The 72,089-nt window shown below is 44.1% G+C and overlaps 1 protein-coding gene across 1 annotated transcript; it reads left to right on the top strand.

The window, feature by feature from the left end:
• The first annotated feature begins 20,078 nt into the window (after positions 1–20,078).
• Positions 20,079–65,755, top strand: LOC309559481 (vomeronasal type-2 receptor 26-like). The gene is made up of 3 exons (XM_082262755.1): positions 20,079–20,167; positions 39,708–39,831; positions 64,650–65,755. The coding sequence occupies exons 1-3, from the start codon at positions 20,120–20,122 to the stop codon at positions 65,540–65,542; spliced, it is 1,065 nt and encodes a 354-aa protein (XP_082118881.1). The 5' UTR covers positions 20,079–20,119; the 3' UTR covers positions 65,543–65,755.
• The last annotated feature ends 6,334 nt before the right edge of the window (positions 65,756–72,089 follow it).

Raw genomic sequence — 72,089 nt, 5'->3', positions numbered from 1 at the left:
AATACTGTGTGACATAAAAAAATTGCAATTACCGCCATTTTATTTTCTAGGGTCGCTGCTAAAAAAAAAACAAAAAAAAAAAACACATATATAATGTTTGGGGTTCTGAGTAATTTTCTAGCAAAAAAAAAAAAAAGATGATGATTTTTACATGTAGGGGAGAAGTGCCAGGAATTGGCTTTGGGCTGGAAGTGGATAAACATCAGATATCATTCCCTTAGAAGGTGATACAAATATTACCTTACATAACAGGCGTGTCCCACTAAACTCTGGTATACACAATACCTTTCCTTTACACTGCTCCCTCAGAGCATTCCTAACCTGCAGATATCTATAGAAGAATTGATGTTGGGGGGACAAACTGCTCTTTTATTTTCTTAACTCCTTTACGACCTCCCCCCGCAGATTTACTGCGGCAGGCAGCCGCTCCTGGGTGAACTGACATAGCTCTACGTCGCTCACTCTCAGGAGGCTAGGGGGCGCTCACGGTCATCATTACTTTCTCCAATCATGGCTCTGACAGTGCTCTGTGCCCTGATTGGGCAAAGCTTTGCAGCAGTGCAGTGCATTGTGGTCATTTGGCAGGTCGAACAAACAGTGGAATGCACTGACAATTCGGGTGTTCATCGAACATGCGAACAGCCAATGTTCGGCTTGAACTCATGCTGGGGCAAAATCCTTCACCCAACTCTAATGTTGAACCACTCAATAATATAGACCAGGGATCTCTAAACTACGGCCCTCCAACTACACATCCCATGAGGCTTTGTAAAACTCTGACATTCACAGACACGACTAGGCATGATGGGAATTGTAGTTCCTTAACATCTGGAGGGCCATAGTTTGGAGATATAGACAATTCCATTAAAGTGCAAAGTGCCATAAAGTAATAAATAAAACAACATCACTATTAAAGTGACATGTGGATGTAGCATCCACCTAGGTAGGTGCTAGGCAAAGCATATATGTGACCCTGTTCTACTTATCAGGTGGGTCTGATCTGTTATTTAGCCTGTCACATGCTTCCAGGTGTGACCTGTTGAGTCTTGGGAGTCTCCCCACTGTATCCAATGAGGAACCTTGTTGGACAGAGGAGCAAACCTAGCCAATAGCACACCAGGGTTTATGACTGTCCCAGTGGGTGGGCATTGCTGCAATGCATCCTGTGATTAGGAATAAATCTGAAGGGAGCATGTGACAGGGTGTCTTTTGGCGGGAAGCCAGGTCCCACAAGGAGGGGGACAGCTGTCTCTCCTCCTGTTGCTGAGGAAGGTGGTTCAGGCAGTCGGCCTGGGGACCGGGGGTTGAGCTGTGCTGCAGAAGTATCCAGTGTGTGCTGACCAAGTGGAGCTGCTGGGCAGAATACTTCTGGAAAAACAGTATCGTGAGTACTCAACAGAGTTGTATAAGGTACTCGAAACCCATACTTGAGTAGAAGTGGAAGTGCTCGATCAAAAAGTGACTTGAGTAGAAGTAATAAAGTATTCAAATTTTTTTGTACTTAAGTATTGCAAGTAGTTTTTTAAAACATTTTGCTACTCAAGTACTGAAAGTAAAAGTACCAGTAGTTTTGAAGAAAAAAAAATTGCTATTTAAGTACTGAAAGTAAAAGTACAAGTACTGTGTTATGTAGTTATTAAAGAAAGAAGTCAAAAGTTTGAACATCATATTGTTTTTTATTATTTCAAATGCAGCTTTTATTTATACATACAGTAGCATTTATTTTTGTATGCGCTGATAATACAAATGTTTTGAACTTCATGAAACCTGCCATCTACTGTTCTGGCAGTGGTAATTTTTATAATTGTAATGAGTAACTATGCAGCACAAAAACAAAATATCGGAGTAGAAGTATTGAAATCATTGAAAAAATGTAGTGAAGTAAAAGTGGAAGAAGGAGAAAAAAATTCTACTCCAGGAAATTACAGATACCGCCTTTCTGTACTTAAGTACAGTAGTGAAGTAGTTCTACTTAGTTACTATACATCTCTGGTACTCAAGCATCTTCCCAGGGGTCTGACTAAGAGAAGGGACCACTCCAGAGGGGTCATGGGGATCCAGAAGTCAGCTAATCCAGAGTGATACAGTAAAGGGGGTGCCATGTTGTTAAACCCTGAAGATTAGACAGTAAAGGGGGCACCAGGAAGGACCCTGAAGTTGCTCAGCAGTACAGTCTTCTATAAACGACAGCTACCTCTGGAAAGGAGAAGCCTTAATAAGCTAAAAGGACTCTTTTACATAGTTACATAGTTAGTGAGGTTGAAAAAAGACAACAGTCCATCCAGTTCAACCTATGATGTGTGTGTGTGTCTACTGTTAACCATACATTGTATACCCCTGTATGTTGTACATTGTATACCCCTGTATGTTGTACATTGTATACCCCTGTATGTTGTACATTGTATACCCCTGTATGTTGTACATTGTATACCCCTGTATGTTGTACATTGTATACCCCCTGTATGTTGTACATTGTATACCCCTGTATGTTGTACATTGTATACCCCTGTATGTTGTACATTGTATACCCCTGTATGTTGTACATTGTATACCCCTGTATGTTGTACATTGTATACCCCTGTATGTTGTACATTGTATACCCCTATATGTTGTACATTGTATACCCCTGTATGTTGTACATTGTATACCCCTGTATGTTGTACATTGTATACCCCTGTATGTTATACATTGTATACCCCTGTATGTTGTACATTGTATACCCCTGTATGTTGTACATTGTATACCCCTGTATGTTGTACATTGTATACCCCTGTATGTTGTGGTCTTTAAGGTGCCCATCTAATAGTTTTTTGAAACGATCAATGCTCCCTGCTGATACGACTGTTTGCGGAAGAGAATTCCACATCCTTACTGCTCTTACAGTGAAGAACCCGCTGCGTATTTTAAGGTTAGACCGCCTTTCCTCTAGTTTTAGTGAGTGGCCACGTGTCTTATTGTATTTCCTTTCTCTGAATAGGTTTTTCCATATGCTAGGGTCACCAGTACAGTATTTGTACATTGATATCATATCCCCCCTCAATCGTCTCTTCTCCAGAGAGAATAGGTTCAGTGCTTGTAGTCTTTCCTCATAGCTGATGTCCTCCATTCCCCTAATTATTTTTGTTGCCCTTCTCTGGACTTTCTCCAGTTCCAGCACATCCTTCCTGAGGACCGGTGCCCAGAACTGGACAGCATACTCCAGATGTGGCCGGACCAGAGTCTTGTAGAGTGGGAGAATAATCTCTTTATTTCTGGAGTGAATCCCCTTTTATATACATCCCAGTATTCTGTTGGCTTTGCTTGCAGTGGCTTGGCATTGCATGCCACTGCCAAGCCTGTTGTCTACCAGTACCCCCAGGTCCCTTTCCATCCTAGACTCACCCAGAGGTTCCCCCTTTAGTGAGTAGCTTGCTTTCTGGTTTCTGGCCCCCAAGTGCATTACTTTACATTTTTCAACATTAAACCTCATCTGCCATGTAGTTGCCCACCCCATTATTTTGTTCAGGTCCGCTTGTAAGGTTTCCACATCCTGCATAGAAGATATTGGCATGCTTAGTTTAGTATCATCCGCAAATACTGAGATTGTACTAGATATCCCCTCCTCTAGATCATTTATGAATAAAATTAAACAGGATTGGCCCCAGGACAGAACCCTGGGGGACCCCACTTTCCACACCCGCCCAATCCGAGTACTCCCCATTAATCATCACCCTCTGTACTCTCCCCTGGAGCCAGTTCTCTATCCAGGTATTCACCTTATGGTCCATACCTACCTTCCTTAGTTTGTACAGTAAGCGTTTGTGGGGAACGGTGTCAAAGGCCTTTGCAAAGTCCAGATACACCACATCCACAGGCTTACCTTTATCTAGGTGGCAGCTCATTTCATCATAGAAGGTTAATAGATTGGTTTGGCAAGAACGATTTTTCATGAATCCATGCTGATTACTACTAATAATACCGTTTTCATTACTAAAGTCTTGTATGTAGTCCCTTAACATCCCCTCCAAAATCTTGCAGACTACAGATGTTAGGCTGACCGGCCTATAGTTACCCGGGATATATCTCGGCCCCTTTTTAAATATTGGTACCACGTTGGCTTTTTTCCAGTCAGCTGGCACCATACCCGTCTGTAAGCTATCCTTAAAGATCAAGAATAATGGTCTGGCAATCACCTGGCTGAGCTCTTTAAGAACCCTCGGGTGCAAGCCATCCGGTCCCGCTGATTTATTTATGTTAATTTTCTCTAGTTTAGTTCTAAGTCTATCCTCTGTTAGCCATGGCGGTATTTCCTGAGGTGTGTTGTTTAGTTTGGCCTTACAAGCTAGGTTAGTGTAGCCCCCCGATTCTTTTGTGACGACAAAAATTCTTTCACAGTTAAAGGCTAAGTAAAGTAAGCGGCCTAGCCGTGACTAGCTCAAACAGTGTTAACCAGCGTCAATCAGCATTTTTCTATATCGTCCCAGCCTATTGTGCATAGTTCAGTTGGTTGGAGAATCCCACTCATCCCTTCTCCTATCCAAGTTCCTAAAAAAAAAACCCCATAAAAACCAAAGAAATTGGACTGGTCCTTGTCTAAGGTGAACACACTTGGAAACATGTCAGAATGGTCTACTGTTGCTAATGGTAACCCTGGGTAACCCACACACAGCAGCTCCCATGGGAGTAGTGCTACATGTAAAATCAACATATGACAATCTCCATAATCAAACTCATTGTTTCATGTATGTAAACAAAAATCAAGATGTGAAGGTGATAAAGAGTCCAAACACAGTCCCTTGCACATGCAAAAATGAAAAAAAAAAGAAGAAGAACGTGCTCCATGCTGAAGAGTAGCCTAGTAGTGTCCGTTAGAAGAGCTTCACCAATCCATTTTTACACGCTAGATAATAGCAGTGAAGGGATATTTCAGAGGCATATTTCTTGACAACGCTTGCTTCCTCTAACAATCGAATCCCCAAGGTTTGTGTTATCTTACCTGCTTACTGCATTACTATGTTCTTACCTTATTGTGCCACTTATGCTGCAATGGCCCTGGAACATAAACCTCGTATTATGCTTCTTAAGTGATGGTTCACACTGTTCTGACTTGTCAGGTAACTTGGTCGCCTGACAAGTAGCGGACCGTGCTGTGCAATTGGAACCGTTCTAATAGGAACGACTCAAGTCGCTCTGACTTAGAAAAGGTTCCTGCACCTTTTTTTGCAAAGTCGGAGCGACTTGCATTGACTTCCATTATGTGAAGTCGTTGCAAGCCGAGCCGAAGTCACGGTGCACGGGCGACGGCATTAGTCACCCAAAGTCATGTCGCCCTAGTGTGAACCGACACTAAACGTTCTATTTTGTCTTAAAACTGTCAATAAAAATATATTTAACACTTAATTTGAAATGATTATTGTTTCTGTGAAACATTTTTGTGTTAGTTTTGTGGGATTTGACCAAATTGTAATCTCATAAGTAACAATTTTGTTTCAATTTAAACCCTTTCAATATCTTGCAGCTTGGACTTTGAAGAGTACAAAAACATCCTGGTGATGATCTCCGTTATCAATAGGATTAACCAGGACCCCGATCTTCTGCCCAATATTACCCTGGGCTATCATATATTTGATACTTGTAATGATCCAATGAATATTTTGGGATATGCCACAAAAATATTTTCTGGAGAAAAAAAAGCTCCCAATTATTACTGTAAGGGACACAGAGAAGTGGCCGGATTTATTGGTAACAGTGAATACTATTCAAATCATGCGCTGGCCCAGCTACTTAGTCTGTATCAGTATACACAGGTAAGTGATCACTGCAATGTATTATGTATATGGTGTGTCCAATAGATGGCTCAGTACAGTCTAGGTCGAATTCCTTCTAGCAGTGGCTGCCCGTCCATTGGGGGTGCCGCCCCCCATCCAGGCATCCGGCCCCCTAATCTACATGCAGGGCGCCAAACTCATGGATTCCAATGTTTTTTTTTTTTTTTAAGCGTGTGATTTCTGTGAAAACTCTTCACTCCTCAAATATTGCACTTTAATATATATATATATAAACATAACATGTGTAATAAAAGACCATGCGCTGACAAAAATAATATCATAAAAGTGATGAAGGAAAAAGATCCAGCTTTCTACAAATAAAGTGTCCCATATGCAAGCTGTGAATATTAAAAATTCAGTACCAATGGTGAAAATTAACTATTAACATACCAATGGTGATCTTCTCCGAGTGCTACATGCATCCCCTGCTCAAAGAAAGGATGGATGGCCGCTTACCAGATTCCAGCAGTCAGACGCCTATAGAAATGCTCCATGGCATGGGCTCGGTGCGTATCACCTTCCCAGCAACCAGGAAATCTCAGATCGGTGATGGAAAAGAAGAGGAATGCATTATCTTCCACATGAAAAATGTATTTAAAACTATTGCACTTACTGTATATGCGGGCATATAAGACAACCTCATTATTTTCGAGTTAAAATATAGGTTTTGGGCTATACTCGCCATATAAGACACCCACTAATCTGTCAGCCCAAAATGAACGTCCCTAATCTCTCAGCCCGCTGGATGTGCGGTGTGACGGGACTCACCGTCACTGGGAGTGAAAGACAGGTACTTAATGGTTTGGATTGCTTCAAATGGGTTCTGTGTTTACTTACAATACCGTGTATTGAACTTCAATGTCAGATACATTGTTTGTGTATTCAGGTGAGGTGTGTATTCCGTTAAGTCTGTCTGTTCCATTGTTAAATTTTAATGAACTCACATATTGTTCTGTCCAGATGGCTAGATAATTAGTTCAGGTTAATTATATTTCTGTATACAATTTCATCTGCATATGATAATGTAATCAGGAAACCCCTGACCTGTGTGTGGTAATCTGATCAGGAGGGGGGATGTGCTCATGTGTGTATAAATTGAGTGTGAAACTGTTCAATAAAGGAGAAGATTGCAGTACAAGCCAAGTTGCCGGCTAGCTGTGTATGTAGGGCGGCTGTAAAATCTGATATCTATGTTCACGACTGGGAGGAAGCTGTATACTGAAGGAAGCCCACAAGTACAGTGTGGGTGTTGGTTCCGTTGCATGCGATAATACTGTGTGTTCCGTAGCTTCGGCTACATACAGTATACTGCGCTGAGGCAATCACAGAGAGCGATGTATTCTAATACAACAATGTTTCCAATTTTGGCCTTTTTGGCGTCCACCCTCGTTCCTTTAGGAGAGTATCAGTCTGCTGTGGATGGTGCTAAAGGCAAATAGTACTCACATTTGGCAAGAGGTTTGTTGTCTTGCGTGGGTGGTAAAGAGTTCTGTCTTGCCCAGATGTATGGTCTTCACATTGGTATAATAAATTCAAAGCCAGCTCGGATTGGCTGAGTCAGAGGTTGTAATATCAGCCCGCCTCTCTGACTCGACCAATCCGAGCAGGCTTTGTATTCATTAATAGAATACATCGCTCACTGTGATTGTCTCAGCGCGGTATACTGTATGTAGCCGAAGCTACGGTACATACAGTATTACCGCACATCCAGCGGGTTGAGAGATTAGGAACGTTAGTTTTGGCCAGATTGGCCCAAAATGACTACGTAATGTAATCCTCATATTTTATACTTCAAGTATAAGACGACCCCCCAATTTTTGAGGGATGTTTTTAAGGTTAAAAAGTCATCTTATACGCCGGCATATATGGTACATAAAAACTCTTGACACTTACATCAATTACGTCAATTGCACTTTATGTAAATGTGATACTTTTAAAAAACGTTTTTTATGTGGAAGATAGGCCTCTTGTTTTCCTACACCGAGCTGAGATTTGCTGGTTGCTGGGGAAGGTGAAACGTACCGAGCCTCTGCAGTGGTGCATTTCTATAGGCGTCTGATTGCTGGAATCTGGTAAGCCTCTTGCCGAATGTGAGTACTATTTGCCTTTTAGCACCATCCACAGCAGCCTGATACTCTCCTAAAGGATTGAGGGTGGACGCCAAAAGGCCAAAATTGGAAACGTTGTTGTATTAGAATACATCGCTCACCATGATTGCCTTAGCGCAGTATACTGTATGTAGCCGAAGCTACGGTATATACAGTATTACAGCACATCCAGTGGGCTGAGAGATTAGAGACCTTAATTTTTGGCTGACAGATTAGTGGGTATAAACAGCCAAAGGGGGGGGGGGGGGTAGTCTTATATGGCGAGTATAGCCCAAAACCTATATTTTAACATGAAATTTAAGGGGTCGTCTTATACGCCCAGTCGTCTTATACGCTGTCATATATAGTAAGTGCAATACTTTTAAATACATTTTGTATGTGGAAGATAATGCAATCAGGCCTCTTCTTTTCCATCACCGAGCTGAGATTTCCTGGTTGCTGGGGAAGGTGATATGATCACCGAGCCCATGCCATGGAGCATTTCCATAGGTGTCTGATTGCTGGAATCTGGTAAGTGGCCATCCATCCTTTCTTTGAGCACACAGGAGATGCACGCAGCACTGGGAGGAGATCACCATTGGAGCGTTAATAGTTAAATTTTACCATTGGGACTGAATTTTTCATATTCACAGTTTTCATATAGGTCACTTTATTTGAAGAAAGCTTGAGCTTTCTCCTTCATCACTTTTATTATATTATTTTTGTCAGCGCATAGTCTTTTACTACACGTTAAAAATATTTCCGAAAAAAAAAAAACCTATTGAAAATTTTCAAAAGAAACATACAGAAGGTCACAATAAGCAACAATCCACGATATGAGATAGAACACATAAAGGTAACAGATATGCAAAATATCAATGTAGTTATACAAAACCAAGAGAAGCTCCAAGTGTTGGAATGTGGGGGAAGTGGAGAGCTGCACGACCTCCCCAGCACCCCCAGTGGGAGCAAACTGCGCCCGGGGAAGTGGCAGCCCCCCACCCCACCACTGTATACAAAAAATTTGTGACATGGGGCTTCAAGAAATTGAGACTAGGATATAAAGGGTAATCGTCAAATCCTAAGCAACAGAGTACATAGATAAACTACAAAAGACAACATCACACATCAGTGTGCGGAACAGGTACACAAGAGCAAGACAAAGTCAGGTCTACCCAGTGTACTACTACCGCCAGTATAGTAATACATTTATAATAACTTTTGGTCTAGTTGAAAGTGAGAGCACCAGGGTATCCAGTCTCGAGTGAACTTGGAGGCACGGCCATCCCTAACCGCCAGGAGTTTCTCAAAAGCATACATCTCATGAACTAGTCTGATGACGCCCATAATCTCAGGGGATTCCAAGGTTTTCCAATTTCGTAATATAGTAAGCCTGGAAGCATGTAGGATATGCATACAAGTTGGTCTAAGGGAGGGATGGAGGGATGTGGCACCTATGCTTAGGATGGCTAATGCTGGGTCAGGTTTCAGGAGATGACCTGTGACAGTGGAGATAAGGCGGAAAGTTGCTGCCCAGAAACTGCGAAGGTGGAGACAAGACCAAACCATGTGGAGCAATGTGCCCACGTGGCTACATCCCCGCCAACATTGGTCCGAAGCGGTCCCGGTCTGGTTGGGAAATTTGGCCAGTATGTAGGGAGTGTAGTACCACCTCTGGTGAAGTTTCAAGGCTATTTCCCCATGGGTCACACATTTTGTGTATTTGAAGTTGCAGTAGATAGCTTTAGACCACTGCTTATCATTGAAGGAGGCACCTAGGTCTCTTTCCCACTTTACCATGTAAGGGGTTTTTATAAAGATCGATTTGGACTGTAATAAGTCATAAAACATGGAAATACCGCCACGTTTGGGTCTAACAGCGGTCATAAAGGTCCAGGCTCGTAAGGGTACCATCAAGGGGGTCGGCTGGTAGTGTTGGATTAGGTAGCTGAGTCTCAAATGATAAACGAGAAATTTACATAACTGCGGGTACAAAAGGGACACCTCCTCAAATGAGAGGATCTTGCCCCCGCGAAGCAGATCACTTACATGAAGTATCCCAGAGCGGGTCCAATTGGACATGTCAAGGTTCTCCGTGGGGTGGGATAGTGATAAGAGGGGGATGGGAACTGCATGAAGGCCTGATGGGGATGTGGGTTGAAGAATAAAGGACTTCCAAGCTGCAAACGAAGCTGAGATGGTCGGGTGGTCCTTAAATCTATGTGAGGACAGGTGTGTAACAATTAATAAGAGGTCCCTTAGGGTATTGGGAAAAAGTACATCACTCTCCAATGATAGCCATGATCTCCCTGAAGAGGGTTGGAGCCAGTATCTTAACTGGTCTAATAGAGATGCTATGTGATAATCCCTCAAGCAAGGCAGGCTCATACCACCCACTTGTTTCCTTTTAATCAAGAGGGCCGTCTGACACCTAGGCTTCTTACCCGCCCATACAAAGTTGGAAAGTAAAGATTGCATAGTAGAAAAGAATGATTTAGGTAACTGAATCGGGATGGTTCTGAAGAGGTAGAGTATTTTGGGAAGCGATATCATTTTGTATACTGCCAGACGACCCGACCAGGAAAGGTAGTGTTGCTTCAATTTCAAGAGTTCCATTTTGGAGTCCTGAATTAAAGGTTGGAAATTACGTCGATAAAGGTCCGAAATATTGGGGGTTAGACGAATGCCTAAGTAGTCAATATAGTCAGGGGCCCATTGAAACTGAAATTGCTGGGAAATTTTATGTTTAACAGACCTGGAGATACCTAAGTTCAGCATTTGGGATTTAGACTCGTTTATTTTGTAATACGAAATCTCTCGAAAGTCAGATAGGGTATGTAGGACGTGTTGAAGAGAGCGGAGAGGGTCAGAGAGTGATAGGATGATATCGTCTGCAAAGAGTGTGATTGTGTGTTGGGAGCTTCTAGACTTGATACCCGAAATTGCGAGATGAGATCTGATCCTCTCAGCCAGTGGTTCCATTAGAAGCGCAAATATCAAGGGGGACAGGGGACAACCCTGTCTCGTTCCGTTGGTAATAGCGAACGAGGAAGAAAACATGCCCTCTGTATAAACATGGGCTGAAGGTGAGGAATACAGGGCAAGGATCGCAGAGAGAATCCGGCCTTGAAAGCCGAACTTGTCAAGCACCCGTGCCATGTATCCCCAATGCACCCTAGGAGGAGTGATAAGTGGTTGGCCATGCATGTTCACACTTTACTTCACTTGTTTTTTATATTCACATTGTGAATTCATATCGTCATAATTATTGTTGTTGCGATACAATTCATTTTAGATAGCGCACTCTTTTTCTTTACCACACTCATAGATCTCCCAGTATTCAGGGAGTCCTAGGTCCTGCAACCTTCAGACCGGCTAGCACATTATCAGGCTGGTGCTCGGTAATTCGGGGGTGGCAAACCAATGCGCACCCCCCCCCCCAGGTTGATCGGTCGATCTGGTCAGTCAGTCAGTCGGACGACACATTCCTCCCCCGTCTGCCTCCTTACCTCCTCCTTCCTCTTGTCCGAGCCGGGGAGTGCTGGATGGCTGAGCCACTGTCTGTAATGTTCCGGTACCTTTGGTACCCTAAATTACTCTTTCCACAAGTGTATGCGCCCCACCATTCTCTTTTGGAAAGGTGCGCATACACCTTTAAGACTGAAGCTGTCATCACTCAGCGCCGGACTAGATGGCTATTTAAAGCGCCGGTTCTCACTCACATGTGTTCGTTCAAACACCCTTACCTGGATGCTAACTTGGCTTGAAGCTTTCGTGCTTGCAAGCATACCTCGCTGACGGAACCTCGCTGCGCTGATCCCTGCATCCCGCTTCCGGATCATCCGCTCCTCCTGAACCAACCTTCGGCTGTATTGCTATTAGTGCTAAGTACCCCGCAGGGGAACCCTCTATAAACTTATACTAAGCTTACACTATCTAGCTCTGCATAGTAAAGACTATTTATCACATCTGCATATCTAGATTGCTAGCTCTTAAGACTACTGCTACTTATTCCTGCACTGGGTTGATCACTCTTGTATGTCCACCTGCTACTCTGTCATCTGCTACCATACATGATTGCTAAACCTACCTGCATCCATCTGCTACTGTCTTACCTTCAAGTGTCTGTCACCTACCACCTCCACTCAACCTGTCTCTTAAATCTTCATCACTGTGTTACTACATACATAAAGTCACTCTAGGAACCAGCTTGTTGAGTGTGTGTATTTACTAGCTGAATTAAGACCTTCCACACATGATGAGTCATTGAGGTTGGGAATGGTATCTCAGCATCTCTCTTACATGACTACTGAAGTGGAATATTTCTGCAGCTGAAAATCCACACCATACATGAAACGCAGGAGCGTTACAGATTGAACGAACCCACAAATGGATTCAGCAGAAATAACCACTCAGGTGACACAATTAAAACAGCAAGTAACTGCGTTAATACACGCACTTGCTGAATTAAAAGAAGACAATCAGGCTCTGTCGCAGCAGGTAATTAAACTGACACAACTTACCTCTGCTCAGTCCCCTGAACCCAAGATAAATCCCCCTTTGGTATTTACAGGCGATCGCAAAAAATTTTGCGAATTTAAAAACGCATGTGAGTTACTTTTTTTGCTAAAACCTCGTACCTACCTTACTGATCACATTAAGGTTTGTACTATTATTTCTTACCTAACAGGCGATCCTCGAGCCTGGGCAGACTCTCTTTTTGAGAAAAACGACCAGCTTCTCAACTCCTATGCCTTGTTCCTAGCAGAACTCACTAGCCTATATGATGACCCCAATAGGCAGAGTACTGCTGATCTTCAATTAAGATCCTTGAAACAAGGAAGGAGGCCTGTAGAAGACTTTGTCGCGGAATTCAAGAGATGGACACTTGATTCAGAATGGAATGATGCATCTCTGAAAACCCAATTTAGGCTTGGCCTATCAGAAGCCGTTAAGGACGAGCTCGCCCGAGCGGATCTACCAAAAACCCTGGATGCATTAATACAACTCAGTATTACCATAGATAGAGGACTACGAGAAAGAAAGGCTGAGAAAATGGGAATGCCATTATCCGTTTCCTCTCGGATTCCGGCCGTTAACCCCGTTCCTATGGAGGTAGGAACCATACGCCCACCGCTATCAACTATGGAAAAAGCCAAAAGACGATATGAAAATCTCTGCTTGTACTGTGCATCCCCGGATCACAAGATAAATGTCTGTCCCCTAGTCAACAAAAAGAAGGGTGAGTGTTCACATGTCCTCCTAGGGGGATTGACAACTTCATTCACTAACCCTTACATTTTTGTTTGTTTGACATTACAGTGGGACCAGAACAGGATTACTACTAAGGCCATGATTGACACAGGATCTTGTGGAAATTATATTGATATATGTTTTGCTGCTTCAAATAAAATTTCTATTATTTCTAAACTTAAACCTGTCTCAGTAAGTCTTATTACCGGTGTTCCATTATCCTCTGGTCCAATCACCGATCAGACACAAGCACTTCTAGTCACTATTAACGAGTCTCATAGGGAGACTACTACCTTCGATTTAATATCTTCACCCCACTTTCCCATTGTGTTGGGACTTCCCTGGTTACACACACACCAACCAACCATAGATTGGAAGGAACGGTCCTTGGCCTTCCTCTCTTGCTATATTGCGAGGATACGTGTAACCTCCCGTCTTTCGGGAAGATCCTGTCTGTGGTGACAGATGAGATTGTACCACTATGTTATCAGGATCTTTCTGAGGTTTTTCTTGAGAAAAATGCTCAAGCATTACCTCCCCATTGAGACTATGATTGTAGCATTGATCTACTCCCAAATAGCAAATTGCCGTTCGGTCATGTTTATCCTCTTTCACAGGATGAACTTTCCCATCTCAAAACCTATTTGGATGAGAATTTGGAAAAAGGTTTTATTAGACCTTCCACTTCTTCCACAGCAGCAGGACTCTTTTTTGTTCGCAATAAGGACTCAAGTCTCAGACCTATCATCGACTACAGGAAATTGAATGCTATCACAATAAAAGATCGCTATCCTCTACCGCTTATCCCTGAGCTCATTGAGCAGGTGCGTGGAGCTACCTATTTTTCAAAATTGGACCTGAAAGAAGCATACAATCTCATTCGAATCCGTGATGGAGACGAGTGGAAGACTGCATTCAGAACCAGATACGGATTGTTCGAATATCTTGTGATGCCATTCGGGCTATGCAACGCCCCTGCAGTTTTCCAACGATTTATAAACAATATTTTTAAAGACTTACTAGATGTCTGTGTTATGGTATATCTGGACGATATACTTATATATTCACGATCCCTGTCTGAACACATAAGACATGTAAGACTTGTACTATCGAGATTGCTTGCACATAACCTTTATGTGAAACTGAAGAAATGCTTGTTTCATAAAGACGAGGTACTCTTTCTAGGCTACATCATATCCAAAACAGGAATAGAGATGGACATGAGTAAAATATCCTGCATTCAGGATTGGCCTACACCAACCACACGCAAGGCGCTACAGCGATTCCTGGGATTTTCAAATTTCTACAGGAAGTTCATTAAAAACTTCTCTGCTATTGTGAGACCCCTCACACAGCTCACTAGCATAAAAAAAACATTTAAATGGTCAGAAGAAGCCAATAAAGCTTTTCACTTGTTAAAGACAAGGTTTACTTCCGCTCCCATATTACGCCATCCAGACCCATCCCTCCAATACATTCTGGAGGTAGATGCGTCAAACATGGCAGTAGGAGCAATACTCTCCCAACGACCAACCCACACTTCACCACTTCATCCAGTCGCCTTTTTTTCTAAATCCCTAAGCAGTCCCGAGATAAATTACCCCGTGGGTGAAAAGGAACTGCTTGCTATAAAATTGGCTCTGGAGAATTGGCGACATTTACTCGAAGGCACCCAATTACCAATAATTATATACACGGACCATAAAAACCTCCAATATCTTCAGACTAGCAAAACTCTCTCGCACCGACAGGTACGATGGTCACTATTCTTTCTAAGGTTTAACTTCCTAGTGACCTACACACCTGCAGATAAAAACAAAAAGGCGGATGCACTATCACGACTAACTGAAGAAAACTACTTTGAAATCCCTTCCGTTCCTATAATACCTCACAAACGCATTATTGGAGTTGTCCGTTCCTTGAAGGAAGAGGTTTTGCATGGTATAAGTTTGGATTCACCCCCACCATAACTAAATACTGATGCAGAAGGCTTCCTCTACTACAACGACAAACTTTACATACCACCTACCCTACACACCAAGATCTTGGAATTATCTCATGATGTGCCTATGGCAGGACATATGGGTATGACAAAGACTCTTAATTTGATTTCCCGGCAATTCTGGTGGCCTGACATGAAAACATCTATACAAAAATTCGTCTCTTCATGCAATGTCTGTGCCAGGTCCAAAATTGACACTACGAGACCATCCGGTCTACTATGCAGTCTACCAATACCCCAAACTCCATGGGAAGTTTTGTCCTTGGACTTCATCGTAGAATTGCCTCTTTCCAAAGGATTTAATACCATCTTGGTGTCAGTGGACCATCTGACAAAGATGGCACATTTCATTGCTATTCGCAGACTACCTTCGTCCAAACAAACGGCAGAACTCCTGATGAAACATGTCTTTAGATTACATGGTATCCCAAAAACTCTTCTGTCTGACCGTGGATCCCAATTTATTTCTAAGTTCTGGCAAGAACTATGTCACATACTACGGATCGAGCGGAAGCTCACTTCTCCTTACCATCCGCAGACCAACGGACAGACTGAAAGAGTCAACCAATGCATCGAGCAGTATTTACGTTGTTACACTTCTTACCAACAGGATGATTGGGTGGATCTTCTCCCTCTGGCAGAATTTGCCTACAACAACGCAACCCACAGTACAACCAAGCAGAGTCCGTTCTACTTGAACTATGGGTTTCATCCCTCTATTCTTCCACCACGCATCCTTCCTTCAAACAACCCAGTAGCCTCAGACTATCTTACCCAAATAAAGGATTCTCTAGGTTTATTAAATACTACCATTGCACACGCTCACAGTCAACAAAAGAAGTACTATGATCTTCGCAGAAGACCTTCTCCACAGTACACTATCGGGGACCTCGTTTGGCTCTCAACAAAAAATTTAAGACTGAAGATCCCTAGCAAAAAGCTTGGACCTCTGTTCTTGGGACCTTTCCCAATCAAAAAACTTATTGGAAAAGCTGCAGTACAGCTTACATTGCCAATAGACCTAAAAATCCATCCCATTTTCCATGTGTCGCTACTGAAGCCCCATGTTCCGGACCACGGAATAAGGCCTAATATTCCACCTCCGCCTCCTGTACAAGTTGAAGGTGGAGAAGAATACGAGATAAAAGAGATTCTGGATTCTCGTATCTACAGAAGAAGACTTCAGTACTTGGTTAGATGGAAGAACTATGGGCCCCAAGACGACACCTGGCTAAACACCTCTGAAATACATGCCCCTAGATTAATCCGCAATTTTCATGCGAGATACCCAGACAAACCAGCTCCAGAGGCCTTCAGGAGCCGGCCTTAAGGGGGGGGTACTGTAATGTTCCGGTACCTTTGGTACCCTAAATTACTCTTTTCACAAGTGTATGCGCCCCACCATTCTCTTTTGGAAAGGTGCACATACACCTTTAAGACTGAAGCTGTCATCACTCAGCGCCGGACTAGATGGCTATTTAAAGCGCCGGTTCTCACTCACATGTGTTCGTTCAAACACCCTTACCTGGATGCTAACTTGGCTTGAAGCTTTCGTGCTTGCAAGCATACCTCGCTGACGGAACCTCGCTGCGCTGATCCCTGCATCCCGCTTCCGGATCATCCGCTCCTCCTGAACCAACCTTCGGCTGTATTGCTATTAGTGCTAAGTACCCCGCAGGGGAACCCTCTATAAACTTATACTAAGCTTACACTATCTAGCTCTGCATAGTAAAGACTATTTATCACATCTGCATATCTAGATTGCTAGCTCTTAAGACTACTGCTACTTATTCCTGCACTGGGTTGATCACTCTTGTATGTCCACCTGCTACTCTGTCATCTGCTACCATACATGATTGCTAAACCTACCTGCATCCATCTGCTACTGTCTTACCTTCAAGTGTCTGTCACCTACCACCTCCACTCAACCTGTCTCTTAAATCTTCATCACTGTGTTACTACATACATAAAGTCACTCTAGGAACCAGCTTGTTGAGTGTGTGTATTTACTAGCTGAATTAAGACCTTCCACACATGATGAGTCATTGAGGTTGGGAATGGTATCTCAGCATCTCTCTTACATGACTACTGAAGTGGAATATTTCTGCAGCTGAAAATCCACACCATACATGAAACGCAGGAGCTTTACACTGTCCTCCTCCAGCCGTGTCTCTTCTGCCTCTTCCTGGCCATTGGCCAGTAAGATAGCTTCTCCTTTTCAGTCAATTGGGAAATGGGTCTCACAACCCTCTTCCTGATTGGCTGGGAGGAGAATCCGTGTGACAATAGCAAATATTCATTCACTATTGTCACACAACTGGGTGGGTGGGCTCAGGGCGCAGTGCTCTGCACCCCAAGCCCACCCTTTTTTGAAGCCTATTAGAGCCTCTGGCTCTAATCACGTGCTGCAAAAAAAATAAAAAAATCCCCCATTGGAATCCATGCGTCAGGCACCCTGCATGTAGATTTGGGGGCCGGACGCATGGATAGGGGGGGGGGGGGGGTGGCGCCCCTGCAACCCCAATGGATGGGCTGCCTCTGCTTATTTATTTCCTGTAAGGTTCTTTGAGTTGTTTTCTGGTGTTTTGGATCTAATGACCAGAATATTAGCTTACCAACCCGGAGTTGTAAGAAAACAAGTTGTACTATTTATTTACATCTTCTTGAAGTAGTTGCTTTTAAACTGGTCAGCACTATATGTATGTAGACCATCATTACTGTATTGAATGTGCAGGATCTGTACAGGAAATCATTTAACTCAGTGACTTCATTCACAATTAAGCATCCTTACCAGGGGCCATCATTATCTCAAATTTGGAATCTCACCATCCATGGATGGTGGCTTTACACAATGTCTATCTCACACCATGAATATCTTGCACCCTACAAATAGGGGTGGGGGTCAGGTGCAGTGGGATCACAGATCCAAGAAGATAATGTAAAAGCGAGTAGATCAAGTAACTTGCAGTAAAAAGCTTGGTTTCCTGTGGCATAACACCAATTAAATGTTGTGGTAGCACAGAGACCCATACATGGTGGTGAGAAGCAATGAAAAGTATGAGAAGTAAATATAACACAAATTACTCAAATGACCACATTAGTGCATGTGAGTAATGCATGTTGCTGCTGAGAGAAGCCCCATTTATGAGTAAAGGTCAGGAGGAATTTAGTAAGAAACGGTCACACTGGGTGTAGAGTTAGACACTTTGGGAAACAGAAACAGAACAGAAATTCCCAATTCACACCACCACTCCACTGTCCTCCAATGGCCAAGACTTGTGCTGACATGCCTCCCCTCCCCCCCCCCCGCATAGCTCTTCACTGGGAAGCATATCCCTGGATAGTGTTTACTCGTCTCAATCCAGAGCACTACGTGCAATTTCTGTCTGCTGCCTCCTTCCTCTGCTTTCAGCATGAGTCACTTCTGACACATTTTCCTGGTCCCAAGAGAAAAAAGGTGACAGGGGAGGGACCTCCAGCAGATTGCTCTGTTTCTGTGTGCTGTGTGAAGGGGTGGCTGGGTGTCCCTTCCCTCCAATCAGCTCTCAGAGCTCTCCTCACTGAACTCTGCAGAGCGTAACTGCAGCTCCCGCCCCTTTTTCTTCTAAACTCTCAGACAAGCTTATAAAGTCATCACTTTGAATGGATGTAAAGAAGATAAGACTGCGAGTAAACAATCACAACCTATGTAGGATAATTTGTTTCATCTCTGTGTATCACCTGAGGCCAGTCACTTCACTGGGTATATGGAAGGCATTGTGTGCTCTCATAAAGTTAGATCTCTGCGATAAAAATTGTGACAATTCTTTTTATTAGAACAGAAAAAAATAAATATGAAAGAGAGATCCTATTGATCCATTTCTATATTACATTTCTCATATTTTATTGCTTGAATAACGGGGCAGCACAGTGATTTAGTGGTTAGCGCTCTCACCTAGTAGCAAATCGCAACCACGCCACTACCCGCTTGGAGTTTGCATGTTCTCCCTGTGCCTGTGGGGGTTTCCTCTGAGTACCCCAGTTTCATCCCACGCTCCAAAGACATGCTGGGAGGTTCATTGGCTCCTGTCTAAATTGGCCCCAGTATTTGTATGAATGTGAGTAAGGGACCTTAGATTGTAAGCCCCTTGAGGGTTAGGGAGTGATGTGAATGTGTAAATTGATGGCCCAATATAAGTATCAATAATAAATAAATAACACCCCATTAAAATATTTCCCAACATATTATCTAGATCACTTATCGTGTCACAGACACTCGTATGAGAGATGGAAAAATGTATCCAACTTTATTCCGTATGACGCCAGATGATCGGGTCCGTTTTCCAGCTGTTATTAAATTGTTGCAGCATTTTGGATGGAACTGGGTTGGTATCATAACATCAGCAGATGGCAGCGGTGAAGAGGAGTCCCAAGAACTGAGTAAGATGATGAGAGAACATGGGATCTGCACAGATTATATCATTCAACTCAATCAAAATACAGTTAATGATCGTTACACATCGATATTTATAAATAATTCAACAGCTAAGGTTGTCATAATGTGCGGAACTACCGAAAACCACTTTTATAACTTTGTTTTTCGTTTATACTGGGCTGCAGAAAATATGACATTCATTTTCCCACCATCATGGGTTAAGTTAACTGATTTAGATTTATTGAAGTATACATCACTTAACTATAGCTTCATATTTGTGTGGCCACGAGAAAAAAAACTCAACATGGATGTTTATACCGATGGTGTCAACTTCTTCAGCTGTCTAAGTGACCCCATACTGGAAGATATTTGGGTTTTTTGGTATTACTGCCTTTCCCCAAATGCAGACAAAAATTTATATTTTGGGTTTTCCAATAATATTCCTGTACAACCCTGTTCAGGTGTAAGAGATGTTTCATCCTTATTGTCTTCCTACACAACTCAACCCTCCTTTATATACAAGGCTGTATATGTTCTGGCCCACGCTCTACATGGAATGTACATGAAGAAAACTAAATCTGAACAAAATGGATTCCAGCACAGAGTAAGTTGGATAATAAGTGTTATATTACTATGACATATCAAAGAAAAAAAAAAAAAAAGAGCAGTATAACCTCCCAATATCTGACTTCTTATAATTTATTAGACAAATAGAGAATTGTAAACAGCACCTGAAAGCGGTTGTAATGGCAGAAGGTGCATTCTATGCATTAAGATAAAAAACCTTCTCTGTGCAGCAGCCCCCCCCCCCCAATATATACCTGAACCCCATCTCTATCTCCAGTGATGTACACGAGTGCATGACTCTCCCTCCTGATTGGCTGAGACACAGCAGCGGCGTCATTGGCTCCCGCTTCTGTCAATCAAAGTCAGTTAGCCAATGAGGAGAGAGTGGGGGCGGGGCCGAACTGGGACTCCATGTCTAAACGGAGCTGCAGCTCAGCTCGGGTGTCCCAATAGCAAGCTGGTTGCTGTGGGGGCACTCGACAAGAGGGAGGGGCCAGGAGCACAGAAGAGGGACCCGAAAAAAGGAGGATGCGGGCTGCTCTGTGCAAAACCAACTGTAATGTTATATGACAAAGCACCACCATCCAAGCCACTAATATGACACCACATGCATAGATTGATCACCAGATGCCAGGAATTGTAGTGCACAGATGTCATACAAAACAGTCAGAAACACATGAAACTAGGGAGTCGCCACATGTACTGCTGACTGATATTACATCTGCCATACTCTCTGTTTTTTGGAGGATCCATTTGGATGCCAGATGACTCAGAACCTGTCACGGAGCTTACCTTTTTTGGAGTCTGTAATGCAGAGATGTACGCTCACCCTTGCAGATATCCACAGTCCAAGGTGACCAGGTAAGAAAGCCACCTGGCCTGTGAATCTGTGCACGGGGGCTTGGCAGGAAAGGTGCTCCAATAAGCAGGACCGGCAGGAATACAATGGGAAGGGAAGTCCAGGAATAACAGTAGTCACTGAATGACATGAGTCCGGATAGGATCAGGAGATGGGATGAAGATAAGGTCGCAGTAACAACAAGGAGCGGAGGTAAGGATGGAAGCCGGAGTCAGTCTGGAACACACGCTCAGGAAACAGGAACAAAGTCTGTCAAACAGGCACTATCTGGAACAAAGATCAGCAATGAACTGACACTGCTCTAAGCGAGAGGCAGTGTTTTATAGCTTGCTTAATTGAGCAATCTATGCATGTGGTGTCATATTAGTGGCTTGGATGGTTGTACTTTGTCATATAACATTACTGGAATGGATGGACTTATGGACTTTGAATGGATGGATTTGGTAATTGCGTTGTATATGCCATGTTGACATTCAAATAGTACAGATTCATAAATGTTTTACATGCTGTGACGGAACACTTTGGTTGGGGGGCTGCTGTAGAGAGGAGGGATCACTTACCTCCTCCTCTTTGTATTCCTGCGGGGTAGGTGGGGGATCTGGACCGGCCGTCCAGCATCCCTGTAGGTCTGGTGCAGAGACCGCGGTCCCATCTGCACCATTGGGGTCAGGTCTGTTGTCTCCCTGTCCCTGGAAAGTACACTGCTGTAGCTGGGGACCTGGGCCGGCTGCCCAGCCTCCCTGTAGGGCCGGTAGAGAGACCTCGGTCCCATCTCCACCAGCCATCGGTGGGTCTTCACAGTACCCCCAGTCTGTACTGTCTCTCCAACCAAGGAGAGACTGTTGTGGGCAGAGGCCAGTAGCGTTCTGCCCAGCTTCCAGCTTTTCCACTGTGAAGTAAATTGAAACATCGGTGACCTTGCACACATCCTTCAGGGCCACCGATTGTTGTATACAGGGGTCCACAGCGCCATGCTCTGAAGTGAGCTGTTCTGCAAGAGTCTCACCGGGTTGTTCCTCCTCAATAGAAAAGTCTATTGAATCCCCAGTCTCTGGTGGTGTCTGGGGATCGAGATTCACCATCTCCTTTCTGTGGAATCCAGAAGAAGTTACTGGTGCTGGGCAGAGGCTAGCAGAGCTCTGCCCTGTTGTCAGCACTTTAGCTTTGGGAACAGCAATCTCCGGAGTTTCCACTGCCGACTCATAGGCATGCTGCTGAACGTGTTCTAGCAGTTTCCTGTATGCCCTTTCCAGATGCTGTTCTTTCCTTAGCAAGTGTTCTAGATCAGGTTCAAGCTCTGAGACCCCTGTGAGACGGAGCATAGCCTCTCTGTATTCTCGCAGGTCCTCAAGGGTAGGTTCCCCTTCATCCCCAAACACAAAGACATCTGTAAGGCTCTCCCACAGCAATCCAGGGCCACCAAAGTCATATCCCTCCGGAGAGCATTCTGATGTCTCTCCTAAATACTTCTGCTCTGCGTGCCATTGCAGAGCCCGATATTGATTGTCCAGCTCTATCTCCTGCTGGACCAGCCTGTCCAACTCGGATACCCATTGCTCCTGGGGCCGCTCTCCCAGGAATGCTATCCGCAACTTCTGTTGATCACTGGCCTGTTCCCCTGGGGTTGGAAAGCACTTTCCCTGGTATATACCAGCAAGCTGGAGGGCTCCAAGCCAGAGCCCCACCCGAATCTGCTGCCTGAGCTCCAGGTATTGATCTGCAGATATTGTCCTGGGGTATACAGAAAGGGAAATCCGCAGCACCCCCTCAAACTCTGATGCCAGGTCCATATCTCCGTTGTAGCCACCAAAGTCTGCTATCCCGATCTTGGATCCCGGTGGAGGTTTGGATGTCCCAGACTGCGGGAAGCATCCCACCGCTGCCACCAAATGTGACGGAACAGGACACCCCGACTGGGTATCTCCGCCAAGAAGACTGCTTCCTTAGAAATCTGGAACACGGGATCCGTGAATCTGGCTATAGTTACCCCAAGAACTAGACAGTACAAGTTTTGGGGTCAAACCAGAATGAACTGATTTATTAAAACCAACTCACAGACTTTTATACATTGGAGAAGTATGTCATTGGCCAGTCAAATATTTACACAAAATATCACACAATAGCTACGATAACGAGGTAGGGCTGACCATGATATCATTAACATACCAATTAACTGAGCACTTAAATCAGCCTAGGCAGAATGCACAGAATGCTAGCAGGCAAACAATATATGACACAATTAAACACCTGAACATTCAGGAATCTCATTCCAGGCCAGACACACCGGCATCGAGATCCCAAAGAACAATAGACAGCATTAAAGTGTGACACATCCCCATAGCAGACAATGGGCTGCTGTGTGAAAGACAGATGGCTTGAGTTGATGAGACTACCAAAAAGAATTGCTCCACACAGACAGTGGCCAGGAGTCTAGCTTCCTAATTCTGTGACACATGCCTTATATTAATTTGATTTGATTTTCTATATATTTATTTATGATATGTATCTGTGTATGATTATGTTTATATACATTCCTGATTGTGTCTGTTCTACAAAAATAAAATTGCAAAAGATGGAAGTGTTTATTCAGGTTGTGTCTCTTTAAAGATTGCATGCATATTGATTATGTGCTGTATGTAAGGATCATTCTCCCTATTGCCCCTGTCCCTAGGACTAAGCCTGTAAGGGTGAAACATGTCATAGAGGGATGGGAACAACAGTGTGTCTTTAATTGGCCAGTTAAGTTTTTACAAGAATGTGATGTCACCATTGGCAGTCATATGTGTTCTCCGAGCCAAGTACAATCTGGTATTTGGGAACCCAGCTGCCATTATCACAGAAATCTAGAAATATGTGACACCATCATAGCTCTTCCCATCACCCTCTGCACTACAGTGATGACAAAGTTGTGGTTGTCAAAAAAATGGCCACAGATGTCATTTCATGGAAGACCACATCAGTGTTTTCACTACAGAGCAGAACTTTACCTCTCCAGGCATCTCACCCAAACTCTAGACTCTTCACCTTCCTACAGGTAGTACAAATACCATCGGAATTCCCTTCTGCTTCCTCAGCTCTGATAGTAAAATTAGCTTTGAATTTAGCCCATTTCTGCCTACCTTCTATTATATCCTACAAACTCCTCTACTGCACATACATACTTACCATAAATAAACTTCACTCCTGTACATACTGCCCACTGTCCTACCCTCCACACTCCTCTCCTGTACATACTGCCCTCTGTCATACCCTCCACACTCCTCTCCTGTACATACTGCCCACTGTCATACCCTCCACACCCCTCTCCTCTACATACTTCCCTCTGTCCTACCCTCCACACTCCTCTCCTGTACATACTGCCCTCTGTCCTACCCTCCACACTCCTCTCCTGTACATACTGCCCTCTGTCATACCCTCCACACTCATCTCCTGTACATACTGCCCTCTGTCATACCCTCCACACTCATCTCCTGTACATACTGCCCTCTGTCATACCTCCATACTCCTCTCCTGTACATACTGCCCTCTGTCAAACCCTCCACACTCCTCTCCTGTACATACTGCCCTCTGTCATACCTCCATACTCCTCTCCTGTACATACTGCCCTCTGTCATACCCTCCACATTTCTCTCCTGTACATACTGCCCTCTGTCAAACCCTCCACACTCCTCCCCTGTACATACTGTCCTCTTTCATATCCTCCACACTCCTCTCCTGTACATACTGCCCACTGTCATACCCTCCACACTCCTCTCCTGTAAATACTACCCTCTGTCATACCCTCCACACTCCTCTCCTGTACATACTGCCATCTGTCATACCCTCCACACTCCTCTCCTGTACATACTGCCCTCTGTAATACCCTCCACACTCCTCTCCTGTACATACTGCCCTCTGTCATATCATCCACACCCCTCTCCTGTACATACTGTCCTCTGTCATACCCTCCACACTCCTCTCCTGTACATACTGCCCTCTTTCATATCCTCCACACTCCTCTCCTGTACATACTGCCCTCTGTCATACCCTCCACACTCCTCTCCTGTACATACTGCCCTCTGTCATACCCCCCCACACTCATCTCCTGTACATACTGACCACTGTCATACCCTCCACACTCAGCTCCTGTACATACTGACCACTGTCATCCCCCCACACTCATCTCCTGTACATACTGACCACTGTCATACCCCCCACACTCATCTCCTGTACATACTGACCACTGTCATACCCTCCACACTCCTCTCCTGTACATACTGCCCTCTGTCCTACACTCCACACTCCTCTCCTGTACATACTGCCCTCTGTCATACCCTCCACACTCCTCTCCTGTACATATTGCCCTAAGTCATATCCTCCATACTCCTCTCCTGTACATACTGCCCTCTGTCATACCCTGCACACTTCTCTCTTGTACATACTGCCCTAAGTCATATCCTCCATACTCCTCTCCTGTACATACTGCCCTCTGTCATACCCTGCACACTTCTCTCCTGTACATACTGCCCTCTGTCAAACCCTCCACACTCCTCTCCTGTACATACTGCCTGCTGTCATATCCTCCACACTCCTCTCCTGTACATACTGCCCTCTGTCATACCCTCCACACTCCTCTCCTGTACATACCGCCCACTGTCATACCCTCCACACTTCTATCCTGTACATACTGCCCTCTTTGATACTCTTAACACGTAACACTCACAGGTGTGTTAAATTTGGTGTTATCGCTCTCACTCTCTCATACTGGTCACTGGAAGTTCAACATAGCACCTCATGGAAAAGAACTCTCTGAGGATCTGAAAAAAGAATTGTTGCTCTACAAAAAGATGGCCTAGGCTATAAGAAGATCGCCAAGACCCTGAAACTGAGCTGCAGCACGGTGGCCAAGACCATACAGTGATTTAACAGGACAGGTTCCACTCAGAACAGGACTCGCCATGGTCGACCAAAGAAGTTGAGTGCACATACTCAGCGTCATATCCAGAGGTTGTCTTTGGGAAATAGACATATGAGGGGCGGGGGGGGGATGGTGGGTCAGCCTGTCACTGCTTAGACCATACGCCGCACCCTGCATCAAATTGGTCTCCATGGCTGTTGTCCCAGAAGGAAGCCTCTTCTAAAGGTAATGCACAAGATAGCCTGCAAACAGTTTGCTGAAGACAAGAAGAGTGAGGACATGGATTACTGGAACCATGTCCTGTGGTCTGATGAGACCAACGGAAACGTATTTGGCTCAGATGGTGTCCAGCATGTGTGGCGGCAACCAGGTGAGGAGTACAAAGACAAGTGTGTCTTGCCTACAGTCAAGCATGGTGGTGGGAGTGTCATGGTCTGGGGCTGCATGAGTGCTGGCAGCACTGGGGAGCTACAGTTCATTGAGTTAACTATGAATGCCAACATGTACTGTGACATACTGAAGCAGAGCATGATCCCTTCCCTTTGGAGACTGGGCCGCAGGTCAGTATTCCAACATGATAACGAGCCCAAACACCTCCAAGACGACCACTGCCTTGCTAAAGAAGCTGAGGGTAAAGGTGATGAACTGGCCAAGCATGTCTCCAGACCTAAACCCTATTGAGCATCTGTGGGGCACCCTGAAACCGAAAGTGGAGAAGCTCAAGGTCTCTAACATCCACCAGCTCTTTGATGTCATCATGGAGGAGTGGAAGAGGACTCCAGTGGCAACCTGTGAAGCTCTGGTGAATTCCATGCCCAAGATGGTTAAGGCAATGCTGGAAAATAATGGTGGCCACACAAAATATTGACACTTTGGGTCGAGTTTGGACATTTCCACTTAGGGGTGTACTCACTTTTGTTGCCAGCAGTTTAAACATTAATGGCTGTGTGTTGAGTTATTTTGAGGGGACAGCAAATTGACACTGTTATACAAGCTGTATACTCACTACTTTACATTGTAGCAAAGTGTCCTGAAAAGATAGAATAAAATATTTACAAAAAATGTGAGGGGTGTACTCACTTTTGTGAGATACTATATGTGAATAGCGATGAGCTGAACACCCCCTGTTCGGTTCACACCAGAACATCTCCATACAAACAATCACAAGTCCTCATTTTAAATGCTTAAATGTAAGTGACTATTAATCACCTGCTGGCCAGGGGAGATTCAAACCCATAGCCTCTAACTTGCAAGCCTGTTATTTTACCAGCTACATCACCAATCCAGCTGATTAACCTAAGACTCTCTCTGCCTAACTAACTTCTATCTGAATTTGACAGCTCTTTTATAGGGCTCTGATGTCACCAGCGCCCCATAATCCACTGCCCAGGTGCAGTGAATAAATTACTATGTTTTAATTAAAATCCTTAATTAATATTGATCTCCCACTGGCCAGGGTATTCAAACCTCCAATCTCTCATTTGCTAGCCTGTTATTCTACTAGCTACGCCACGAGCCAGCTGATTAACCTAATACTCTCTCTGCCTAACTAACTTCTATATGAGTTTGACAGCTCTTTTATAGGGCTCTGATGTCAACAGCGCCCATAATCCACTGCTCAGATGCAGTGAATAAATTACTGACGTCAGCCTTAACCTTCTAGAGGTGTTCTTGTGGTAAAAAAAATTAAATTTTATTTCCCTTTCAAACAGTTGCAGAAAGAATGGTCTTTGGGTGTTGTTGGTGCCCTCACCCTGTAACCTTCTAGAGGTAGATTTGATGACAGCAAGATTTGGCTCTGCTGTAAAAAAAATTTAATTTTGGCTTTGGGTGTCGGTGGTGGCTTCACATCATTACCCTATACATGTAATCTTAATGAAATCAAGTATTGGCCTTGCTGTTAAATCATTAAAATTTGACGCCCATGCCAAACAGTTGCAGAAAAAAATTATCTTTGGGTGTTGTTGGTGCCTTCACCCCGTCACCTTCTAGAGGTAGTCTTGATGAAAGCAAGAGTTGGCCTTGCTGTAAAAATGTTAATTTGACACCCCTGTCACACAGTTGCAAAAAAAATGGTCCTTGGGTTTTATTGGTGCCCTCACCCAATAATCTTCTAGAGGTAGTCTAGAGGAAAGCAAGAATTGGCCTTGTGTTAAAAAAATTGAAATGTTATGCCTCTTTCCAACAGTTGCAGAAAAAATGGTCTTTGGGTGCTGTTGGTGCCCTCACCCTGTCACCTTCTAGAGGTAGATTTGATGAAAGCAAGAATTGGCTCTGCTGTAAAAAAAATTTAATTTGACGCCCCTGTCAAACAGGTGTGTAGAAAAATTGGTCTTTGAGTGTTGTTGGTGCCCCCCCTATAGCCTTCTAGAGGATGAAACCAAGAATTGGCCTTGCTGTAAAAAATGTAGTTTTAACACCCCTTTGACACAGTTGTGAAAAAAAATTGTCTTTGGGTTTTGTTGGTGCCTTCATCCTGTAACTTTTTAGAGGTAGTCTTGATGAAAGCAAGAATTGGCCTTGCTGTAAAAATTTAAATTTGACACCCCTGTCTCACAGTTGCAAAAAAATTGGTCTTCGGGTTTTGTTGGTGCCCTCACCCCATAACCTTCTAGAGGTAGTCTTGAGGAAAGCAAGAATTGGCCTTGTGGTTAAAAAGTTGAATTTTTATGCCCCTTTATAACAGTTGCAGAGAAAATTGACTTTGGGTGTTGTTGGTTCCCTCGCCCTGTAACCTTCTAGAGTTAGTGTTCATAAAAGCAAGAAGTGGCCCTGCTGTAAAAAATTGAAATTGTTTGCCCCTGTCACACAGTTGCGAAAAATTGGTATTTGGGTGTTGTTGCCCTCGCCCTGTAACCTTCTAGAGGTAGTCTTGATGAAAGCAAGAACTGGCCTTGCTGAAAAATGTCTATGTGCTTACATATGTAGGAAAAACTGCAAAACCACCCAAAGCCCAATTCCAAGATATCCGACCCAGCACTTCCGGTCTCCACATATGTCTGACGCATCCTGCCGGGTTGAATTTTTCAAAGGATTTGAACTGCGGACTGTGAATGTGATGGTTCAACCTAAATATTTTCTGTATGCAAAGTTATTCTCACACAACCCAATTGGGAAACTTTTCTTCCTTAGTAGAATGGGAGAAAGAATTACACCTCACACTCTCAGAAAAACTATACTCATGGGCTTTTGCTTATGGTAAACTATGCATGGATAGTACAGCTGGTGCTGCCAATCCACCACTGGCACTGGCACTGGCTAAACTAGCTCACATCTGGTGGGAATGTCACTTGCTTAAACCTTTTTGGGATAAGATTGCCCATATACAGTACATACTCAGGTCACCACATTTACCATCTCCTTTACTCCCAAGCTAGCCCTCCTCTTAATATTCCCTTATTTTTTTTTTCTGATAACAAAAATCACTGCTCCGCTTCTCCCATACCCTTAGTTTGTTTTTCTTTTTTTACCTCATCCCCCTTCTGCTACTTGTCATTATAGAATAAAAATATATCAGGTTCTCTCTTATTCAAATGACAGATTCATTTTGAGCATCTGCTCCCCTTCTCCCCCAACTTTATCCTCCTATCTCACCCACTTCCTAGTGTTATCCTTAGACATGAAGATTGAGACAGTTAATGTGGTGATGGGTAAGACTATCTTTGATGAAATGAGTATTTGGACGGCAAATACAATGACTAAAGAGACTGGTTGGGAGTGGGGACTAAAGAGTCTAAATACAATGACTAAAGAGTGGGGTGGAAGTGATCACAGTTGGGAGAACTGCTGTTGATTTTGAAGGCCCCTTGAACCTCCTTTAGGGAAAGGGAGCCTTGACTGCTGGAAGCATGGCATCACTGTGGGTGTGAACCTAAAAGAGAAGAAGTTAAGTAGCTCCCTTGGGATTGGCTACAAAGAGGTGACTGGGTGGAGCCTGAACCCTTGGAAAAGGCTACGCTGGGGCACATCCAACTGCTCTGAGGAGATTCAGCTATTACAAGAGTTGTCTACCCCGCCCATTGTGATGTTTTGTTGCAGCTTTATTGGCGGTTTTGACCTTGCAATTGATGTAGCTTTATGGGCTATGCCCTCAAGTTAAATTCTGGGGTCAGTCTAACGTCTGTCTGGCACTGATGGTAAGGACAGGCCTCTTAGACTATGTAAGTTTATGTTTTATGGGTGCTCGCGGTAGAACTGTGACTGGCATTGTTGGGTGCTCACAGTATAACCGTGACTGGCACTGTTTGGTACATTTGGAAAGTTGTTACTTTTGCAAAGTTCAATAAAGCTGTGGCCTTGCCCTATTTCCAACTTTATCAGCGTCTGTGTCTTTCTGGGGGGCAAGGTATGGGTTTATTAGCTGCTCATAAATGAGCCTATGCTTCTCAGCAGTCATGAGAGAGACTTCCTCTTTACAACACACTGTATAATGGGCAGGTAAGAGTTAAAGATGCTGGGGCAAATGAGAGGCTTAGCACTGACAATGAAAATGTGAATGTGAAGTTTATTGTTGCCTTGAATGCAGACACAATTCTGAGGTAAGTGTGGAAGGGGTGACCACGGAGGAAACTCTGTTACTGTATCTCCCCTAGCATGTCTGATGTGAAGTCCCTGGACATCTCTGATGGGGTTGGTGAGTCAAAGACTTCCTAGGGCCGACCTGGTGGGTGAGAGTAATCTGAAGGTATCTCTGTATTTAAAGCAGAACTTCACCCAAAAGGGTAAGTTCCACTCCCCCCCCCCTTCTAATATATTTTACACTTTTTTGGTAGAGAGCAAGTACTGGACCTGGTTTTGATTAGGTGCTTTGAATGGAAGTTCTCCTCCCCCCTCCCTCCCCAAAGTCTTCTAGGACACATCACAGGTCAGAGAAGACTACGGGACCATTCACAAAGTACAGTGGGCAGCTGGTTGTGAAGCCACAAACATTCGCAGCCAGCTGCCCAGAGTTAATATGCTGGTGCTGGGGTCCAAAGACTGGTAAAGAAACCGGCACGGGTGAGGACATTGCTGGATCCTGGCACTGGTGATTGTCTGTTTATTATAAATCAACAGCTACAGTTTTTGTGGCTGCTGACTTTTAATTATTCTATAAATAAAAAAGCAGATGCGCTAAACTCATGAGTGTCAACCACTCAGGTTGGGGTGAACCAATCAAGTGATATCAAAATAAATTAGTCACAAAACTAATAAAACACCTCTCACAGTGAATAATGGATGATGAAGCTAATACACATTCTAAAGAACGAAAAGTGAATACACAATGTAAAATTTTGAAAAACGTACACTAATATAAAGTGGCAAAAAAACTCTAAAGTGTAATACCCCGTTCACACTGGGGCGATCCGACTTGCCGGGGCGACCTCACAGGTCGCGACGCGCAGCTCGCACTGTGACCTCGGAGCGGCCGGCACGGACTTCATAACATTGAAGTCAATGCAGGTCGCTCCTGGTCGCCCCAAAGAAGCTCCGGACCCTTTTTCTAAGTCGGAGCGACTTGTGTCACTCCTATTAGAACGGGTCCACAGCTTCTCTATGGCAGGCGACCTACGGCGACCTATCAGACGACCAGGTCGCCTGACAGCCCCCCCCAGTGTGAACGGGGTCTAAATAAGATAAGGTGCATAAAGTCCAGAACAATGTCCGTGATATCATGTGATATATACGGTGACTTCCAGGTGTCTAATTCACAGCAACTTAGGTGCAGGTGATCCCACCACCATGTCTGGACTGGCCCCTTACCAGAGGGTAGAAATCTTAAGGGCGTTTAGGATCCAGATAAAGGAAAATGCCCAAGTGAGGATATGTGCTGGAAAAACACCACTCAAAGGGAGGATGAGCCTCTTACCGGATGATAAATGGCATAGGGCTGATCACAAACTCTCCTGATGCTAAATATAGTCCTTCCTGGGCCGCCTAGGTCTGGATGGATCCACTCTGGTGCCAATAAATGTGTCCTCAGGATTTCTCATAAAAATAAAGACCGGACAATAGTGCAGTACCTTCCAACCATTTAATAAAAAAATACAGGGTGCACTTACATATAGCGTCTTTTAATATCACCTCGGGACTGGACCAAAGAGGGGATGACCACGGCCGCCTGCAGCGCGGTCCGCGGTGATGAGTGATGATGATGCGGCGCTCCTCCCTGACGCGTTTCCTCCTAAAGCGGACGTCAACGGAGACAGTGACTGAAGATCCTCATTTAGGATGACCCACAGACGCACAGCTGTGAGAGTATACAAGGAATAATTGCAGAGCCACAGGCTCATTATGTGAGATATATGACAATGCAATCTCCTATAGGGAATGATGTCTTTGATGTGCCGTTACCAGATATTTTTGTCTCTCTTGGATTGATGGGATTCTTCTGATTCATTCATTCCTATTCACATTTATAGAAAGACCGCCTAGTAGCTGGAATATAACTCCATCATATTTTGTATTTTTGTTTTTAGGCAAACTATAATTGCAGAACTCTTATATCTGTATATAGTAATGTGTGTTCTTCTGTCTTCTATGAAAAGCTTCACAAATATGTGAGAAATGTTCATTACACCGACCCAGATGATGGCGAGATCTACTTTAATGAGAGAAAAGAAGTTCCAACCGATCTTATTTTACAAAGCTGGACTATTTTTAATAATGGACGTTCTTCATTTAGAACAATTTCCACTATACAAGGGCCAGATTATGTGCCTGGACCATTTCCCAATATGAGTCATCCATTATTCTGGAGAAGAGGCAAAGTAAGAAATCACTTTATTTTCTTTTTTTATTGTTTGATGAGGAGGTTCGAAATTCAGATTTATAGAGATTTTCTAGTCGTGGTTTAAGATGTGCTAGCCAATGTGCCTCTCCATGAATGGGGTCATTTTTGGAGCCATTGAAGGTTTCTGATTGTAAAAACTGGTGTACATAAAGTTTTTTTATTTATTTTCTGTGTGTGTATGCATGTGTTATGGAAGAAAGTTGTCCAAGGACATACCGGGAACTGTAAATCTCTGACACAGATTTCATGGACATAGGTTTGCACAGCTTATTGCATCAGGGTGTGTACCCTAAAGATCAAACTCATATGTGTGTGCATGTGTATATATACTGACAGTGTCAGAGCAATGGACGGTGTCAGTAGGGTAGAGATTGGTGTCAGTAAAGCAGGAGACTGCACCAGTAGTTTTTATTTTTACTATTTTATTTTTTATTATTTTTTACATTTTTTTGGGCCCCTGTTAGGGGGTTTTGGTAAAATGTAAGGGGTCTAAACGGAGGGAACCTGCACCATAGGGGATGATTAGGGTGTGCATGCCTATAAACATGGAATATAATTATTACAGGAAATAGCAGTGGTGAAATCAGCAGAATATTAATAAAACATCCAATGGTGGAATTGAGAAGTTCAGGATGTCCTTATAACATGTCCTCAGCACTCCATGAAAGACTGATGACAAAAAAGTACTGATTTGATAGACAGTATGTACACTTTTTTCTAGCATGAAATTTCAGGGATCAGAGATTAAGCAGATTTTGTAGAGGAGAGGAGAAGGTGGGCACTATGGAGAGGAGAAGGTGGGATATACACGAGGAGAGGACACGGGGCACTATGGAGAGCAGAGGGTGGGATATACACGAGGAGAGGACACGGGGCACTATGGAGAGGAGAAGGCGGAAAAAATACACGAGGAGAGGACACGGAGCACTATGGAGAGGAGAAGGTGGGATATACAAGAGGAAATAAAATGTGTCGTTTTCAGAGACTAGGCAGATATATCCTCCAAATTTGTAGCACAGCTTTTAGTCATATTTGATATTTCAGGGATATAGGGAACATACCCTTGTCCTCATCAACATGGGGAAAAGGTGCTTTACCAGAGGGTCCCCTTGGGAATATTTTCTCCCCATGTTGAGGGCATGTGGCCTGATATGTTTCCAGAGGGGAGCACACACTCATCGTTCTCTTTTTCTGGCCAACCAGGCTGCATGCTCTGCTAAGGGACTGGTATGGATATTAGGGCAACCTTACTATAACACTCTCATCAAAATCATCTCATCCAAACATTGTGAACTCTTTTCTACCTTTAATTCCTTACTTCACCCCCCACTGCCTCCACCCACCAACTTGCTTACTGCCCAGGAGATTGCCAATAATTTCAAAAACAAAATCAACTCAATTCATGATGAGATGTCCAGCGTCCAGCTTTCTCCCCAACCAACACACCAGGTCCAACACCACACTCAATACTTCCCTCCTTCGACTCTGTTACCACCGAGGAAGTTGCCAAACTCCACCGCCCACCTCACCACCTGTTCGCTGGACCCTGTCCCCTCACAATTACTGCGGCCATCTTCCTACTCTATCCTAAACTCTCTAACCCACATCTTCAACTTCTCCCTCTCCTCCAGCACCTTTCCAGGTTAGTCCCTGGAAATTGTCCTTCTGGTCTATCTAGGTACGACAGCCTCCTTTATGTGGCTCTCTTGGGCTGCCTGTGGCATCGGTAGGGCGATCAGTGTCTGGAGTTCACAGTCTTCCCCAAATAAATTTCTATGTAACTTGGTGAGCATAAAACTTTTTTCAAATGATCTTTATATATAAAAACCTAATGTACTGTTTATAAACTGTGTATCTACTTTGTTCTAATTGTTATATTTTCTTTTTGTAATAGTCCACCTGGGATGTCAAAAGTGGTCTTTGAAAAAGCTAGATTGCGAAACGCGTCAGTCCCGTCCCTATCTGGTTGTGACTACAATGTTTACATTATATACTGTGTTAGATTTGGATTGCCTTCAGTCCAAAACTTTTTAATGGTGTTAATCTTTTATCTACTTTAATAAAATGGATGTTATAATTAACTGTATTTATAGTTTATTCTGAACCTTAACTCACCGAGTTGGTAACCCTCCTTATTATCCCACTCTTTTATTGGAATAGCGGGGGCCCTCCCACCATTGTGGCTTGGACTTCGCGTTACCCATATTTTATTTATTCATATACCGGGATTGGAGGGTTACCTAATTAAGTGGTTTATCCAACAATTATTTCTCCTTGTAACATGTGTACCTTTCCCTCCCCACTCAAACATGCACTGGTTACACTTATGCTTAAAAAAAACCCTCAATTGACCCCACCTGTTTGAATTAACTTAAGACCCATCTCCCTGCTCCTATTTGCCTCTAAGCTTCTTAAACGCTGTGTCCACAACCTTATGAGTTGCTACCTCACTGACAACAATCTTCTCAATCTCCTACAGTCCGGCTTCCGCCTACAACATTCTACTGAAACTGCCCTACTAAAACTCACCAATGACCTACTAAATGCTAAAATCAACAGCCGGTACTCCATACTCATACTTTTGGACCTTTCTGCTGCCTTTGACACAGTTGACCACCCATTCTTCCTCAATAAACTCCACTCCCTCGGCCTCCGTGACTCTGCTCTTTCCATCATCTCCTCCGCACCTCTTCCTCTTTCTGTTGGGGTGTTCCAAGGCTCCATCCTTGGGCCCCTCTTATTCTCTCTCTATACCTCTTAACTGGGCCAGTTAATAACCTCCCATGGCTTCCAATGCCATCTCTATTCTGCCAAAAACCAGATCTATCTCTTGACTCCTCAATGCACCCCCTCAATCTCCTCACGTATCACAAATTTGCTGAGCAACATATCAGTAGTGATGGACGAAAATCGGACGGGGCGGTTTGCGAACGCCATCCGCAAACTTTCTCAAATGTTCGCGAACCGCAAGTTCGCAGTGGACCCCATTCACTTTAATGCCAGGCAAACATTAAAAACCTCCAGGTCATATTTGCAGCCACAGAATACTTACTAGCTGTGCACACATAGTCCCACAACATGGACACTGACATACCAGAATTATTGCTATTGGAAAAGTTGCCATAATTTTTTTTTTTTAGCCAAAAAGTGTTTTCTTTTTTTTTTTTCCAGCCATAACTGACAGCAGCCGGTAAATACATGTCAAATACATATAGGGTCCATTCACATGTCTGTAAAATGGGTCCGCATCCATTCCACAATTTGGCGGAACATTTACAGACCCATTGCTTTTCCATTCCTGTCTGAAAAATGAGGCATTCACAGGATAAAGAAGTAAGTGTTGGCCAGTACAGGCTCTTAAAATTAGCCAACAGGCGTTCACCTGACAGCAAAGAACTTGGTATTCTGTGGCTGGAGGTACATTAGGCATTTATAGGATACAGAAGTGTCGGCCAGTACAGGCCCAAAAAATTAGCCCACAGGCGTTCACCTGACAGCAAAGAACTTGGTATTCTGTGGCTGGAGGTACATTCGGCATTCACAGGATAAATAAGTGTCGGCCATTACAGGCCCCAAAAATTAGGCATTCAACGGACATAAAAGGCACTGTATTTAGCTAAGACAAGGACCATGAATTGTTATGGGTGGTGGCGGATATTTGTTGGCTGTCATGAGGAATTTGAATGAAACATGGTCTACTGGTCAATGGCCACATGTGCTGAATTCCTCTGAGATCCATACCTCATTAATTTTTATAAATTTGAGGTAGTCTACACTGTCGTGAGCTAGGCAAGTGCGCTTATCGGTCGCAATCCCCCCTGCTGCGCTGAACGTCCTTTCGGACAGGACACTGGACGGGGGGCAAGCCAACAGTTCCATTGCAAATTGTGCAAGCTCTGGCCAGAGGTCAAGCCTGCCCACCCAGTAGTCCAGGGGTTCATCACTCCTCAGAGTGTCCACATCGGCCATTAACCCGATGTAATCGGACACCTGTCTGTCTAGGCGTTCCCTGATGCTGGATCCGGAACTCAGCTGTGGATGGGTCAGCTGAAAGAAGGATCTCATATCTGAAGTGACCAACACATCTTCAAAATGCCCTCTTCTTGCAGGCGCTGTTGGATTGCTACCCGCAACTGTCTCTCTGTGAGTGGAAATTCCTCTGTCAGCGCACGGAAAAGCAGAATGCAGCATATCCCGAAGCAAGGCCTGGAAGTGCTGCATTCTGACAGCCCTCTGTGATGGTGGTAACATTTCCACCATGTTTTGTTTGTACTGGGGGTCTAAGTACGTTGCCACCCAGTACAGGTCCTTTACCCACTCCCCCATGTTGAGGGCATGTGGCCTGGTATGGCCTGCCAGGCTACTAGGCTGTCAGGCTGCCAGTCTGCATGCTCAGATAAGGGTCTTGTATGGATTTGGGAGGGGGGGGGGCCCACATTATTTTTTAAAAAATGTTGCAGTTTCTTTCTTTTTTTATATATATTGCACACTGGCAATTGCGAGTCAATTTAAATGATTTCACTCATTTTTTTTTCTTTATAAATGTCAGTTTTTCTGCAGCAGGTTCTATACCTGCTACATATGCACCACTTTACAGGCAGCCTAAGGGGACCTGCAAACAAAGGAGTCAAAATATGGGTGACCAAAAACAGGTCTCATAAAGTGGCTCACCCCGCGCACAAAAGAACAAAGTAGATAACAACACGGAGCTATGAAGACACAAAGTCTCAAAGCAGCTACTATACAAAAAGAACTGTTAACAAAGGTGTTGTAGAGTATTTGATCCGGAAAAATAAACTATAACACTAGCAGCGCTAATAAAAGGTCCATTGAATAAACCAGTGTCCTTAATGACTCATAAAACATATGTAGTGCAGTCCATGCAGTAGGCACAATTCACCAGGGTAGGGGAGTGAAGGGTCTTGACTGTTCCTCCAAAAATGACACCACACTCTAGTGCTCCCCCCCTTTAGATGAAACACTCACCAGAAACTGGTGAATGTAGAGCCTTAAATCCACCAATCAACAGGTGTACTGATCACTGCTGGGCTGTACCAAACTCCTCCTTCCTCCAGAATTCCTCCGCTCAAAGTTCATGCAATTGAACAAAGTGGGGGCAACAATAGTGTAATTCTGCAAACTTTTATTAAAACTACACACAGTAAAGCCCCTCTCCCCTCAAGATATCTACTTACAGGAGGGTAATGGAGTGAAGGCATAAAGGATCAAAAGGATCAAAATATGCACACTGGATGACTGATTCGAAACTTTCCTGCAATCCCATAGGAATCCCGAATGGTGTCCTGTGCGAAATATTCTTCTAAGAGCTGATGTGCGCGGTCGCAGAATATTTCGCACAGGACACCATTCGGGATTCCTATGGGATTGCAGGAAAGTTTCGAATCGGTCATCCAGTGTGCATATTTTGATCCTTTATGCCTTCACTCCATTACCCTCCTGTAAGTAGATATCTTGAGGGGAGAGGGGCTTTACTGTGTGTAGTTTTAATAAAAGTTTGCAGAATTACACTATTGTTGCCCCCACTTTGTTCAATTGCATGAACTTTGAGCGGAGGAATTCTGGAGGAAGGAGGATTTTGGAGCAGCCCAGCAGTGATCAGTACACCTGTTGATTGGTGGATTTAAGGCTCTACATTCACCAGTTTCTGGTGAGTGTTTCATCTAAAGGGGGGGAGCACTAGAGTGTGGTGTCATTTTTGGAGGAACAGTCAAGACCCTTCACTCCCCTACCCTGGTGAATTGTGCCTACTGCATGGACTGCACTACATATGTTTTATGAGTCATTAAGGACACTGGTTTATTCAATGGACCTTTTATTAGCGCTGCTAGTGTTATAGTTTATTTTTCCGGATCAAATACTCTACAACACCTTTGTTAACAGCCTAAGGGGACCGCCATTTTTATTGTTTCGCTTTAAGCATCATTAAAATCACTGCTCCTATAAAAACAATGATTTTTTAAAAATGTTTTTGCATTGATAAATATCCCCCAAGGCAGAACCCAGGCCCCCATACCTTTTTTATGGCCAATAACTTCCATATAAGCCTTCAAAATGGGGTCTTTTGATTTTTCATGTTCAGGTCCCATAGATTTCAATGGAGTTCACGGTTCAGGGCCCAACTTTTTCCCTGTTCGGAAGTTCTGGTGTGAACCGAACCAGGGGGCGATCGGCCCAACTCTAGTCCTGATCCTGGAAAAGTAGGGGTTTGTGGTTGGGTGATTGATAATGATTAATGTGGGAAAGGTTATTACTGTACTTGAGAACTATAGATTGGTGGATTTTTCCCCAAATTCGGGAGCCATTGATAGGATTCCGTGGAAGTTGTTATTTCAGGTTCTACCTCATTTTGGCTTAAGAGAACGCTTTATTCATTTTATTCGATCTATGTACTCCCTATCATTTACTAAGTTGTACTTAGAAGGAGAATTTCCCTCCGTAATTCTCCTACAGCGTGGTTCATGTCAAGGGTGTCCCTGTTCCCATTGTTGTTTAACTTGCCTATCCTCTAGCCAATTTCGACACTGTACATGACGGCAGTGATTGGACACAGCCGTCATGTGATTAGGGGGGGGGGCAATCACAGAGCCCTCCTGCAGAGCAGTGTTGCGCTATGTCTGGGGGACACAGGCACACCAGGATCGCGCAGCTGCGTGGACACGCGGCCTCGCGATTTCTCTCCTTCTGAAGGACCTTCAGGAACGTCCAGTCAGAGGGAGGAAGCTCCCATTCAGCCGTATATGTGCAGTGGCCGGGTGGGAGGTAGTTAAAGAGAAGCATTGCACCAAAAAAGTAGTTTAACCTAAAATAGAGGCCCTATCAGCATGCAATAGAAACCAATAAACACCCCAAATAAATGAAAACCCCGAAATGCTGCCCCATGAATGGATCCTAAACCTGAAGAATTCACAGTGAACTCATTTGTATTTGTAGCACCTCGTGTGTATAGCTTCATGAGATATAGTGGACCTTAAAAAAAAAAAAAACATAATAATAATAATAATAATAATAATAATATTCTGTGATTTCAGATTCCGGTATCTCGGTGCTCAGATCCCTGTTTACCTGGCAGCAGAAAAAAGTTTGGATCTTCAATGCATAAATGCTGCTATGAGTGCGTCTCGTGTCCGGAAGGAGAGATCTCCAACATTTCCGGTAGAGTTTGTATTTGTTAGTAAGTTATTGTTGGACTGGGCAGAAGATATCACTGTGGGTAAATGGAATGTCAAGAAATAAGACATATGAAGGACATCTCTGCAATGTGTGCACATTTTCTTATGTTTTATCCTTTTAAAGACCCTGCAAGTACCGAACTATACCTGTTGATCCTGCCAGAAATGCACTCAGATCCTAATTTATGTCCAACTCTATTTTACATAGTAGGTGAGGTTGAATAAAGACAATAGTCCATCCAGTTCAACCTGTGTAGGTGTGTGTGGCTGTAATCATCTCACATAGCCCTGAATGTTCTGATCCTTGAGATGTACGTCTAAGAGTCTTTTAAAAGCCACCACACTTCCCGCAGAAACCACCTCTTGTGGTAGAGAATTCCACAATCTTGTAGCTCTAACAGTAAAGATCCCCCCACGTTGCCTGAGGTTAAAACGCTTCTCCTCTAATCGCATTGTATGCCCTCGAGTCCTCAAGCACTCCCTACGACTGAATAGCTTTTTTTCTATGCCGAGATCACCATTGAGATATTTATAAATTGCTATCATGTCCCCTCTCAGGTGTCTCTTCTCCAGGGAGAATAAATTAAGCGATTGCAGACGCTCTTCATAATTAAGGTCCTCCAATCCCCTAATTAATTTAGTTGCCCTTCTCTGGACCCTCTCCAGCTCCAACACATCTCTCCTGAGGACTGGCGACCAGAACTGGACAGAATACTCCAGATGCGGTCGGACCAGAGTTTTATAAAGTGGAAGGATTATAGTCTTATCTCTGGAATACATCCCTTTCTTTATGCATGCTAATATTCTGCTGGCTTTGGCAGCAGCCGCTTGACATTGCATGCTATTGCCTAGTCTATCATCAACCAAGACTCCCAGATCTTTCTCCATTTTTGATTCCCCCAAGGGTTCCCCTCCTAACATGTATTGTGTTTTTAACCTTACACTTCTCCACGTTAAACCTCATTTGCCATGTCGTTGCCCACTCCGTTATTTTGTCCAGGTCATTCTGTAGGATATCTGCTTCATGCTGTGCAGTTATTGCCCTGGCCAATTTTGTGTCATCTGCAAAAACTGATATAGAACTACTGATCCCGTCCTCAATGCTATTTATGAATAAATTGAACAAGGTTGGTCCCAGGACTGAGCCTTGGGGGACCCCACTTACCACCCCAGACCAGTCTGAGTATGCGCTGTTTACTGTTTGCTGTTTAATATTATTTTGCTACTACTATATACACATTATATTTAAAGTTGACCTGTCATAGCCCTACAAGTCTGCATGAATCAGTTCCTACAATGTACAGCAACAGAATACATGTGTTTGCCCCTAAAGTTCCACATTTATCATAAACAAGCCATCCTTGAGCTCCAGTCAGTGACTTTGCTTAGGTTAAGATGCCGTTATCGGTTTGCCTCAGGCAGGAGGAAGCATTTCCTCAGTCTCCTCCCTCCAAATGATCAAACTGCAACATTGTAACTTTGTAACTTGAGCTCTTAATTCCATCCTCTCCATAACATTCATAAAGTTAATGAAACTTTCACTTTAAAGTTGTTGTAAACCCTTCCATATACCCAGTGAAGTGACTGGCCTCAAATTTTACACAGAGATGAAACAAATCCTCCTACAGAAGTTGTACATGTTTATCTGCAGCCCTCTCTTCTCTACATCCTTTTAAAGTCCAGAATTTACACTGGACCTCACAGGTCTGGGGGTGGGGAGCTGAAGTTACACTCTCCAGAGCTTGGTGAGGAGAGATCTGAGATCTGAGAGCTGATTGGAGGTAAGAGAGACACCCCCTCCCCCTTCACCCAGCTAACAGGAACAGAACTGAGACTGTCAATCACAGGCTGTGTATTAGAGGCTCCTCTCCTGTCACCTTTTTTCTTTTTGGTGACAGGAATCTTGTCAGCAGTGACTCATGCAGAGGAAGGAGACAGCAGATAGAAATGACACTTAGTGCCAGTTCACATTGGTGCGATGCGGGAACCCTGCAAATCCACTGTTGGTTCCCGCATCACACCCGACTCGCAGGTCAGTTCACACTGCCATATGTGAACTGCTGGGGGTGTCAATACAACGTTATGACACCCCCAGATTCAGGGGAGGACTGGGGCAGGGAGGCAATTGCCCCCCATGCCACTCTGATGCCCCACAAAAAGGCTGCACTGCTTCTGCCACAGACATGCCTAAAGGATTCCTGGTGATAGGAAGTAAAAAGTCCCCACCCCTGACCTACTGAGTGTGGGTTGAAGACCAGGACAGAGTGCAGGTCTCCCGCCCAGCATAGATGGTGTAAGCTGTGTCTGAGCCAGTTCTGTGCCACACTGGAGACTCTCCTCCCCTGGTGGCCCCCGACCAAGCTGTCCCAGCTCCCCTCATCCCCCCCGGTAGCCAGGTAGGGAACCCATATTCGGCCAGTGAGTAGAGAGTACCTAGAGCAGAGCTTCAGCCTGGAATGGGGGTCCGGAGGAGACCAGGAAGAGGGAGAGTGGGAAGGGGGCCGAGTTGCTGCACCATGGGCCTCTAAACTAAACTAAACAGTAAAGTTAGCCCATTTTTTTTTGTATATTGTGAAAGATGATGTCATGCCGAGTAAATAGATACCCAACATGTTACGTTTTAAAATTGCGCACACCCGCGGAATGGCGACAAACTATGGTCAATAAAGATCTTCATAGGCGACGCTTTAAAACATTTTAACGGTTACCAGTTTAGAGTTACAGAGTAGATCTTTTTTTAAATTATTGCTCTTGCTTTGGCGATCACGGCGATACCTCACATGTGTAGTTTAAACAGCGATTTAATTTGCCGCTGTGACTTCCGTATACGTTTTCTTTCGTGCTCACAGCGACGGGGGCGGTTTAAATTATTATTATTTTTTTCCTATTTATTTTTTTAAAATTTGGAACAGTTTAAAAATAAATAAATACTTGATCACTTTTATTGCTGTCACAAGCAATGTAAACATCCCTTGTGACAGTAATAGGCAGTGACAGGTACTCTTTATGGAGGGATCGGGGGGAATGTGACAGTAATAGGCAGTGACAGGTACTCTTTATGGAGGGATCTGGGGGAATGTGACAGTAATAGCAGTGACAGGTACTCTTTATGGAGGGATCTGGGGGAATGTGACAGTAATAGGAGTGACAGGTACTCTTTATGGAGGGATCGGGGGGGAATGTGACAGTAATAGGAGTGACAGGTACTCTTTTTGGAGGGATCGGGGGGAATGTGACAGTAATAGGCAGTGACAGGTACTCTTTATGGAGGGATCGGGGGGGGGGGGAATGTGACAGTAATAGGCAGTGACAGGTACTCTTTATGGAGGGATCGGGGGGGGGGGAATGTGACAGTAATAGGCAGTGACAGGTACTCTTTATGGAGGGATCGGGGGGGGGGGGATGTGACAGTAATAGGCAGTGACAGGTACTCTTTATGGAGGGATCGGGGGGGGGGGAATGTGACAGTAATAGGCAGTGACAGGTACTCTTTATGGAGGGATCGGGGGGGGGGGAATGTGACAGTAATAGGCAGTGACAGGTACTCTTTATGGAGGGATCAGGGGTCTAAAAGATCCCAAAACATTTCCACTGCACTTCAATGTATTCAACAGTCACTTTTAGCCGTCGAGCAACCCAGACGTGACGTCATGGACGCCGCTTTCGGGTTACATCATCAGAGACCCGATTGAAGCCGAATCCGGCTTTGTTCAGGACTCCAACCAGCTGGTGGACGCGCCGGCTGGTTGCTCGGGTCTCCCGGTGGGACGGGAGATCGGGCAGAGTCACGGAAGGCGGTGGGAGGGGGGGCGTCCTGTCCCCTCCCGCTCGTTGGGGTAACGATCGAGCGGCTCCCCGAACCACATCGGCCATTACCACCTGAAAGCTGACCGCTGGCTCTAAAAAATGATACCGGGATGATGCCATAAATATCTTCTAGAATCTTTCTTGGCTCTGTAATGTTAATTTCTAACGTGTTTAACCACTTCTGCACCGGAAGGATTTGCCCCCTTAATGACCAGGCCATTTTTTGCGATTCGGCCATATTTGCGTTACTTTAACTAAAAATTGTGCGGTCATGCGACGCTGTACCCAAAAAAATGATGTTTTTTTCCCCCCACAAACAGAGCTTTCTTTTGGTGGTATTTGATCACTTGTGCGATTTTTATTTTTTGAGCTATAAACAAAAAAAGAGCAACAATTCTGAAAAAAAGAAAATCAATATTTTTCACTTTCTGCTATATAACATTCCCAATAAAAAAAAAATGTAAAAATCAAATTTTTTTCATCCATTTTAGTCCAATTTGTATTCTGCTACATATTTATGGTAAAAAAAAAAAAAACCCAATAAGTGTATACTGATTGGTTTGCGCAAAAGTTATCGAGTCTACCAACTGGGGGAAAAATGTATGTCATTTTTATTTATTTAATTTTTTTTTTTTTACTAGTAATGGCGGCGATCTGCGATGTTTTTTTTTTTTTAGCGGCGGACAGATCGGACCCCTAACTGACATTTTTGACACTTTTGGTGTGACCAGTGACATTACTACAGTAACTGTAATAATGACACTGGCAGGGAAGGGGTTAACACCAAAAGGTTAAGTGTGTCCCTAGGGGGTGCTTTCTAACTATGGTGGAGGATGAACTTGCTGCATGAACACAGAGACCCGTGTTCCTAAATAAGAGGATCCCTGTGTTCATTACTAACAGAACAGCTGCCTGCCGTGTTTACTCTTCACGGGGAGCGATCCTGGGTGCCCGCCAGCAATCACGACTAGTGTTGAGCGAACACGGACTGTATTATTCGTGTTCGTACCGAATAATTGGATTTTTGTTACCCGAACACGGACACGGACACTTTACTGTATGTTCGGGTAAAAATCCGTGTTCGGTCATTTTATTTCCGGGTTTTGCATTTTTGGCGCGCTTTTCATGGCGGGCTTTCAACAGCCGATCAACAATCGTTTAACTGGTGTGCCTTAAGCCATCCCAGCCATGCCTGCAAATGTCTCAGTAGCTGTGATTGGCCGTCTGAAGCATGTGACCAAGTCTTTATAAGTTCGAGGCAGCCGCAGCGGCGTCATTCTGCTGCTTAGATCAGGGACAGAGCACACATCAACGTGCTGGCTGCTGATTAGGGAAAGACAGGCAGGGAAAATGAATTGGTGTCCGGATAGAATTGAGGGACAGGTCGGAGTGTTTAGGCAGGGCGAGTTGTAGGCATTTTAGGGATAAAGTCTGCTGAATTATAGGGTCAGTGTCTTCTACAAACTACAATCGATATTGCTGTGTGGGGGGTGGGGTGACTCTGCACTCAATCCTGATCTACGATCTCTTCTCAATCCTGTTAGGGAGAGGCTGCTGCTGAATTTTAGGGAAACTGTGTTCTACAAACTACAATCGATATTGCTGTGTGGTGTGGGATAGGAGATAGGCAGGTGTCAGTGATCCACATCCATTTTTCTGTGTGTGAGCTGCAGTGAACACAATCTTTTTGGGCTGCAGTGAACACAATCTTTTTGGGGTGCAGTGAACAACGTCCTTTTTGGGGTGCAGTGAACAAAATCTTTTTGGGGTGCAGTGAACAAAATCCTTTTAGGGTGCAGTGAACAACATCCTTTTTGGGGTGCAGTGAACAACATCCTTTTAGGGTGCAGTGAACACAATCTTTGTGGGGTACAGTGAACACAATCTTTTTAGGGTGCAGTGAACAAAATCCTTTTAGGGTGCAGTGAACAGAATCTTTGTGGGGTGCAGTGAACCCAATCTTTGGGGGGTGCAGTGAACAAAATCATTTTGGGGTGCAGTGAACACAATCTTTGTGGGGTGCAGTGAACAAAATCCTTTTTGGGGTGCAGTGAACAAAATCCTTTTTGGGGTGCAGTGAACAACATCCTTTTAGGGTGCAGTGAACACAATCTTTGTGGGGTACAGTGAACACAATCTTTGTGGGGTGCAGTGAACAAAATCCTTTTAGGGTGCAGTGAACAGAATCTTTGTGGGGTGCAGTGAACACAATCTTTGGGGGGTGCAGTGAACAAAATCCTTTTAGGGTGCAGTGAACACAATCTTTGTGGGGTACAGTGAACACAATCTTTGTGGGGTGCAGTGAACACAATCTTTGTGGGGTGCAGTGAACAACATCCTTTTTGGGGTGCAGTGAACAAAATCCTTTTTGGGGTGCAGTGAACAACATCCTTTTTGGGGTGCAGTGAACAAAATCCTTTTAGGGTGCAGTGAACACAATCTTTGTGGGGTACAGTGAACAAAATCCTTTTGGGGTGCAGTGAACACAATCTTTGTGGGGTGCAGTGAACAAAATCCTTTTAGGGTGCAGTGAACACAATCTTTGTGGGGTACAGTGAACACAATCTTTGTGGGGTGCAGTGAACAAAATCCTTTTTGGGGTGCAGTGAACAACATCCTTTTTGGGGTGCAGTGAACAAAATCCTTTTTGGGGTGCAGTGAACAACATCCTTTTTGGGGTGCAGTGAACAAAATCCTTTTAGGGTGCAGTGAACACAATCTTTGTGGGGTTCAGTGAACAAAATCCTTTTGGGGTGCAGTGAACACAATCTTTGTGGGGTGCAGTGAACAAAATCCTTTTAGGGTGCAGTGAACACAATCTTTGTGGGGAACAGTGAACACAATCTTTGTGGGGTGAAGTGAACACAATCTTTTTGGGGTGCAGTGAACAAAATCCTTTTTGGGGTGCAGTGAACAACATCCTTTTTGGGGTGCAGTGAACAACATCCTTTTTGGGGTGCAGTGAACAAAATCCTTTTAGGGTGCAGTGAACACAATCTTTGTGGGGTACAGTGAACACAATCTTTGTGGGGTGCAGTGAACACAATCTTTGTGGGGTGCAGTGAACACAATCTTTGTGGGGTGCAGTGAACAACATCCTTTTTGGGGTGCAGTGAACAAAATCCTTTTTGGGGTGCAGTGAACAACATCCTTTTTGGGGTGCAGTGAACAAAATCCTTTTAGGGTGCAGTGAACACAATCTTTGTGGGGTACAGTGAACAAAATCCTTTTGGGGTGCAGTGAACACAATCTTTGTGGGGTGCAGTGAACAAAATCCTTTTAGGGTGCAGTGAACACAATCTTTGTGGGGTACAGTGAACACAATCTTTGTGGGGTGCAGTGAACAAAATCCTTTTTGGGGTGCAGTGAACAACATCCTTTTTGGGGTGCAGTGAACAAAATCCTTTTTGGGGTGCAGTGAACAACATCCTTTTTGGGGTGCAGTGAACAAAATCCTTTTAGGGTGCAGTGAACACAATCTTTGTGGGGTTCAGTGAACAAAATCCTTTTGGGGTGCAGTGAACACAATCTTTGTGGGGTGCAGTGAACAAAATCCTTTTAGGGTGCAGTGAACACAATCTTTGTGGGGTACAGTGAACACAATCTTTGTGGGGTGAAGTGAACACAATCTTTTTGGGGTGCAGTGAACAAAATCCTTTTTGGGGTGCAGTGAACAACATCCTTTTTGGGGTGCAGTGAACAACATCCTTTTTGGGGTGCAGTGAACAAAATCCTTTTAGGGTGCAGTGAACACAATCTTTGTGGGGTGCAGTGAACACAATCTTTGTGGGGTACAGTGAACACAATCTCATACTTCTGAAGATTTGAGGGTGCTGCCTGTTCCATACTCCTCCTCCTACTCCTCAACCATCCTTTTAGGGGTACAAACAATAGTAATTGGGGCCTAGTGTGGTTGTGTAGGTGTGAGATACATACACTTTTTTTTTTTATCATATTTTCTATTCCGCTATTTAATTAAAACATTTGGGTATAAACAATTAAATTGCGTGATAGTCTGTGTCGGTACGTGTGAGATCCACCTTTCCAAGTTTTTGAGGTTCATCTCATACTTCTGAAGATTTGAGGGTGCTGCCTGTTCCATACTCCTCCTACTCCTCATCCATCCTTTTAGGGGTACAAACAATAGTAATTGGGGCCTAGTGTGGTGGTGTACGTGTGAGATACATACACTTTTTTTTTTATCATATTTTCTATTCCGCTATTCAATTAAAACCTTTGGGGATCAATTAAATTGCGTGATAGTCTGTGTCGGTACGTGTGAGATCCACCTTTCCAAGTTTTTGGGGTTCATCTCATACTTCTGAAGATTTGAGGGTGCTGCCTGTTCCATACTCCTCCTACTCCTCATCCATCCTTTTAGGTGTACAAACAATAGTAATTGGGGCCTAGTGTGGTTGTGTACGTGCGAGATACATACACTTTTTTGGATCATATTTCCTATTCCGCTATTCAATAAAAACCTTTCTAGGGCAAGATCTTAAATTACAGAAATATGAGGGGATCGTCAAATAAGGGCCGTGGCCTGGGTCGTGGTGCTGCTGGTAGAGCTCCTGTTGCAAGGAGAGGACGTGGTCGATCTGTGCCAGCTACACGCACAAGTGAAACACCTTCCTCAAGTGTGAGTAGGCGACAGAACCTGCAGCAGTATTTGGTAGGGCATCATACGCCTCTAGAAGTGATGAGGCCAGAACAAGTGGAGGCGATAGTAGATTGGTTTGCTGACAGTGCCTCCAGTTCCTTCACATTGTCTCCCACCCAGTCTACTGCAGAAAGGTCACAGTTGGCACCTGCAGCCGATGTCCAACCGTCTTTCACCTCACCCCCTTGCAAATCAGGCAAGCAGTCTGAGCCCCAAGCCATACAGCAGTCTCTTCTTTTTGAGGACTCTGTCAGCAGGGTTTCCCAGGGCCATCCACCTAGCCCTGCCCCAGAAGTGGAAGAGATTGAGTGCAGCGATGCCCAACCACTTATTTCTCAAGATGAGTACATGCAAGGACCATCGCAGCACGTCTCCGATGATGACGAAACGCAGGTGCCAACTGCTGCGGCGCTCAGCATTGTGGAGACCGACAAGGAGGGCAGGGGTGAAGACTGGGTGGAAGATGATGTGGAGGACGATGAGGTCCTCGACCCCACATGGAATGAAGGTCATGCAGGTGACCTGAGTAGTTTGGAGGAAGAGGCGGTGGTCGCACAGAGCCACCAGCACAGCAGAAGAGGGAGCAGGGTGCAGAAGCGGAGCGGCCGTGCCCTAGACACTACGCCCGCTACTGCCCAACGCAGCAAGGGAACGAGCGCACCAAAGTCAGCTCAAAGGAGTTCTCTAGCGTGGAAGAAAATGTGCTGATGACAGGACACGAGTGGTTTGCACCCTGTGCAATCAGAGCTTGAAGCGAGGCATAAACCTTCTCAACCTGAGCACAACCTGCATGATCAGGCATCTAAGTGCAAAGCACGAGCTGCAGTGGAGTACACACCTTCAAAACCAAGAAACGTCTCTGGCTCATCCTGCTTCCTCTTCTGCTGCAGTCTCGGCCGCTCCAGCCACATCTGTAGTGATACCGGCACCTGCCACCCCGCAAACAGACGATCTGTCAGCAACACCACCACCTGGGTCACCAACAACCATCTCCACAATGTCCCGTGGAAGCGTTCAGATTTCCATCTCCCAAACACTTGAGAGGAAGAGGAAGTACCCCCCTACCCACCCGCGATCCCTGGCCCTGAATGCCAGCATTTCAAAATTATTGGCCTTTGAAATGCTGTCATTCCGTCTGGTGGAGACGCACAGTTTTAAAAACCTTATGTCGGTGGCTGTCCCACAGTACGTCGTGCCCAGCCGCCACTACTTTTCCAGGCAAGCCATCCCTTCCCTGCACAACCAAGTGGGGGAAAAAATCAGGTGTGCACTGCGCAACGCCATCTGTGCCAAGGTCCACCTAACTACCGATACGTGGACCAGTAAGCACGGTCAGGGGCGTTATATCTCCCTAACGGCACACTGGGTAAATGCAGTGGCGGATGGGCCTGAGGCGGATAGCAATTTGGCGCATGTCCTTCCACCACCGAGGATTGCAGGGCGCTTCAGTTTGCCTCCTGTTCCTAACTCCTCCTACTCCGCTTCCTCATCCTCTACCGCCTCCTCATCCGGACAGCGTAACACCTTCACCACCAACTTCAGCACGGCCAGGGGTAAACGACAGCAGGCAGTTTTACAACTTGCCTGTTTGGGGGACAAACCACACACCGCGCAGGAGTTGTGGAGGAGCATGGAACAGCAGACAAATGAGTGGTTGCTGCCAGCGAGCCTCAAGCCCGGCCTGGTGGTGTGCGATAACGGGCGAAATCTCATAGCAGCTCTGGGCCTAGCCGGTTTGACGCACATCCCTTGCCTGGCGCATGTGCTGAATTTGGTGGTGCAGAGGTTCCTTAAAAACTACCCCTATATGTCAGAGCTGCTGCAGAAAGTGCGGGCCGTTTGTGCGCACTTTCGGCGTTCTCACCCTGCTGCTGCTCGCCTGGCAGCGCTGCAGCGTAACTTCGGCCTTCCCGCTCACCGCCTCATATGTGACGTGCCCACAAGGTGGAACTCTACCATTCACATGCTGGAAAGACTGTGCGAGCAGCAGCAGGCCATAGTGGAGTTTCAGCTGCAGCACGCACGCATGAGTCGCTCTGCGGAACAGCACCACTTCACCACCAATAACTGGGCCTCCATGCGAGACCTGTGTGCCTTGTTGCGCTGTTTTGAGTACTCCACCAACATGGCCAGTGCCGATGACGCCGTTCTCAGCTTAACTATCCCACTTCTATGCCTCCTTGAAAAAACAATTCGGGCGATGATGGAAGAGGATGTGGCACAGGATGAGGAGGAGGAGGAGGATGAAGAGGTAACATTTCCAAGGCTTTCAGGGCAGTCATTCGCAAGGGGCTCCGAGGGTGGGTTCCTGCACACACAAACGCCAGGGACACAATTGTCCAGCAGGGGCACAGTTCTGGAGGATGAGGAGGATGAGGAGGAGGAGGAGCTGGAGGAGGAGATGGAACCATGTTCACAGCAGGGTGGCACCTAGGCCAGCTCATGGCCATCACTGGTGCGTGGCTGGGGGGATACAGAGGACACGGACGATACACCTCCCACAGAGGACAGCCTTTCGTTGCCTCTGGGCAGCCTGGCACACATGAGCGATTACATGCTGCAGTGTCTCCACAACGACCGCCGAGTTGCCCACATTCTGTGCTGATTACTGGGTGGCCACGCTGCTGGATCCTCGTTACAAGGACAACGTACCGTCCTTAATTCACTCACTAGAGCGCGATTGCAAGATGCGCGAGTACAAGCGCACGCTGGTAGACGCCATGCTGCTGGCATTCCCATCTGACAGCGGGGCCACAGTGGAAGCACAAGGCAGAGGAGGAGGAGGAGGAGGAGGAGGAGGTCGCCAACGCAACCAGGGCACCGCCAGCACCTCAGAAGGCAGGGTTAGCATGGCCGAAATGTGGAAAAGCTTTGTCAGCACGTCACAACAAACAGCAGCACCAGCAGCTCAGATGGAACGTCTTAGCAGGAGGCAGCATTTTACCAACATGGTGGAGCAGTATGTGTGCACACGCCTACATGTAGTGAATGATGGGTCTGCCCCCTTCAACTTCTGGGTCTCCAAATTGGGCACATGGCCTGAGCTTGCCCTTTACGCCTTGGAGGTGCTGGTGTGCCCTGCAGCCAGTGTATTATCTGAACGGGTATTTAGCACGGCTGGGGGCGTTATAACAGACAAGCGCAGCCGCCTGTCCAGAGACAATGTGGACAAGCTCACGTTCATTAAAATGAACCAGGCATGGATCCCACGGGACTTTTCCGTACCTTGTGCAGAATAGCAATGGATACCGACCTTACCCACCCATTGTTCCATTTTTGCTCTTTCTCACTCTTTTGGGGTGTACCCTCATTTAAAATTTGTGAAAAGAAGCAGTGTTGGCTACCTCGTCCTCCTCCTCAGGGCCACATTAACGTAGGGGCTATTGGAGCTGCAGCTCCAGGCCCCTACCTTTTATATAGGCCCTGGGTTGGCCATATTCATTGTTACCGCTCTTCTGTCACTTGTAAACACAGAAGTCTGGCTTCTATGCTCGCTTCCCCAGGCAGCACCCTCAGAACCTCCCCACACAGCGCGAAGGCCGGACAAGGAGGGACAGTTGCCGATGCATGGATGTGTTCATGGGCTTCAGAGACAGCATCCCATGTTGAATTAGGCATGCATGGCTGCACCCTTCCTCCTCTGGGTGCATGCCAAGGCACGGCCCTTAAGGCCCTTCAAAATCCTCAGCACCAAGACCATGATGCTCTTAATCCGGCCCTGGTCCTCCTCCACCGCCGCTTCCACCTACACCGCCCATAGGTGTGCGCAGCCTATTGCATTAGGGTGTGCACCCCAAAGTTGAAATACACATGCATGTGTTTGCCTACATGTTCATGGCCCCGATACATTACTCTCCCTGCTGGCAAAGAGAAATAGAGCAGAGCAGGTCCGAGGGAGATCTTTCCCATCTCCTCACTGGCAAACAGAGCGATAATGCTATGTGCCCTAGGTGATTAGGGTGTGTCCAGGCACACCCGGCACACCCTGTGCGCACGCCTATGACACCGCCACATCCACCACCACCTCAACCTCCCTCCTACTCCATATGGGCCTCGTCCTTCAGAGATGAAGAACATTGTTTTATTTTTCTGTTTTTTTTTTTTTTGTTGTTTTAAGTTATTTCCCTATCCACATTTGTTTGCAGAGCACTTGCCATGCTCTTAACTACGTTTTGCTGCCATTTGCAGCACTCTAGCCCTTTCCATTGGTGTTTTAGAGCCATTTTAGTGCCTGAAAGTTCGGGTCCCCATTGACTTCAATGGGGTTCGGTGTCCGGGAAAAGTTCGGTAAAAGTCCGGGACACGGACCCGGACTTTTTTTTAAAGTTCGGCCGAACCCGTCGAACACGGACATCTAGGTGTCCGCTCAACCCTAATCACGACCGCCGGACCCATTAATTGGTTTCCCTTGTGGTGAATGGGTGCGTGCACACACACCCCCCCCCCCCCCCCCGCTAGCAGTCCCGAGAAGCAGCGTAAAGGTACTTCATTTCGCGGGACAGAGCCGACCTGCCGCAGTATATGTACATGTTTGGATAGGTAAAAGTGAACCGGATGAGGTTCATTTCATGGGGGGGTGTTGGTTACGTTTTTTTGGCTGTTCAAAAAAATGAAAAAAAGTTGAGCTCAGGTCAAAGATGAGTTTAAATATGAGTTTGAGCCCAAATCTCATCCCTAGAGTTAGGCATAAGTTCGGGCCGAACATTGGCTGTTAGCTGATTCGATGAACACCCAAAATATAGACAGGGAAAGTTGACACATGTGCCATGCCATGTCCTCAATTTGGTGGTACAGCCTTTTTATAAGCAGGTACTCAGGGCTGGAAGATCTGCTAAAACAGGCCAGAAGAGTCTGTAGCGGTCATACACAGCCTGTGCTCAGTTGGGCTGAAATTCAGTGGGAATTCCAACTGCTCATAAACCGCCTGATTTTTGACACACCCACAAGGCGGAACTCGACTTTGGCAATGCTGCAGTGGCTACATATTCAGCAGACAGCCGTCAATGAGTACCTGTGCGAGTTTGGCATAATGACAGGCTCAACCCGGCTCTGCTTTTTTTCCCCACACCAATGGCTGCTGATAAAGGATGCATGCACTGTACTGTCACCATTTGAGGAGGCCACAAGGATGGTGAGCCGAGACAATGCATGCTTCAGTGGAGCAGACTCTGTGTGACATTATGGACTGGGCACTCAAGGCAGAGCAATGGGAGGAAGTGGAGGATATTCTTTCCTCTCAAGGCCTGCGTTATGCAGACACCATTCTTGTGACGTCATACAACATACAACGAGGAGGGGAGCAGGATTCTGGCAGTTTTGGATGCATTGAAGCAGGGGAAGACATACGTCAACCCTTAACAGATGGTTTTCAATCCCCAGAACCCTTAGGAGTAGTGCGTGGCTGGGAGGAGACAGTTCCAGATACCGTAATCCTCAGTGACCCCGAGGAGTCTTCTTCTCATGCCTCCTCAAACTTCTGATGCATGGGCTCCCTCATGCTTTAAAGTGTGCAAAAGGACCCAAGAATATGTGGCATCAAGGAGAAGGATCACTATTGGTTGGCAACCCTCCTTGACCACTGTTACAAGAGGAAAGTCTCAGAACACATCCCTTCTCCACAGTGGGAGCAGCAGATTAAGAACACCCTGAAGAGCAGTTTATGTAATGCCTTTTCAGACTTTGGTAGGTTACAGTCTCATGAAAAACATAAAAACAAAATGAGAAACACTGCGCTAATGAGGGAAGCAGCTGACACTTGGAAAAATACAAGGTTCCAAAAAACAAAACTAATACAAATAGTGCAGCGCTAAAACCATATGACAATAAAAGAATAAATTAGTAACATTGAAATACCAAATGTATATAATCAATGAGAAAGATACATTGTGTAAATTATAAATTATAAATAACTGTCCAAAGAAACAGCACTCCCATAAGAAGAAGCCAGAGGATCATGCAAAGAGACAGGGGTGACTGAAAGGATGGATGAGCACACTTCACACCCCAAGTGGTATAGAGATCTCCTTACAAAAATGACAGGACCACCAAATATAAGTGGCCAAGCAGGCATCTCATCACATACAAGAAAGGAAGCTGTATAAGGACTCCAGATCAATTCCTCAGAAAATAGACAATCCCCAGACACTCCAGATGACAACAGGCAGGACAATCATCGGTCATGTATAAAGGAAGGAAATACTCCAATATTGCATTAAAAGACTACATTTATTGGTATCACACTAAAAACCATTACACTCACGATATGTCTGTTGTCAGAAAGCAATCAAGTATGGATACTGGGGCATCGCCATGGCGTTCCCGTGGGCTCCGTCCGGCACCGACCTAGCTTCCAGGGGGGAGGAGAAATGTCCTCCAATCGCAAGCCAAGGGGCGTGATGCCCTCACCATCACTGACCACGCCCTACTAGTTTCGTCAGAGATGACGCCTTCCGGGGGTTGGTCACAGACGGGGCAGCACTGCAGGAAGCGTGTATAAATAGGGCTCTGGCACCATTTTGACTAGTGGCAAAGTCGCCCACACCGCAATCCCATATACACAGACGGAACCACAAGAACACTAAAGGGAAATCAGGAAATAATACAAATAAGCACACGCCATCTAGTGACCAAACATCAGAATCAAGCACAAATATGAAAATATCTAAAAAAAATACATAAATACTTGTGAAAACTTATGTCCCGATATCATAATAGGCCCCCTAGTGTATGAACACCAGAGAACAGATACCAAATGAATATAAATAAATTATAATAAAATCCCCTATATAAATGAATTCAGAGATTTTTCATATAAGGCCTAATTCAATAGGATCAAAGAAAACCGAAATAAAGCCCACATAGAACGTCACGGCTTACAATAAGTCAATCAATATAACAGCAATACAAAAACACAAATAGAAATAATAATAATAATACAATTAAAAAAAAAAAAATTAAATAAATAAAATAGAATAAATAAATTGGAACAAAAAAGAACAAAAAATAACTCAGGCATTTTTAATAAAACAATTGATGTCCCAGTCTATTTTAAGGACAAAAGGGGCATAGGATTTTAAATTAAAAATCCATCTGGTCTCAAGCCTAGAAAGGGCTCTCACCATATCAGTACCACTCCAATTGGGCATAACCTTGTCAATAGCCAAAAAAGTGGTCCCTATCAGGCTCCTGCCGTGATGACTATCATAATGCCTAGATAAATTATGTCCCTTAAAGCCTCTCCTGATGTTACCAACATGCTCTGATAGCCGTACATGCAACTCTCTCTTGGTCCTACCCACATATTGTTTGGAGCAGGGGCACTGGATCAGGTAAAACATATCTAGAGAAATAATATTGTCCCGCGCAATGGAAAATGTTATTACTATAATTTGTGGAGTTGTTGCCTGCCCCAATTACTTCTCACACCGGTGAGAAGTATGATGGGTAGATAGGTATATAGAAGGGCTGTGGCGCTACTCTATATGATTGTAAAGTAGGAGGATGAGAAAATATTTTTAGTGCTATGGCTGAAATAGAAAGTAAGCTAAAAAATGTGTGCAACGTGTGTTTCCAACAATCAATACATAAATAAATAACCATGTGTTTACAACAATCAATTCAAAAATAAATGACCATATATATATATAAATAGATGCTTGCAATAAATAAATAAATAAATAGGTGAATAAATCCAATCAATAACCCCGTGCTGGGTGATCAGAAAAAATGAGTGATCAATAATTTCAATAATAAAGTTCATAAAAAGGAGAACAGAGATATGCCCTCAGATATGTTACTGAAGGTAATAGACAATAAATATCAACTGTGCAGGTGCTATGTGCAAAAAAATATATAATAAAATATATATATCAATAAGTGGTTATGCAAAGTGCTAGGTGCAGGCAGGGCCGCTGATAAGGGGGGGGGGGGGACCACCAGCCCTCTTGTAGGGGGCCCTAGCACACAGGGGGGCCAACACAGAGAGGGGGATTAGTGATGGACAACAATTACAGAAATCTTCCTCCAGCACCTGAATCTGATCTGTCCCTCTCCCTCACTAATCCCCCTCCCTTGTGTGGGCCCCTCCTCCCAGCTCTTATCTCTGCTCAGGAGTTTATTTGTAACTTTGTTTCTCTCTCTCTGTCTCTCTGATCACTGGGCTCCAACTGCCCAGTCTGTATATTTTTCTCATCTCATCTTCTTTTTTATTTAACAGTTTTTTTTTTTTAGATTTAGCAGGAATTATGTGAGTTATGTTATATTTGTGCCTGCTAATAGTGATTTTGTTGTAATTTTAGCTAAATATATCTTTAATATTTTCTTGAGGGGGTCTTGCCAGGTAGTCTGTATGGGGCCCCGCGATTTCTAACAGCAGCCCTGGTGCAGGGGATGGGTGCCACCAGAAAAAATTATATATGTATATATTCAATATTATGGTGGTGATGTGCTGGTGAAAAGGATTACTAGTAAAATAAAAGTGCTAAGTGCAGGAGAAATATTTTTTTCCACAGATGTTTAAAAGTTCAATATGCTGGTGGTAGTATAGGTGCTTTAGCCTCATGTCAGGGAATATATTAAGGTGCTATGTGCTCTTCTTAACCGGTTGCCGACCACCGCACGACTATATACTGCGGCGGTCAGCCCCGACCAGGCAGAGTGACGTATGGATACGTCACTCGCCTGTCACTGACTTGAGCGCCTGCCGCGGCTCGTTCACTGACAAGTCAGTGCGTGTGACCGGCGGACCCGATGTCCGCCGGTCACACTACGATGGCTCCGGTGAAGGGAGAAAGGCGGAGCGGCTTATGTAAACAAGCCGCTTGTCATTCTCCCTGGTGTAAAAATGAAGATCAGACGGTTCTACTATGTAGGACCGTTGATCTTTGTTTTTACACTAGTAGCCATGTCCCTATACAGTTAGAATCACGCCTCTAGGACACACTTAACCCCTCCCTGTCCAAAACAGTTAACCCCTTCCCTGCCAGTGTCCTTTTTGCAGTAACAGTGCATATGTATAGCACTGATTACTGTAGTAATGTCACTGGTAACCCCAAAAGTGTCAAAAATGTCAGTCAAGGGTCCGATCTGTCCGCCACAATGTCGCAGTACCGAAAAAAAATCGCAGATCGCCGCCATTACGCGTTAAAAATAAAACACCAAAAATGACAAAAATCTTTCCCTTTGTTAGTAAACGCGATAACTTTTGCGCAAACCAATCAAAATACGCTTTTTGCGATTTTTTTTACCAAACATAGGTAGCATTAAACAAATTGGCCGAAAATGTTAAAAAATTTAGATTTTTACATTTTTTTGGGGGGGGAATTTCATATAAAAAAATGTGAAAAATATTGTTATTTTTGCAAAATTTACGCTCTTTTTTTGTTTATAGCGCATGATCAAAAAATCGCACAGGTGATCAAATACCACCAAAAGAAAGCTCTGTTTGTGGGAAAAAAAGGACGTCAAATTCGTTTAGGTACAGCGTCGCACGACCGCGCAATTGTCCGTTAAAGTCACGCAGTAAAAAATCGCAAAAAAAACCCTGGTCTTTTAGCAGCCAAATCCTCCGGGGCTTAAGTGGTTAATCTTGCTGTGCTCAATCCGGTGTGCTGCTCCCTTTAAGGTAACGCACTCACCGCAATTATCTCCCCATGAAGGGGTGATGAGCCTCTTGTATATGGGATTGCGGTGTGGGCGACTTTGCCACTAGTCCTATTTATACCCGCTTCCTACAGTGCCACCCCGTCCGTGACCAACCCCCGGAAGACGTCATCTCTGACGAAACTAGTAGGGCATGGTCAGTGATGGTGACGGCATCACGCCCTCTGGCTTGTGATTGGAGGATGCTTCTCCTCCCTCTTGGAAGCTAGGTCGGTGCCGGACGGAGCCCACGAGAACGCCACGGCGATGCCCCAGTATCAATACTTGATTGCTTTCTGACAACAGACATATCGTGAGTGTAATGGTTTTTAGTGTGATACCAATAAATGTAGTCTTTTAATGCAATATTGGAGTATTTCCTTCCTTTATACATGACCGATGATTGTCCTGCCTGTTGTCATCTGGAGTGTCTGGGGATTGCCTATTTTCTGAGGAATTGATCTGGAGTCCTTATACAGCTTCCTTTCTTGTATGTGATGAGATGCCTGCTTGGCCACTTATATTTGGTGGTCCTGTCATTTTTGTAAGGAGATCTCTATACCACTTGGGGTGTGAAGTGTGCTCATCCATCCTTTCAGTCACCCCTGTCTCCTTGCATGATCATCTGGCTTCTTCTTGTGGGAGTGCTGTTTCTTTGGACAGTTATTTATAATTTATAATTTAAACAATTTATCTTTCTAATTGATTATATACATTTGGTATTTCAATATTACTAATTTATTCTTTTATTGTCATGAAAAACATAGTTTGAGGCTTCTGTTGGTCAAGAGAGGGGCAGTAGGAGAAGGGGGCTGCCTCAGTGATGCATTTTACATTTTTTAGTTCTCTGTGCCCAGGGCTGTCATCTTCCACATCCCATCGGCAACATCTGCATGGTGGGAGATTATCTAGGGGTAAAAACAGACATGGGAAGCTTTCCAGTAGACAATCCACTGGGTTACTGGGTTATGAGAATAGACCACTGGCCAGAACTTGCCCAGTATGCAATTGAGCTGCTGAGCTGCCCTGCATCCAGCATGCTTTTCAAACGGGCATTCAGTGCTGCCAGAGGTTTTGTGACAGAAAAGTGAGAGCATGTCTGTCCACAGACTCCGTGGACCAGCTGACATTTATTAAAATGAATTGGTCCTGGATAAGCAGCAGCTATCAAGCCCCTGATGCCGATGTCACTCATTAAGTACTTTCTGGATCTGGAATCTCTTAAAGACTGTCTAGGCTGCCCAGCTTTGTGGGTGTTGATTTCATCAGGAAGACTTTTTTTTGTGTAGGTTTCATGGGCACAGTTAACACCCAAGGACCAATTTGTCCGCATCTGTTTGACAGGTGCATGTCACTTGAGTTTTTGATAGCAAGGCCGATTCTTGCTTTCATCAAGAGTACCTCTATAGGGTTACGGTGTGAAGGCACCACCGACACACAAAGCCCCATTTTTCCACACTCGATACTTCTATCCAAAGTCTGCAAAAGAGACACCGGAATTTATTCAAAAATTCTCTAATCTTGTTCCGAGCACTTAATTGTGACCTCATCATACAGACTGGCTCCCCAAGCCGTTGTTTACAAAATAATGAAAGCTTGCAGGGAAAATGTCATTTTTCTGGCTTTATAAATGCGATTATCTCTGAAGCAGGTTCTACACACGGTACAGATGCACCACTTTACAGGCAGACTAAGGGGACCCCCAGGCACTATATTTAAAAGAATTTTACATTTCTATTGTTATTTCGTATTGTTATGGCTTCCCTTCAGGCATCAGTAATTCACTGCTCTTTCTAAAAACTATGTTTTTTACAAACTTTGTTTTCATTGGCATATGCTCCCCAGGGCAGTACCAGACCCCAATACCCATTGTATGCCAAATTACTTGCATATAAGTCTTCAAAACTGGGCACTTTAGATTTTTCCAGTTTCGGATCTCCTAGACTGCAATGGAGTTCATTATTCGATTCCAAAATTTTGCAATGTTCAAAAGCTCTGTCGCGTATCGAACTGAACCGAACCGGGGGTCGTTTCGACCCATACTTACTCATCCCTAATTCTGAACATTCCAACCATGCCTGACATGTTATAAACAAAAGTAAATACCAATCCAAAAAATGCCCAAAAAAACGCCTGCAACAAAAACGCCCAGGTGTGTTGTTGCTGGCGGTTTTTTTTGGGCATTTTTTGGGCGTCTTTGGAGGCAGGCATAACATCTGAACTTCTGTATAGGGGTATATATACACACACATATATGTATTTATACACATACACACATATAGGTGTGATAGGGGCGAAGCCCTATGCCTGCAAATAATTTTATCAGCGCAGGCATAGGGTTCTGCTACTTTCACACCTATACGTGTGTAGGTGTATATATACATATATGTGTGTGTGTATATATACCCCTACACAGAAGTTCAGATGTCATGCCTGCCTCCAAAGACGTCCACTAAAAAGCCCAATAAACGCCTGCAACAAAAACGGCCAGGTGTGAAAGTAGCGAAGCCACTATTCTGCTCTACTGCAATTCTAATACAAATTATTTTTTTTCTATGGCGGTCACCCTGACATGGAAGGGTTTGGTCACCCTGGCATAGCAGTCAGAGTTAGTTAACCCTACACTACACTACAGTCACCCTGACACTTAACACTTTCCCTACAGAAACTAGATTATTAAATCTAACTATAGTGGAAAATAGTACCCTAACTACACTAGATATCCCTTTCCTCACACTAATAATTGCTAAATGACACTTTTGAAGCAGAAGTAACATAACTGCTTCCACTCTCTTCCACATCCCTGTATTACAATGCTAGAGATTTGGCGGGGCTATCTTATATACTGGGGGGCGTATTCACTACTGATTGGCCTCTGGACCGCCTAGTCACTCCAATCACATTCCTAGCATCCTCCTGCCCCCTCAATTGGCTTTTACTGATGGTTCTGGTCCAATCACAGGCTTTTAAAGCCCATTTCCTGTCCCATTGCATTTTGGTCGGTTCTGGTTGCCGAATTCCAAACTTTTTCAGGAAAAAGTTCGGAATTCGGCCGAATTTCGAACAGTCAATGTTCGGGTCGAACTGATGGTCGACCCAAACCGTTCGATCATCCCTAATTGTAACAAGATAATCAATATTATTCACTTTACTGTAAAGTGGCGCATAAAGTTACAGCTGATAGGTGTATATTATAAAATTAGATATTCTTTTATTTTTTACTATGAATTAATAAAACCTTTATTTTAAAAATAAATATATTTAGTGAGTGTATAAATTAATTTTGGAAAGAGTGGAGAAAGGTTAGACCCAATTATTTTTTCTATCTGTGTCCCCATTGGGGAGAGTCACCCCTGCATTTGTTATGATGACTGAAAGTGATGGGAAATACAAATCTTAGAATTGTCATGAGAGTGGCTGATAAGGAGAAAACTTCCAATGGGGACAACAATTCCTTCTCTTTTGGGAAATTACCTCTTCCAGTGGTGTCTCCAGGGAATTCACCTCAAAAGGTCACAGACTGTAAAATATACCCTATCAGACGTTTTAACCCTTCCCCTATTTAAACCAAAAAAGCTTGGCATTGACAACTGAATACATAACTACAGGTTCCAAAATCATTATGAGTGCTTAAAAGAGTGAATACAGCAGTAGATGTTGCCATTCTGTTTGGTGGGAGCATTTCCTAAGGAAGGCGAGAGTGCTGACACCCCCATGATCCCTAGCAACTGCTGTCACATTGTCCCCAGCCATGTAAGCAAAGGGGGATAGCAGTGACATCATTGCCAGCGGCCAAATTTGGGCAGTGATGTCACTGCTATCCCCCTTTGCTTACATGGCTGGGGACAATGTGATACCAAGTAATCAAGTAATACCAAGCTAGATTAAACCTCCATCAATGCACCACATCTAATTGATCATTATTATAGAGAGAGCTTTTTTTCAAGAGCGTGGACTTTCTAGGTGCCCGATGATCACAAACTGAAAAATGTAAATCATATACAAATTTTATTCCAATATATTTGGAAATCCCAATGTGTTATACACAACTGGAATACTATTTAGAGGACTTGGGCAATATTTCACTTTGAACATTAAAAAAAAAAAAAAAAAAAACACTGCTCCTGGCTGAAAGCAATCTAAAGAAAAAAGGTTTTGTTGCATTGGTACATGCCCCCCCAAGGCAGTGACCACCACCATGCTATTTTGTTGACAAGCCCTAGACTATTACCCTAAAAAATGGGCATTTTTGACTTGACAGATTCAGCTTCTATTGATTCCAATGGAGTTCAGGCTCCACATATGAACTTTTTCAGATATAAATATATGTACATACAGGAATCTTATAATTGTTCTGGATCTTTATCGTTCTTTACTGGCATTCATGTGAACTGCATATCAAGAATATCAGGGACTCATCCACTATAAAATATCTCTAATACAAATAGAAGATTCTCAATTGTAAAATTTGTGGCAAAGCATTGCCCTGCCATTGTCTAGAAAGAGGTAATGACCCAGGATTCTCAACCAGGCGGGTTTAGGGGCTCCGGGGAGCTTGTGCCATGCAGTGATTGGTAACGTCCATTTTGGGATTTGGAGCCTGGAGATTTCAAAGTGATCCGGTGCGATAAAATCTCCCATCCGGGGTCCAGGTTTTGTGAATAGCTAGCACACTAATTGGTCAGGTGTGAGAGGAGGTCTCTGTACAGATGGAAGCCAGAGCAGCTATAAAGACCCAAAAGTAATTTACCTGTTGATCTGCCAGAAATGCACACATGCACAGCTTTAAGGCCCCTTTCACGCATGTGCGACCTAAAAGTTGCGTGATTTTGCCGTCATATTGATGTGATTTTGACTGGACTTGAAGCAATGCTTATGTCTATGGACCTCAAAACGCATCAAGGTTAGACCAAAGTAGTGCAGGGACTACTTTGAGGTTGTTGCGACTTGAAGTCACACTGATATGAACGGTACTCATTGGAAATCGTGGAGTACAACTTGACATGCTACTTTTCAGTCCCAAATCGCAGGACAAGTCACCCAAGTGTGAAAGGGGCCCTAAAGTTATTCTTATGCTCCATTCACACTTGTGCAACTTGTCATGCATCTTTGGACATCAGAGTTTCATGACATGTCGTTCCCCCTATGTTTTCCAATGATACCCATTCATATACAGTATGCACAACTTTAAGTTGCAGCAACTTCAAAGTAGTTCATGCACTACTTTGGTCCTACATTCATGCAACTTGAGGGCCAAAGACTTCAATGTTAACCCTCAGAAGTTGCATGAAAGTCATAACTGAATGTTATACAATGCAACTTGTGCACAACGGTTGTCCATTAAAACTGGTCAAAGCCAAAGTTGTATCCAAGTTACACCAAGTGGGCGCAACTTTGGAGTCGTACAAGGGTGAAAGGGGCCTAATAGTTTTGCCCAGAACAGCCCTTCTCCTCTTTTTTTGGGTCCCCCGCCGGCGGTCCTGGATCCTCCCCACCTGCCGAGTGCACAAATAGCCAATGGCTCCCACTGCTGTGTGAGCCAATGAGGATTCTACTTTTAGAACCACTTTACTCCCTGTTGTGGGCTAACAACACCCAGCACTATGTGGACGTAATGGTGACAGCTCTGTCCAGTTCTCTTTTTCTAAACTACTGAAACCATCCCCCTATCCTATTCTCCACAACATAGAGACGAATCACTCTGTGGACTCAAGAGAAGAACTAGGAGGGCTATTTAGACTGCACTGAGATAACTCAGGATTATGATCAACAGGTTTTTGTTGCACTAATTGAACAGGGTAGCGGACGCCCCGATGGAAAGAGGGGTTGCGCCGCCAGAGATGTTCTCTTCCCCCCTAGTGTGAGGGATGCTTTAGACAAGCAAAAAATTGGGGGAGCAAACCCTGAACATGTATATCTAAAGCCGGTGCAGCTATGAACCAAGCGACATGTATGTTAAAAAAGAATAGCACACACATGCAAAAGAAATGACTATCAAATATGAAGACAATCCATAAATAAAAATGGGGATTTGGTCCTACCATATGGCCATATCGTGCTCAAGCCCACCACTACGTCAAAGTACCCCATTATCAGTGGGTCCTACACTATCCATAAAAAAGGGGTGAATCCAGCCTCTCTGCATGTGTGCGCTATTCTTTTTTAACATACATGAGGGATGCTGTAGAGTAGAGCAGGAACCACTCTTACCAGAGCTAGTGATTGAGGAATCCAAGCAGAAGAAAAATAGAGCTGGTATAGCCTTCTCCCACAAACATGAGATGGAACTCTATGCTGTGAGTAAGCAAGAAGTGTTTATTAAATTCCAAGACATACAGTTTTACACACAGTTAGGGACACTCCCCTTAGCCTTGCCAAAGGGGGGGAAGGGAACAAGGAACAACCAATGGGAACTGAACATTTGTACATTGAAACAGGCTACAGATAACCTAATGAGCTTATGGTAAACAGGCAGTCTCTCAATACACACCCCCTGCGGAGAGATGTCTCCAGTCCAGACCATTGTCTATGTGTCATGAATCCACACAATTAGACACAGAAACAGAAGGGGGGGGGGGAAGGGCTGTAGAATTACATTACATTAACTCAATGTCATGAGTCATGCCATCTTAAGATAATTCATTTTCTCAGCTCTGACCCCGATCCTCATTGTGTTTGTATTGTTTTTCCTGCAGACAGTGAAAACTGCATGAAATGTCCTGATGAAGAATGGCCAAATGAGAAGAAGGATCGGTGTGTTCCAAGAGTGGTGGAATTTCTCTCCTACTCTGATGATACCATTGCTCCAGTATTTGCAGCTGTCTCCATCCTCTGTTGTCTTCTGACTGGTTTAATATTGGGGATATTTATCCATTACCAGGATACCCCCGTTGTTAAAGCTAATAATCGGGACCTGAGCTTTGTTCTCCTGGTCTCCATCATGCTGAGCTTCCTCTGTGTCTTCTTGTTCCTCGGCCGTCCAGTAAAAGTAACCTGCATGCTGCGTGTGACCTCTTTTGGTGTCATCTTCTCAGTTGCCGTCTCTTCTCTACTTGCCAAAAGTATTATGGTGTGTATTGCTTTTAAAATCACCAAACCTGGGAGTCCCTGGAGGAAATGGATGGGAGCCAAACTGCCTAATTGTATCATTTGTGTCTTCTCATTGGTTCAAGTCATAATCTGTGCCACTTGGTTGTCTATTTCTCCTCCCTTCCAAGATCAGGACACTCACTCTTATCAGGGGAAGGTCATCATTCAGTGTAATGAGGGTTCAGTTATCGGCTTCTACTCCGTCCTGGGATATATGGGGCTTCTGGCAGCTGTGAGTTTCACTATAGCTTTTTTAGCCAGGACATTACCGGACCGTTTTAATGAGGCCAAGTACATCACCTTCAGCATGGTGGTCTTCTGCAGTGTCTGGATTGCCATGATCCCGGCCTATCTGAGCACCAGTGGGAAATACATGGTGGCTGTGGAGGTTTTTGCTATAATGGCCTCAAGTTCTGGACTTCTTGGTTGTATATTTTTCCCAAAATGTTACATAATTCTGTTCAGACCTGACCTGAATATAAAAACTGTTATCCACTAATATGTATGGAGCAACACTGGGTTACCAGTAGTTGTAGCAATATCTCCATTATTGTTTATTTTAGTATTTTGTCCCCTGCTGGGTGTAGTGGTTCCTCCCACCAGCCGTTACGTCACTACAGTACAATGTAGTCACTTAGTGAGGAGGGACCACAGTGACCAGAGAGGGGCAAAGTATCCGAATCAGCCTGAAGTGTCAGATACCAGAGACACCCATCACTCTTCAAGAGAGAGAAGATTTCACTCACCATCTACCCGGAAAATAAATATTCAACATTTTCTATTATAAGCTGATTGTAATGCAATTTCTTTGGTGACAGGCTGACTTTAACTATATTATATGTAGATGTACCCGGCTATATTAATAAATACATTTTGTTGGTGTATCCTAAAATCATATTTAACATTAGTTGAAGTTGATGAGAACATGTTCTTAATAAAGTCACATTGTAATTGATGATTTGATTTAATTTAAAGGATATTTTCTTTATAGGACCTAATAAAAAATGTTTCTCTGTGCTGTCACAAAGGTGTATTTGGCTTCTGTAAGGGTACCCCCCTTAACATTGGTTTCTAGTTTGTTCTTTTGCTCTGACTTATTGCATTAAACTTATGTAGTAACAATAATTCTGCAGAAGAAAAAGAGGAACTTGCACTGTTAAGAAGTGTACCTGGCACTATCAGGGCTGCCGTTAGAAATCGCGGGGCCCCCTACAGACTACCTGGCAGGGCCCCCCCAAGAAAATATTAAAGATATATTTAGCTAAAATTACAACAAAATCACTATTAGCAGACACAAATATAACATAACTCGCATAATTCCCGCTAAATCTAAAAGAAAAAAAAAACTATGTTAAATAAAAAAGAAGATGAGATGAGAAAAATATACAGGCTGGGAAGTTGGAGCTCAGTGATCAGAGAGACAGAGGGAGAGAGAAACAAAGTTACAATTTACAAATAAACTCCTGAGCAGAGATACGTGCTGGGAGGGGGGCCCACACAAGGGAGGGGGATTAGTGAGGGGCAACTGTCTCTTTCTCAACAGATAAAAGCTGATAGCAGGGAGAGGACAGATCAGATTCAGGTGCTGGAGGAAGATTTCTGTATTTGTTGTCCATCACTAATCCCCCTCTATGTGTGGGCCCCCCTGTGTGCTCGGGCCCCCCTACAAGAGGGCTGGTGGTCCCCCCCATCAGCGGCCCTAGGCACTATGCCCAGAGGCTCATGTAGAAAAAGAGGAACTTCCTTGTGTAAGTGGAATATTTTATGTTCTGATATGGCTTTATTAACAAGCCTTTCAGTATGCTCATGAATAATAAGTATATGGTCTAATAAGTGTATTTTCATGCTTGGATGATGCATAGGTTTTGGGGTATATAGACCACACCCGAATAAACGGGTCTGTCCCCTATTGGTGGTAAACTATAAGTGAATATTCTCTATTGGTTTAATGGAAATATTGCCTGATCGTATCCTGCTTTGTATACTGTACATTAGATGCTGAAAAGAAGAAATAAAATGAGTAATGCTTTCATGAAATTCTGTGTTTGTGTCTGAGTGAATTGCTCCTAAGCTTCATGTCTGGAGGAATGGAAGGTGTCGGCACAGGTTAGTATAGATAAGGTAGATACAAAGTAATACAAGAAGAAATAAATCCCTTAGATAGATACCATTAACTCATTACAGATGTGGGATAACCTTTAAGCTGGTGTAGAAGTAGTTTAAAAGATAATACATCCTTCTGGATAGATATATACTGTTAAGTCGTGAGATATCTGGGGATAATCCATTAATTGGTGTCAGAAGTGTTGGGTTTGGGCGTGGCTGTTGGACCGATGAGTTGTTAAGTTCAGCCATAAGTTAAGCTGCTTCTAATGCATATCTAAATAAATCATATCACCCTGAAGAAGATGCGTGTCCCTGTGTCGTCACGCGTAGGGGAGGGGCTAGGATGGCAGCTGCAAAATTCAGCGGAGAGAGGCAGCAAACAGAAAGGCTGATCATTCAGATCCCATTGTCATCGCAAATCGTTTACACTGTGGAAGGATTTTAACCACTTAAGCCCCAGCCCTATTTCGGACACTTTTTGTTTACAAGTTAAAATCAGTATTTTTTCCTAGAAAACTACTTAGAACACCCAAAGATTATATATATATTGTTTTAGCAAAGACTCTGGAGAATAAAATGTCGGTCATTGCAATATTTTTTGTCACGCTGTATTTGCGCAGCGGTCTTTAAACGCCATTTTTTTGGAAAAATTTAGAAAAATCACATTTCACTGCATTTAAAAAATACTAAGCAGTAAAGTTAGCCCATTTTTTTATTGTGAAAGATGATGTCACGCTGAGTAAATAGATAACCAACATGTTATGGTTTAAAATTGCGCCCCCCCGTGGGATGGCGACAAACTACGGTCAATAGAGATCTCAATAGGCGACACTTTAATTTTTTTTAATGGTTACCAGTTTAGAGTTAGAGTGTAGCTCTTTTTTTTAATTATTGCCCACGTATTGGCGATCGCGGCGAGAACTCACATGTGTGGTTTGAACAGCGATTTCATTCGCGGCTCAACTTCCGTATACGTTTTCTTTTGTGCGCGAGCTAACGGTGACGGGGGCGGCTAAATTTTTTATTTTTTTTTTCTATTTATTACAGGTTTTTTTTAAAAAAAATCTGATCACTTTTATTTGTAAGAATATTTAATAATAATATCTCGCGCTCGTACTTCATTATGTCAGAATACATTAAGTGACACAAAGAAACAACTCTACAAAAAATACAAACTTAAAACAATCAATGCAATGTGATGTTTAGCTCAATAATGAAAGTGAAAGTAAAACAAAGTGAAAGCAAAACTAAAGTAAGATTACCATTTCTTCCCAGGTATAGCACAAACCATAGGTAACTGTTCTATATAAACAGACCACAATTGCCTGCGAATCACATAGCCGAAAGTCATTCCACTGCAGATGGAGCAAGAATAAGCCATGCAAAACGGAAGACTGAATTTGCAAATAATGCACTAAATCTGATATTAATAAAAATGTATAAAAACAAAAATCAGCTTTTTAGAGAAAAATCTACTATGGTTTATACGGTTGGGATTGTAATCTTATTACCCTTAAATATGCAATATAAAACATACAGTATAAGGAAGGAAATAAACAATATTGAATAAAATCAAATAATACAGCAAGGCATATTTACCACACTTAAGATGGCGGCTAGCTTCAAATGGTCGTTACCAGAGTCTTAAGATGGATGCCTTTCTTAAGATGGTGGATAGTGAGGGAGGAGTTTCGTTTGGCGTCCCTCAAAGTTTCAGATGAATGATGGAGCAAGATGGAGTATGTCTGGATGAGTCTATAGATGGACGTAGTAGCGTGTGTGATGTAATTGTAAGGTGTGTTGTCAGTAGAGATGTACAGAACTGTTCGCCGGCGGACTTAGCATGTTCGCGTTCGCCGCTGCGGGCGAACATATGCGATGTTCGGTCCGCCTCCTATACATCATCATTGAGGCAAACTTTGACCCTGAACATCACAGTCAGCAGACACATTCCAGGCCAATCAGCATACCTCCCTCCCACACCCTCCCACCTCCTATAAATAAGCAAGGGCAGCATCCATTTTAGATCATTTCTGTGTTACTGAGAGCGGGGAAAGTTCTGGTGCTGCTAATGCTGTTATAGCTAGGGACAGTTCCCGGTCTTGTTAGTCAGTGTTCTTGGTACACTCCTGCTGTAAGGACAGCAGCCCAAAAAGCCCTTCCTAGGGCTGGTATTTGAGGTTTTTTTTGGATATATATATATATATATATATATATATATATATATATATATATATATATATATATATATATCTATTGTCCCCAAAAGCCCTTTTGAGGGCTGGTATTTGTGTAATTTTTTTTGTTCTGTGATATATATATATCTATTGTCCCCAAAAGCCCTTTTGAGAGCTGGTATTTGTGTAATTTTTTTTGTTCTGTGATATATATCTATATATATATAGATATATATATATCTATTGTCCCCAAAAACCCTTTTGAGGGCTGGTATTTGTGTAATTTTTTTTGTTCTGTGATATATATATATATATATTGTCCCCAAAAGCCCCTTTGAGGGCTGGTATTTGAGTATTTTTTTAATATATATATATATATATATGTAAGGGATTAGCTCGGTGGCGGGTGTGGATGACCCCTTGGGGGGTGCGTTTTCCCAGAGAGGTAGCCGACAAGTGCTTGCAAACAAACAGTGTGGTTTATTAAATGGTGTTTTCTTCACCAGGCTGTATGCAGCAAAACATCCAAAATAAAATAAAACAGAAAATAAATCCTTGCCTCTCTGGGCGGCTACCTTCTCACAACTGGAACCTGCCTAAGTGTCTGTCTCCAACCTACCGTCGGGCAGACTTCCTTGTCCTACAGCGGACACTCAATAGTCCTTTTATAATAGCTTCACAGGGCAACACAGTCCTTTGTTTCTTTCACATCAACAGTTCGTCTTCTCACCTTTGAGACGTATTCACCCTTGGTTACCGTCCCGGGCACACATCACTCCGGGGGGTCTTCTCCCAGGCCCACACATCCTGTCGGGAGGCACACGCTGACTGTCCTCCTGCTCCCAGCCCACATGGCTTCAGGACACAGCTTCTGGAGGCAGCAAACAATAGGAATTTCTCTGAACAAATTATAGAGCCTTAACTCCCTCATTCTGAACAGGTGAAGGCCTTTCAACTTCCTGCTGGCTAGCTCTGTAGCCAACACCCTAAATTAATTAATGGACTTTCTAAATCAGGTGGAAATGTATCTCCTTCCTGTGACTACATTCCCAGATTTAGCTGACTTCCTGTTACATACCCCCCCCTCTTGTTTCAACCCTAGGGTTGGGACACAGATTTCCAGGCACGCATGTGTCAAGCACTGCTGACTCACTGATAAGCCTCCTATTATCCTCAAGCTTCCGGATGAAACTGTTTTGTCATCTTCATTGACGGATTTCTCATAAATGCCACACAGTTTGTCTCTCATCTCATATACACATTCTTCAACTGCATTTTTGGCATCATTTCGCTCCTTCTCGTTTCTGTCATCTTCATTGACAGCTTTCTCATAAATGTCAGACAGCTTGTCCCTCATAACCGTCTGTCCAATCCACCATGGAGGACCGTGATCCATAGGCAACTCAATTGGGCTAGTCTTAATGTCTTCAACATTCTTAAGACGCCTCTCTCTGCAATCCATAAATGTTTTCCACAAAACTTTGAGAACCTTTGCTTCACTAAGCTTTGTTCCAAGTAGGGACTCTTGACATCCCTCTGTGACTTGAGTTGCCTCTCCATACAGCTGTACACAATCATTGACTTTTTGTTGTAAAAGGGAATGATCTTCCTTCTTGAGCTTTGCTTGCTCTAAGATGCTGTGCAGAGGATTTTCCAATTGAGACAACAGGCTGTCACACATTTCTTCAAAGTGACCCCTGTTCCTTTTCCCAGAGATATCAATATCATTCACCAAACATTTCATATTCATAGGCAGATCTGAAGCATTTGCACTCATCAACTTCTTAAACTTTTCGCCCTCCTGAGCGAGTCGCAGTAAAGGCCTACTATTTGATTTGATATTGAGTTTATATTTCTTGCCAAACTCTTCACAGAAGAAGCCAACCAGAACATCATCAACTTTCCTTCCACCAACATAGGGGTCAAAGGCAACAACACAGTTGAACCCAGCGATCTGGGTGGTATCCATTATAGACCTCCTCTCTGCATCAGTGAAGAAGCATGGAACTGCAACACATTCTTTTACAGGTTTCTTCAATGCACTTTCTGCTGAACTATTTGACCGCTCAAGGTCACCTAGTTCTTTTTCTCTATCTGAATTCCACATGGAATGCATCTCAAGATCACGATCAAACTTCTGCCACCCGTCTTTCACCAGTTCCATTTTGGAAACACTCCCTGAAAGGCACTTATTCATTTGCTTCACGTTGTCACCAACAGCCTTAGTTTTCTCCACTAGGTTTTCAGCCTGAACTGAGAAATCATCACATTTCTTACTCAGCTCCTTTGTTTGCTGAAGTTCTAATGATACATTTTCCAATGCTTGAAGTTTTTGAAGGAACGGTTTATTCCAAAGGGGTGATTCAAGCCACATGTCATCACATTTCTGAGGCTCACTCAGGACAGACCCCAAAACACTGATCCTTTTAAAAACTGCATCAGGCACACTATCCCCTCTTTGGGACAGATCCTCTGTTGCCTGGAATTCCTCTTCCAGTTCCTGCAACGGAATCTTCATCTCTTCTAGTTGCTGTTCTAAGGCTCGCTTAGACTTTTCTAGCTCCTGAACGCTTTTCACAACATCATCCTTGGAGCTGACCAATTCTTCCATTTCTGTACGCAGCTGTTTAACACTTTCTAGTTCAGCCTTACACTCTAGAGCTTCCTCCAAAGAGCGAGCCAAGAACAGGGCTTTGCTCTCGTTATCACGCACCTCCGTTTCTGCACGTGCGCGTTCTTCTGCATATTTTGCAGACACATTCT

This window comes from Pelophylax lessonae (genome assembly GCF_965119305.1).
Source record: "Pelophylax lessonae genome assembly, chromosome: 1".
Lineage (NCBI taxonomy): Eukaryota > Metazoa > Chordata > Amphibia > Anura > Ranidae > Pelophylax > Pelophylax lessonae.
This window is presented reverse-complemented; position numbering and strand designations above follow the sequence as displayed.

Bases quoted from the DNA above. Each gene is read 5' to 3' on its own strand.
- LOC309559481 (XM_082262755.1), top strand. From the start codon at position 20,120: ATGTACATGAAGAAAACTAAATCTGAACAAAATGGATTCCAGCACAGA. The intron at 20,168-39,707 runs GTAAGTTGGATA...CTGTGATTTCAG, and splicing joins AAAATGGATTCCAGCACAGA to ATTCCGGTATCTCGGTGCTC. The intron at 39,832-64,649 runs GTAGAGTTTGTA...TTTTTCCTGCAG, and splicing joins AGAGATCTCCAACATTTCCG to ACAGTGAAAACTGCATGAAA.